The sequence below is a fragment of the Buteo buteo genome, chromosome 9 (assembly GCF_964188355.1).
Source record: "Buteo buteo chromosome 9, bButBut1.hap1.1, whole genome shotgun sequence".
Classification (NCBI taxonomy): Eukaryota; Metazoa; Chordata; class Aves; order Accipitriformes; family Accipitridae; genus Buteo; species Buteo buteo.
The window spans coordinates 40,487,474-40,559,562 of NC_134179.1; the positions used below are offsets into that span (position 1 = coordinate 40,487,474).

The 72,089-nt window shown below is 43.9% G+C and overlaps 2 protein-coding genes across 5 annotated transcripts in view; both read right to left on the reverse strand.

Annotated features, from left to right (window-relative positions):
* Positions 1 to 5,558: 5,558 nt before the first annotated feature.
* On the reverse strand, positions 5,559 to 22,849 carry GOSR2 (golgi SNAP receptor complex member 2). 4 transcript variants are annotated; one of them, XM_075036142.1, is made up of 6 exons: positions 22,745 to 22,849; positions 20,094 to 20,158; positions 17,296 to 17,404; positions 16,068 to 16,200; positions 13,115 to 13,255; positions 5,570 to 8,989 (listed from the first exon to the last, which is right to left on the reverse strand). In XM_075036142.1, exons 1-6 carry the CDS (start codon positions 22,771 to 22,773, stop codon positions 8,828 to 8,830), a joined length of 639 nt encoding a protein of 212 aa, XP_074892243.1. In that variant the 5' UTR covers positions 22,774 to 22,849; the 3' UTR covers positions 5,570 to 8,827. The 4 variants fall into 4 exon arrangements, with proteins under 4 accessions (XP_074892246.1, XP_074892243.1, XP_074892244.1 ...); XM_075036143.1 differs by lacking the exon at positions 22,745 to 22,849 and adding an exon at positions 22,366 to 22,413; XM_075036144.1 differs by lacking the exon at positions 22,745 to 22,849 and adding an exon at positions 22,050 to 22,316.
* A 43,243-nt stretch (positions 22,850 to 66,092) lies between these two features.
* WNT9B (Wnt family member 9B) overlaps positions 66,093 to 72,089 on the reverse strand; it is a 7,842-nt gene continuing 1,845 nt past the window's right edge. Inside the window, exons 2-3 of the mRNA XM_075036859.1 lie at positions 67,690 to 67,955; positions 66,093 to 66,802 (exon numbers count right to left, since the gene is read on the reverse strand). Coding sequence (XP_074892960.1) covers positions 66,326 to 66,802; positions 67,690 to 67,955 — 743 coding nt within the window. The 3' untranslated portion in view covers positions 66,093 to 66,325. The remainder of the gene's footprint in view (positions 66,803 to 67,689; positions 67,956 to 72,089) is intronic.

The following is a 72,089-nucleotide window of genomic DNA, read 5'->3' on the forward strand; positions in this document are numbered from 1 at the left end:
CTCAAGCACGTCCTGCACATGCCACTGCCTGTGAAGAGCAGGAAACCCATCATTTTACTGTTCCCTGCAGTGATTTGGGAATGAGATTAACAGGCTGTAAGGATGTAAAACACAAAGATGACCCTCCTCCAGCATTATGACTAATTAAAATCCCAGTATCATCTATCACTGGGCTGTTGGCTCCCTCTGACTGTTTTGTATTTACCACAGGAGAAGGAATATTTTAAAAAGTATGCGAAATGGCACCTACTCCAAGATGACAGAGCAAGGACTTTCATGTGACTATCACTGTGGCCACAGCCACATATTCCTGTGTTAAATCCTCAGTCTCTCTCATGATGGGCAGACTGTGCAGTGCTGGAGCCTTCACCCCCTTCCCTAGAGGCTGGATGTGTCCCATGCCAGGGGAAGCTGGTGGGATGTAGGGGAAATATCAGCCCCTTTTGGCCTGCTAGGGAGGAGTTTGGAGCATGTGCCTGCGTGACTCTCTCCCAGCCTGAATTTTTTGGTAGCTCAACAGTGCCTGTGCTCACTCTGAGCACTCCTGTGGGTGCACCCTGCCTGCTGGGCCATTTCTGCCTCGACTGAGCTACCAGGTCTGTGGCAATAGGACTGGTCTGACTAGAAATGCCTATGGAAATTTGGGATAGAAATGGTTGGATCTGCAGTTGTTACTGGTGACTCAGGAGGGAGGATAGGCAGCATTTACCTTTATGCACAGATTCCTCTGTGTTGGAGAGCCTGGGCATACTGGAATTCCTTGTTTCTCCTGGTGCCTCCAGCCCTGTGTGGTGTCTGGTGGGTCTCCTGGACCCACAGATGTCTAGGGCTCTGCTTTGTCCCTGCATCTCGCTGTATGGTGCTGCACAGACTTTCTCCCACTGAAGGGCTGAGCTTGCACTGCAGGACACCCCCATGCTATTGCTGTGCCCCACTGGGGCTGGAGCACAGCAAGGTGCACAGGCCTACGTGGGTCAGTGGGAAACCAGGTCTCTTCCCCCTCGTGGGCTCTGTGTTCCCTGTGGGCTGTGATCTGGTCAGCGCAGCCAGCTCCCTACAGTTCTTCCTGTGGGGAACCTTGGTTGCTGGATGCTTGCTGAGTCAGACTGTGCCTTGGTGGTCTGGTCTAGGGTGCCCAGCTCCTCTCTGCTCCGCCACCAGCTGGAGTAAGGGCATCAGGAGCAGGGCTTTCTGCCACCTCCCACACTGTCCCTGCTGTTTTCATCTGCAGGATGCAGCACAGGCTTTCCCTCAGCAGAGCTGCAGTCCACTGGCACAGGAAAGAAGTGTCCTTTCTCCTGCCTCCCCTCTCCTCCCACCAGTTCCAGAGCACTGAGGAAGGCTAAGCCCCTTTCCTCCCCACTCACATGGCCAAAGCCAAGCCTGCACACAGATTTGTTTATTTTTCACTTCACTGTGTTGGGGGAAGAAGGGGGAGTTCTGCCTTCAGCTGCATGTCTTTTCAGGGTCAAGGTCTGGATGGATGGCCTTAGTTCTTTCAGACTGCCCTTCTGGCACTCAGTGATTTGCACTGCTGAGGTCTCTGGGCCCTTTGTTGCTGACTCCAGAAATCCACGCAATTCTCTGGTCACAGCTAGTGGCACCCCTTTCTCCTTTTGTTCCTCTCCACTTTCCCCATGATCTAGAGATGAACACAGGGTGCCTGTAGTCCCACAGAGATGCAGTCACAGCTGCGGTGTGTCCATATGCATGGTTCACATCCAGTGGTATAGCCCTGGAAAAACACACTCCCCTGTCTCATCCTCCCCCAGCAGTTCAGACTGTGCTCTTTCCTCAGTGCTGACTTCAGCTAATGGGGATTTGGGGTAGTTGCATTTGTTCCCAGCTGAAAGCCAGGAGACCAGCACTGTCCAGTGTCCCCCCATCAAAGGGGGCAGGGATCGTTGGTACTGTGAATAAGCAGCTTTGAATCTGATCAGTTAAATCCTGCTTAGTCACTCTTGTAACCTAATCATCACACATAAATACAGGGTCCTGAACTATATTGGCTCCTACCCAGTGCAAAAGGGAAGAGAGAGAGAAAGAGAGGGAGTAAGGAAGACTTTCCATCATGGGGGTATTTACAATTTAAAAAAAAGTGCTGGAGGTGGGAGAGAGAGAAGGGAACAGATATACCTTGTGGGGCAAGGAAACACTAGCTGCAAAAATGCCCCTTCACATTTGTTCTGGAAGGTGAACAAGCTCCTCATAATTGTTTTGCCTTTGGAGTTTAGTGTCCAGCTCCTTTGTGCTGTGCTCAGGAAGGCTGGAGGAGAAGAGCTGGGTGGTGGTGGGGACCAGGCTGTCCAGAGACTCTCCAGACTATAGCCTTTGTGTTCTAGGTATACCCCTCACATTGCAGCAGTAGTTCAGCCTGAGTTACACTGATGAGTTGCATGTGGTGTTTCCTTTAACTTCCCAGGGAACCACCTCCTGCTTCTGAACTTCAGGTTCCAGCAGGTGAGACTGCCTGGGGTTACTGAAGGCGGCACAAAGTCTCCTTTTTCTGGCAGATCAGGCTCTGCCCCCAGATCTCAACTTTACAACCAAACCACATTTAAGAAGTCATTTCCCCTTTCCTGACTTTAAGTCGAGGTTATAACTCATAAAACCAAAAGCATGGTTTCAGCCTGGAGATCATTTACAAGTGCTCACTCAGCAATAGGCTGGAAATGAAAGCAGTGGCTGCCTGGACTGCCCACACAGCTGCAGAGCTGAGCATATTTCTTTCGAAGCGTTAGCCAAACCATGCAGATGAGGTGCCTCCTTATGCAGCCCTGACACGCTTGTGCCAGAGCAGGTATATTGAAAGGGCCCATCCACCTCCTATCCAGTGTCCAGGAAGAACCTTCCTACACAGGGTTCCCAGCCCTGCCAATGTCTGGGTGCCTCGTGGCAGCCGTCTTGTTCCCTGGAGTGCACAGGTCACCATGGGAAGGACCATGGCCATCATGCCTCATCCTTGCTGCTGTGATGTGCCTATCCTGGGAGTGCTGCTGTGAGCCACTGGGATCAGAGATATCACCTGCTGCACAGGCAGCCGTGCCTATTGCTCCCAGCTAGCCCCTGCCACTTGGGCTCCAGCGGTAGACAGGCATTTGCACACACATCCCAGAGCCCTGTCCCCAAACCAGGAGGGATCCCAGGCTCTGCAGACAAACAAAGTCCCTAAGGATTTCTATAGGGCTCTTCCCACCTGCCACTGGCCAGGCTGGCCATGCCGGCCATGCCCTCCTCCCTGCCCATAAGGAGGGGATGCACCAAGCCAGCACCTGAGTTACTCTGGAGATACTATGATGGCCAAGGGCAGCAGCACTCCTTTACTATGTATGATGTCCAGCACAACTGATGTCTGATAATATACCTGCCCTGTATTTTGCAAATGATACCATTAGAAATCTAGCCTGGTTGTAATTTCTACTGCCCATTTCCAGAACGTTGAGATGACTTACTGTTCTCTGGTCCCCTGTCACCATTTTATTACCCTCTCCCTCTTTTCCTCTTAGCTTTTCACCTCCCTCAATCAAGGTACAAAGATAACCAAGAGGGGTAGAACAAGAGCTAAATGATTGCCTGGGGAGGAAGAGGGCAGCAGGACTGCAGCAGCTGGTGCTTGCTGGGTACAGGGAGAGCTGGAGGTGGGGGGCTGTGTACAGCGAAAGGCTTCAGCACCCACAGGCCTTGGGCAAGACAAAACAGAGCGAGGCAGGAGCACCCTCTGCAGAGCAACTATTAAAATTGTTATACTTACACGGTGTTACTGTGAAAACATGATACCATCGCCTTTGGATTATGTTATAGCTTATGAAGAGAAATTTTTCTTCTACAGTTGAGACATTCAATATTGTTACTATAGTCATGGGTAGCGTTACCACTACCCGTGGTTTTTGTTTTAGGCTAACGGTGCTGATTTTTAACGCATATCTGTTGTAATCATGCATTATAGGGTTAACATTTGGAAGCAGTATACATATATAGGCATACATATTAAGCTGTGGTTACTAGACAAGTATAAACATCCTCTAGTCCTTATCTCTACTATCTTCCTTCTAAATTAATTCTATCCCACCCAATCATAATGTCTTAATTATCTCTCCCTCCAATCTGCCTATTACGTTAGACACATTTCACTCTTTTTAACTGCTAAAATACTGACTGCACTTGGTCTCTTTGTTTCAAAACTTTTCCCTCTGTTTTATACCCTCCTAGATGTCTTCTACACATGCAGTCACACCTGAAAGCACACTGCTGAAGCAACAATACTATTTCTAGGCTTAAGCTGCTGCTTATCATAGTGAAGTCCTTCAGGGGACCACCCTAGAAGGTAAACTGTGAAGACCTGGCTCAGCAGGCTGCCAAAGGCTGATCTGATCTATGTATCTAGTTTATACCTACATCACTGGATGACTTTCTAACTTTTTGCATTCTTTGCTGGATATTTTCTGATTTAGTAAGTGTTTTGTAGCTGTGGGGAACTTGAATTACTACAAAACAAAACATAATTGCAAGAGAAAGGTAAGCTAACCCCTTGATCTCACATTTTAAATCCATGATCTCTTTATCAACAGCCACATTTTGCCCTCCAAGTTCTTCCTTTGCTATCGTTAATTAGAACCTAGAAAGTAAGTTGTGCAGGTCACCACGACTCCAGCTCCCACCACCTGCATCATTAGCAGGTAGAGGGCAGGAGAGAGGAAGGTCTCTCCAGTGCCAAAGAGGGAGCCGGCAGAGCATGCTGAGGTCCTGGGTGTCTTCCCTGCAGCATAGCTCCCACCTGCAACCAGCTCCCCGCCACCCCAGCTGCTCCCACACTCCTGTTCCACCACCCAGCCAGCAGAGACCACCACCACCATTTCTACCACCCTTCTGAGCCAGCACCAGTTCCAGGGCGGTACAAGCCTGTGTGCCACCACCAGTCTGACCAGTGAGATCCATCACTGGGAGAGCCTGGTCTGGAGCCAGCACACACACTCTCCCTCCACCTTCCAACCCCACAGTGTGGTGGGACCCACTTCCTACTGAAACACAGACTGGGCCACTCCACAACATCCCTGCGACCGTCTCCCTGCTGGTGCCTTCTCCTCTCTCCATCCATTCTCAATGAACTGGGAAGAAAATCCACCCCATGTTTCCCATCTCCTTTCTCCTCATTGCACACTTTCTCCCTTGGTAGGCAGGACTTTATGCCTCCCTGCGTGTCTCCGTCTGCTTCACACTCCCCCACTTCGTGGAAGCCTGAAGAGCCAGTCCTCTCCCCTTGTGGCACTGCTTCCCCCTCTGGTGGGGCATCTGCCACCACACACCTTCCTGCGTGGGCAAACAGTGGGAGAGACTGCAGGCGGAAATACTGTCATCCAGCTGCCTCCTGCAGTGTCCCCTTCCCTTTGGGTGGGAGCTTTGGTTCCTTTTGCTACCAATGCACCTATACAAGACCGTCTTATCCCTCGCTAATTTCAGTGCCAGCTGAGCTTTGGCTTTGACCCTTGAGCAACATCCATCTCTTCCTCCAGGGCAGCTGACCCCTGCTTCTGCTTTCTGTGAGCTTCCTTTTCAGATCTGAGCTCAGGCAGGGGTTCCCTGTTTGGTCAAGCCAGCCTTCTGCCTTACCTGCCTCAGTATTAGAATATTGGATTTGTCCAGCTTAAGTACTTGGGCACCTTACATGTTAGTCAAGGTAAAAAACTTCATTTTGGTTGAAAAATCTTTATTCACATAACACATCACATGAATCACATCATGTCCCACCCTTGCCTCTTTACGTATAAAATACTGGTTAAAAGTTTTTTTCCAGAGGCAAGTTAATTTCCACAGTGTCCTCTCAGAGAGTTTATCCAACAGCTGAAACATTTGCTGTGCCACAGCTGTTCAGAGGCAAAACAGCTCTGTTGAAGGAAATATAGTCTTAGTAAGAAAGGAAACTTTACAGAGAGCTGTAGCAGCAACGTGTAAAGCCACCCAGGGTTTCAGCTCTGTCCCATTTCATGTTAGCAGGGAACTTGATCCTACCTGTGCTCCTAATGTGGCACACTGTAATGATAGAGGCTTTGAGGATTGTACACTAACCGTCTGAGATAGCACAGATACTCTTGTAAATCATTTTGGACTTAACATGTAGTAGAAATTTGTCTGAACTTGCACATCATCAAATCATTACCTAAGTGGTTCCTTCAAGCCCCACATCTCACCTTTAGACATACTAAATACCAAAGACACTTTGCTTACAAGAGGGAAATTAGCCTACACAAGAACAAGGATACTCTAAAAGGGCAAATTAAATGAACAGAGAAACATGTATTAAAATGCCAAGCTTGTCTCAAAAACAGAAAAAAAAATCCAGTTCCAGTTATTTAATGGCTCCTGCCACAAGCTAAAAAAGGAAACAAATTGGCTAGAGTCTCACCTTGGTATAAGACAAATCCCGCTACACCAGGTCACAACTATATAAACTTTAAACACCACCAAATAACATTCTTTAAACACTAAACCATAAAGTTGTAAAATTAATGTGGAATTGGACCAGTTTCTGAGAAGAGAAAAAGATTTTCCAGGGATCCCTGACAAGGTACCCAAGTGATCTCGTAGATGATCATCTTGCAAGTGCATAGAATGCCAAATCTATCAGACTTCATATTTACAATAAATTCAAGGTAAATTTAGAGTTAAGATTTAAAGATACAGTAAGACAGATGATCTATCACTGCAGACTTCCTCTCTTCCTTTCAATTCCCTAGCCCCTCGGGCTCAAATGAAAACCAATTCTGTACTTGGTCTGCTAATGTGTTTCCTTGGGAAAGCCTAGCAGACTGAACACAAAGAGCACAAAACAATTCAGAAGCATCAAACACGTTAAGCATAAAACAGACAGCCAGCAGGCGTGCAGCACACTAGATATCCAACAAACATTGAGGCTTTCCTGCTTTCTTCTGCTGAACCATCCAATAGAATTATCCAAGCAGTGACAGCATCTTGGTCTCCACCCCTGTGTCTGCAGTGCAGCCAGGTAGCGCTCCGACTGCTAACTCTTCTCTTGCCCTGGGTTCCAGGCATGAAGCTGACTGGCCTGTGACAGCTGATCAAATTGGGTACTCTCCTCTGCTCTGCCACAGCACACAGGTCAGTCAATAGTTCAGTTATCCAAGTGTAACCAAGCACGGCTAAAGCCTGTTTCACTTGCCCAGGTTAACTGAAATTCATTTTTTACAGTTATTAATACCATTTCTCAAAAGTTTGCAACAGGCTACATAATAAAAGCAAAGCTTATTGCAGCAAAGATAGAATGCAGAACTTGTAATCTGTTACTAATTAAGAGACCCACAACCATTCCAGACAGAAAAAAATGAAGGAATTGCCAGTATAACGCCACATCATCTGAATATGACACTTCTGTGCCACTGTCAGACATCTGGAAATGCTCCAGACTTGTACACAAATTGGGATGGGAATGTATCTGAAGGCTGATTGAAACGGATGATGCCCAAAATCTCAGGATGGCCATTCTAACAGAGCCCCCGCGAGTCTGCAGGGAAAGGAGTACCATATTTAAACAAGGCATTTCATAACTGTGAATGTTTAAATGTGGATAGATACCTACAACCAAGGAGATACATGTAAGTTGGCTATCATCTGTGAGGTGATACGTACGAGAATGTGCAAGAATGTCTTTCACAGTAACTTTGCAGGTACAAAGAAAACACAAAGAACACCCTTCCCAAGGGTGAGGGATATTTATTTACCATCCCAAGGCACGTAACTTCAGGGAACTCTTCTGATGACAACTGATTTGAAGAGAAAGGTCTGTTGCCCTGATCCCACTGTTATTCTGAATGTAAAGAACAGCAGAGGCCCCATTCCAGCTCTATGAACGTAAAAATCACAAATCTGAGTCTGAGCACAGTGAGGACTTGCCTGCTTCATCGATTCAAAAAATACCAGCTACAGAGCACAAAACCCCAACCAACCACCTCAGAAAATGAACACAACTCACAAAAATGTGATGTGCACTAGCATTAAAAATGTCAGTCTTCCAGTTTTCAGAGGCTGGATTTGGCACTAGGCACAGTGAGATAACACAGGCCTGATGTGCATCTGACTGAAAGCGGGCAGAAGTACAGCATTCAGCTTCCACTTGGAAGCAGCGGGGCATAAAAAGGTACCAAAACATACCTCAGATAAGATGAGAAGCTTTTCAGCCTAAAATGGGAAGATTTGTGCTGGTTAATACTGTAGGCGTAAACAAAAAAGTTAGCTGAGGTTATAACCATGCTTTAAGACCCTTCTCCACAAATCCTTCTCCCTCCAAGCAAAACAGTGAGTTTGCAGATGGGAACCTTTCACTTCCCACCTCTTTTTGCACACTTACACTGCAGGAGTGTGCCCACAATGTGAAATTCTCCTCCGTGGCATTCTTTCATTGCAAAATACAGTGATCAGGGTCACTTCTAGCTAGCACAGGAAAGGCTCACTACATCTTATGCTCTGCCTTTGCATCCTCTTATCCCTATCTACCCAAAAAGACACTCCTACCTTGCAGTACAGCTGGGCAAAATTTTCAGTTCTGCCTCCTATTCAACCAGATTCTTAAACCTGCAGACAATAAGGTGAGAGCAGTAAAGGCTAGGGTTATTTTTATAGGGCCATTCTCAACTACAGCATGCCCAGAGGAATTTGTTTCCCTACATGCTTTCCACATAACATGTGTCTGAGTGTGATTTGTAAACTGAAGTTCACAGGAGGGGCTCATCCAAAGCAGCACTCAGAGGGAAGTACAGTTTGGAGGACAGTCCATCTTGCTCCAAAAGACAATCTCTTCTGGCAATAGTTCAGCAGCTCATGTCAGATACTGCACGACGAGAAACATAATTACACAAGTCAAAATCATTCCCCCAATCATGAAGTATTTATCTTGAAAGGCTCGCTTCTCTATCAGCCGCATTACTGTATTGGATAAGCCCAACATGTTGGCAACATCCAGGATCTTCTTGTGAGTACCCTAAGAATAAAAAGACAGCAAAGAAACAATTAACGTCATGGTCCAACACTTCTTACTCCACAGCCCAGGAATATTTCATCATGGGTGGCAAGTGATGAATTCTGATCAAGGGAACTTGCTATCAGCCAACAGTTCCTACATTTTAAGAGCAGATGGCCACAGGACCCTGGAAATAGGTGGATGATGAGACTAATTAATTCACATACATGAACAGGAATGTGGTTAAAGATACAAAACAATCTGTACAGACAGATACATCATAAAGAGTGGCTCAGAGAAAATGCACTCCCTACAGAGGCATTAGGAGTTTTTCTGGTCCTTTTTGAGATATACAGCCTAACAAGAGCTTGAAGCTTCTTGATCAGACAACCTTTCTTGCAGAACTTCCCTCCCACTGAAGTACAGTTCATACCAACAACAGATTGAAAAGGAAGTCCAGAAACTTGTAAGGCTCATGGTAGAGTGCAATGAAAGACATACAAAAGTGTAATTAATGCAATTTCAAGAAATCCTTCTGGAGAAAAGCACTGAACAAAGACTGCTAGCAGATGTACTGCAGGCAGGCCCACACCTCAGTTTTGTTTCACTGCTGAAGCAGTTGGTGTTATTAAGAATGTGGATCCCACCAGTTACCACATCAGCAGTAAGCACGTGACAGTTAAACACAGTGAGCTGCAGAACTGGAAGTAGCAGAATTGAGCTGGGGGAGTCACTACTGCCGTGCAGCAGGAATATTGCTACTTTATTTCAGGGCAATAGTCAAAGGGGACTGTATGAAATACAAGCACATAGATGTACTCTGGGCACAGTTCAGAGCTGGGTATTGTCCCATCTGGGAAGAAGGGAGAGAATTCATGACTACAGAGTCACAATAGTACAGGTAGGTGAGAAGGACCTTTCTGGATAAGCTAGACAAATGGGTAACATTACCGATGGGCAGGCAGAGATGCTGCACTGAGCACCACAGCTCAGCTCACAGCATGCAATCAGAGATACGCTAGCCAGGACCAGCCTCCATCACACCTATGTATGCACAAAGATGGGTACTGCTAGAAAGTAGCCTTGTCACGCCATGGCAATGATAATGAACCTAATCTCTCAAAATGACTTCTGGGTCCAAGTCCTTAACAGAACACCCTGCTTCAGAAAGCTGTAAGACTTAAGTTATTTCTTCTCTGAGCAAGGTCAATAGCACAGATTCCCATCACAATGCTCTACTACCAGGCTTTAACTTTAAAATAAAAACTCTAGCTTCTGTTCTCACAGTCCACTGTATCTTTGGTCTAAGAAGAATAAAAAGGTGAAATCTGGGAATTGTTCTGAATATAAACCCAAGATCAGAAAAGCTGAGGACAGAATTTATATCAACTGTATTAGACATACATGCACAAACAGTTTCTTAATCCATAAAACAGACAGATTTGCAATATCAAATTAGATAATCAGTTTCTTCTGCAGAAGGCTGTGTAGGTATTCAGGCCCTTTGCTGAAATCAGGTTATGTCTCTGCTAGTAAAACATAATCACATTTTTCACCTTCATTTCATACACCTCACATTAAACCCCTGGATACTATGCTTTCTAGTTCAGCACTGTTCCTGTCTCTGCAGCAATCTTTTCACACGACTTCAGAACAAAAGAAAACCTTGCTTGGAGAAGAGAAACCGAATATGAATCTTTAAAATGAAAGCAAACAATAGGAAAAGTGAAGACTCTTCAATTCTTGCAGTCCATGGAACGAACTGTACAACTGGAACAGCTAAAGACTTGTGACAATTTGGGAATACTTGGTTCATACCTGTCTGTTTATATCCAATACCCAAGAAGTTACATAGAATAATATGCTTCCAAATTAACTCATTTACCTTTTAAGTTGTCTCTATGCTAGCTGCTTCTGGCAGATTTGTAAACAGGCAAAGTCTTTGATAGTGTAAAAAAAGCTAAGCTAAGGGGAAGAGGAATATGAACAGATGTTTCCTCATCTCTGAGCAAGAAGAAATATCCTCTTGAAAACATAAGAGCATGATGCTTCCAAAAGAACAGACTATCAGTAGGAGTGGGCAGAGACACACCAACAACTTTACTGTTACAATCCTGACCCGAAATATGCTTAACTTGCTACAATTTGTCAGCAGAGACAAGGCATGCCTACATTTGCAGAAGGCCCATCACAATCTAATAGGAATCCAGTCACATTACTGCAATCTAACTAGCAAAAGCAGCAAGACAGGACCATGGACTATAACACAAAACAGTATTTCCTCTCAATGTCTTTGAGGCAACAAGTCCTGTTCCTTTATCATATTTGCCAACTGTGGTTAAGTTCTCCTAACTTGTGATGTACGCACTCCCTTCTCAGGAACCCCTAGAAACCAAGTGCTTCAGTCACTCATCAGAGATTACCTTGAATCAGTGACTTACCATCTTGTAGAATCAACAAGTCAAATTCCCTGTGTGAAGCACAGGTACACTCGTGCACTTTAATGACTGGATGCCCCAAGCCAATGTGAGCAGCCACCAAAGCTATACAGTGCTAAACGCAGAGGACAGATGTGTATAACCTCAAGGATGTAGGAACTTTAAGGAAGCTACTTTTTCCAAAAAGCATTCACAACCCTGAATCCTCTCCTGGCACTAATAAGTAGTCCTTCCACCCTTTTCTTCATGAGATGGTAGCAGAATCCCTCCTTCTACCCACTAGTCGTACAGCTAGACTACTCAGCTACCACATATCTCTTAAATGAATGCTTAACTACCACACTGAGTAGCTACATCTTATTCAAAGTTTTTCCAGTAACTGACTTTGTCTAAAAAGAAATATATATTCACTAGGTCAGTGAACAACTAACCTTAACCAAGAAGCTATCCTTCACCTCAGAGGGGAAAGAACTCGACTTCAAACTCTGCTTTAATGCATCCATGTAACATTTGTGAGTGCAGGTACTGATCACCAGACTACAGAGTAGAAAAGGAGTTACAACACTGCTTTCTGTCATTGTACCCTGTGGTGGTCCTGTCCAGTGCTTTGGGAATACCAGGTGGCCTGGACCTCTGTGATCAGGATAGGAAGTACCTGGCTTGTGAATTGCAACAAGACATTAGGATTTAAATAAGCACCTAGCAACTCTGCCCTGTGAAGACACTCAGCTCTAGTAACTCCCAGGAAATGGGTACCACAGGTACTGGAAGTTGCTCCAGCAAAATGCCTATGCACTTTAAGAGTGAAACCCATACATATGTACAGTTCAGCTGTCTGTATACAAGCTGGCTGAACTGCCTTTATAGCCAGTGAAACCCTAGTCTACAATCCATGGAGCTTAAGGTGCGATTCATCTGACCAAATGTAAGGATTTATGTTAGCAATTAAAAATGCTTAAATCCTCTGGCAGATACATCCCAAAACAAAGCAATATCACAAAATAGACAACAATAGTTATCCCCATCAGAAGATGAATGGAACAGAGGTAGAGATTTCCCCACATTTTTCAGCAATCTAGCTTTCCCCCAACACACACTTCTTATTAAAAAACTTTTTGTATCTTTGAGCTATTTGCTCAAAATTTAACATCACTTTGAACAGTCTTTAAAATAAAAGACAAATATTTGTTATTAAGACACATGAAGAAATACAGCCGTCATTAACAGTATTCAGGGAAGGATATATTGTTGAGATGCGTTAGACCTGAGAGAGTATTACCTTTATTACTTAAACACAAGTACTTTACACCAGCTTTGTGGTTGCTCTGAGTCATGTTCATCTGAATCAGTTATCTATCTGTGAGCTAGCCATTACTTCCCATTCTTCACTTGAACAAAACACACACAAACAAACAAACAAAAAAAAACCATAAGGGAGCAAAACATAACATTCAGCACTCCAGATACTAACTACTGTGCAGGTGAAGACTGCTAGGCCATCCAGCCACAAAAAGAGCTTAAAGATGCTCCCAGTAAGATGATAAAATGTAAAGATTTCAGGTTTAGTTAAAATGGAATTTGGGCCTTTCCCAGCATTCTCAGCTCAAAGCAGTGTACTGAAACAAACTCATGTATTGATTTTACTTAGCCTGGTCATCATAAACACAGAAAAACGTGGGGTCTTTTTGGTAAAAAACGATGCCCCCACCTTTAATGTCACTCTCTGGTCCCTCAGCCCCTGAAGGATGTTGGTCCCACTGCCAATAAGATCATCCATGCCACGATGGGCATTCTGGAGGGATTCATTAAACTGTAATGTTTCGTCGATCGGTATGGTGGTGTCAGAGTCCTGTAGGGGAAATGCAGGGTCTTGGTTACCTTGCCTGCTCACTCATACTGCCCATACATAGTTAGATCTAGAAAAAGAACATGCAGAAGTAAACGTGGCAAAAACTTCACAGGACTTGAAGGATTACGTTTTAAACATTTTTTTATATAAGGATATTAAACACAACATTAATATTTGAGTGAAAAAAGTAATTTAGAGAAGCCTACAGGAAGCAAGCCAAAAGGCAAAGCTGATCAGCTGTTCAACTGCAATTAGATCTCAAAGGATAAAAAGTCAGATTAAAAGTGGAGAATTTATAATCTCAGTTTATGATATATGTAGGAAAGGGTATTACAAGAGAGAACATCAAAACTAACAGAAGGTGTTTAACATGGAGTCATTTGATCATTGGAAGTGAAAGACTTTTGAAAGATTTAATATCAGATTTCTAAGCTACAAAAGGCCTGCAAAACACAATGACTGGGAGATGACATTCTATTAATTTACAACATGATGCAAATTTCCGATAGCGAGGGCAGACATGAACCTAGTTCCCTGAAGGTCTGACTCACTCAACACCCAAAGCCTTATCAAAAAAAAAAAAAAAAAAAAAAAATAATGTTTTTCCAGAAAAGATGCATTAGCTCAATTAGAAACTATGAGTCTTGAAATGGAAATAATTGGATAAAATTCTGTAATCTGGATTGCACAAGAGGTTAGAGGATGTGATCACTTTTGTCTTTCCAAGGCCTCCAGTCTAATCTTCTCTGGACACCATTCCCTCCAGAGAGTCAAGATAATAGCTCATCACTCCTACATTGTTTTATGAACAGGAATCATGATATTGGTAAGAGGGAAGTGTGGAAACACTGGCTTACCTGCTTTCATGTACTCAGAACAAGAACTACCAAAATGCAGAATTCGTATTTAGGGCCAAAGATGGTTAATATCCTACATCTGACTGTCAGCTGTACGTTACATGCATGCAACAATACCAAACTTGCTCTGAGTAGACTCTGCTGATTATTTAAAAAAAATAAAAAGTTATTATGGGAATGACATGTATGATCCAGTGTTAGATCTTGTACTGCCTAGGTGGGTGTTCTGCTTGCTGTAAAAGAATGAAGAATAAAGGACAGAGCTGTTAGCAGCTGCAGGGTCAAAGTTACTGGATGAAGAAGCCATGACAGCACATACATCTCTTTGATCAAATGTTAATGAAGCACTAAGGTTTAAACAAGTGTCTCGTCTTCAATGAGTCTGCAGAGCAGAAGCACTTGGATTTGCATCTGAAGGGCTATTATTTCAGATATTTATTAAACTTCCAGTCAGCAGAGAATCCATTTCCTATACCAGCAACTTGTAAGATTTTTTTTATACACCACAAGGCAGCGAGAAAAATATTGAAGTAGATTTTTGACCCTCGTCACAGAAAGACTAGATGGCATCATATCTTTCATTTGCTGTTAGTGATTTTCTCCAGAATGGTATAAGGGAAGGCTTTAAAGATAAAGACCACATTTATCTTTGAATTAAGTAAAAAGTTCAGAAAACTGCTACAGCTTTCAAAAGCTGTTATGTATGTTACAGATTTATTCAGGATGCTTACATGCTCAGCTGACATTTCTATTTAATAGAATAAGGTAGTATAAAAATAGAAACTGTGTAAAATTCTAACCAAAACAGGCCAATAACTGACAAATAAATCATCCTTTTCCTATTAAAGGGTCATTCTACTTTAAAAGTCTCATTTTTGTAACGAGGTAAAAGATACGCAAAATAATCATGCTTTTCTTTTTTCATCTTGAGACACCTTTCAACATCTAAAGGAGAAAAAAAGCAATTTGCCATTTATTTTGCATTTGCAAGCCTGCTACTGCTCTTCAAAACTGTTCCACTTACACAGGTTTTATTTCTGGACAACAAGTTTTCCTACAGCAAAAGTTCTCCATATTTGCAGAGGAACACCACAGTGTTTTGAAAACAAATCAGGTTTCAAATTTCAGTGTTCCTTTCACGTCTTGTTTATAATTTCAAAATAGCCAACAAAATGCTAGATGTCATCTTTATGTCAGGCTTTGAAAAGTGCACTGAACTTCCCAAATCTCAAGAGGACTTCTCACATTTATTCCTCCTTGCCATTAACAATGAATGACAACACAAATAATGAATGTTAGGTTACATGCCTTTAACAACAACAACAACAAAGACTAGCTTTTGAGTTACAGAAAAGTGAAATCTGAAAGCAAACCTACTTTATTCAGAGTAAAATTCCTCTAGAAATTTGCACTGGGGTGACTTCCCAGTGGAGGAACTAAGAATTAACAAGAACAGGTGGAAACACATTCCTGTTATTAAAAACTTTTGAGTCATTTATAGATAAAAAGCAAGGGGTTTTTTGCCAGCTGTGTGATTTATATTAGGACAAATTAAAGCTTGCTGACATCTACTGACAGCAGAGTGTACAAAAGCCAGACATCTAGCTTTTACAAATCTCAGGATTTGACAAAAACATTTGAGACAAATCCAAGTAAAATGTATACTTCAGTACGTACCTCATTCACCCTTCTGAAACTGCTAGTCAGGTAGAACTGCACTGGATAAAATATGAGCAGCAGTTTCTGGAGTCTTTTACTACTGCCTCTTATTAACCCAACTTTTCCTCACAAGAGTGTTGTACTTTTTTAACACGTATTATTGTTCTTTTCTATCTTTACTCTGTTTACATCTCACAGCAGCAATCTAAGAGAGTCATGCCTACATCTTGCCTGAAACTTCTCTGAAAGACTATGGCTTCTAGAACACAGAGATCTAAAACAAAGAATATATTTACATTAGTAGTGAATGTACGTGCAAGCAACTCTTCTCGCTGTCGCTCCTGCTGCTCCCGGATGTAACGGCGATGTTGAAAGTTCCTCAGAGCTGTCTGCAGATGCTGAACATCGTACTTCAGCTGGTCAACTCGGCTAGAAAGGATCAACAACAGGAACACATTCCCAGGGATGGTGGTTTTTTATATGAAGAATGGAGCATTATAAATTAACAGTGACAAACAATAAAGAATGATGGGTTCTACCTAGAAGGTAAGGACATTCAATGTTAGGCCCATATTCCAGACTTAGATCTTCCGTGCCTCGTTTTTCTACTAAACAGGTGATTATTTAACTGGACGTTAACGACAGAATGTGTAGCAGAATTCTTGAGCTGTCTTGGACACGCTATCCCATGACTAGTCTCTTCAGGAGATTTTATATATATATATATATATATGTATATATATATATATTTCTCATCTAACACAGATTTGGAAAGATGGTAGGATTTGAACAGTTTCTATTTTATGACCCTCATGCACATAAAAGATTAAGCTTTCAAGCTTCATTAATTAGCACCATGTTCTTAAGTTTGAGTTTTTAATAAAAAGAGTTTAAAACTCAGTGAACAATACAGGAGACATCTCCATTAGGCTAAAACAAATAACATCCAGAACTCCATTACCTCTGATAAAATATTTGATGACTATTTCAGGTACTGACCTCTTTAATACAGGTGACATGAAATCTACCCCTAGTATCTACAAAGGCATTTTGGGACTGAATGTTAATAGTAGAGTTACAGAATAAATTAGAACATAAGTCCTGAGGTCTCTGGTCAAACCTCCTCTTCAAACCAGTGCTAACTTTAGAAACCTCCTTATTTTAGTCACCAACAGCTAGGAAAATGGTCCAGAGAAAATGACATCAACTGAAGTAATTTTACTCCTTACCTCCACAAATGGCATTAAAAGCAAACGCCATAGAGAGAAGAAATTTTTTTTAAGCCTTGAAGTGCCATGTTCTGCTCATCTCAGAACAAAGCCATGAATCCAGCTCCATCACCAGTCTGTGGTTAAATGCAGAGAAGTGATTTTGCCTCTGTGCCCCAATTTTGCTACTGTAGAGCACAGAGATAAGTTATGCAAAGTATAAAGTCTCACTCAAAAGGCAAAGGGCTTCAATACATTTAATAAAAATAATTACAAAGACTACAGCACATTATCATAGCAAAGATGGTGAACTTACAGTTTAGCATTCTGTCGCTTATTGGGAGGTTCTTTGCTGGACAGGATTTCCAGACGTTCCAAGTTGCTGAATATATTGTCTATTCTTGCCTGAATCTCATTTTCTACTACTGCAAGGAAATAAAAATGTGATTTGATTTGAATTAAAGAACTGCAATCTGAGTGAAGGTAAAAGCTCAAAATCATTCAAACCAGTTTTTAAAACCTGACACATGCAGATCCTTACTGGATGAAAAAAATCATAACTGAGAACTACAGGTATCATGAAAAGCCACTTCTTTAACTCAGTAATTTGAGACACTTGCCTTTCCCTCCTCCTCTGAGAAGGGAGCTAGGAAAGCCCCTGCTCTTTCAAGACACCTGAGCCTCTTTCCCTATCAGCAACATGTATTAGGATTTAAAGCTCCCACATTACCCCCTGCAGCCCCTCCCTGTTCCCTCAGCAGGATTTGCTTACACAAGCTAATAGCCAATATGATTCTCACAACAATGGCAATTTAAACCTCTGAAAACTGTTAACACAGAGTTAATATACATCATCCATAAACAGAGCAGCAAAGCTTGAAGGAGAATGGGAAGGATTCAGAGTTCACAGGAACTGGCAGACTGAACAAGTAGCTCAGAAAGACATGGCCAAAACAGGGCTGAAGCCCTTGCAAGTGGGAAAACAAGGCCACAAAATAATTGCCTCTGTAATCATCTACATTGCAATTTCTTCTGATAATCTGCGTAGGAATAGCAGAGGGGCAATAGTACACAACACAAACTCATATACTTGTACTTTAATGAGGTGGGAAACTGACACAACTGAGGAAAGACAATCATACACTTTCAGTTACTGTAGTCATATAGCAAAACTCAGTACAAGCCACAACGCCCTTCCTCATCTGACAACCACATTTTCTAACCATGTCACAACCCAGCATTTCACAAATTAAAGAATTGCACAGAAGGGCAAAAGACAGGATTCATCATCTGACATTCTTGTGTTTAAAGAAGGTGAGCTGTAAGGCTGAAGGTAAGCACCCTCCAAAGCATGTCCACAGCCTGATTATTAGAGGACAGAAGCACCGTCATGTCTGTGCAGCCACGAGGACAGTCCTGAAGTCTCAGACTGCCATGGTCAGACCTGATATAAATAATCACCAAATTCTACAGACACCACTTGTTCTTATTTTGCATTTAGACTAAAGAGGTATACAGAAAAGCATTATTAACCAACTGCTAACTACTCCACGGTACTTCAGGACTTTCCAGAAAATCGCATTCAGCAGAACCCGGAAAAGCAAACAGCACATACAACCCCTTCTCTTTGCCCTTTGATCTCACACAATCAAAGAGTAATTAACCCACGTATACAGGCACAAATCAAATTGTCCTAATTCATCTCACCATCATTTAGTACAGCTAAACTTAACAGAAAAGCAATGAGGAGAGCAGACAGACAATTACATTAGCTTTTGCTAGTCCAAACAATAGCATTACTATCTTAGTCACCTTTGGCTTTTCTGAGCAAGAAGGGATTATTTGCCCCAAGTTGGAAAAGGAAAGCTGCAATGGGAAGTTTGATTTCCTGGCTCCTATTCCTGCTCTTCAACCAGAAGATAATCCTTTTCCATAAATCCTAAAATATACACTAACATCTAGAGCACCTATCTGTATCTATAGAGAGAGAGACTATGTTCATTTATTGACTACATAAGATGGTACATAATCTTATCTCTTGAAATGGTCTCAAGTAGCAAAGGCAAGATGGCAAATTCTGCTAATTTTCAAGAGGTTCCAAAACTACGTCCAGTGAACAGCAGTCTGGGAAGTCTGCCATTGTACTGGGAGTAGTACAACCACCACAGATAACACAACTAGTAGACAAGTCGTTATTTTGATAGCAAACTTATCACAGCCATTTCTACAGTGAAGTCGTGCTTCACGAATATATTTAAGGTAACAGAAGTCAATCAATGTGTGCATAAATTTATCCAGCCAATGCAGTGTCCTTTCCCTTCAGAAGTTCCTGATGAGGTCCATTAGCAATTACTCAAACAGGAATTAAGGCTTCAAACACAGGTCCAAAATACATTTGCCAATTCCACACTGGGGTAAAAAGTCCTGCCACAATATATCATAACATTTTATTACAGTCATTTTATTAGCACAGGGTTATAGTCCAAATTTACTGAAGCAATTTCAGACCTAGTTGTTCTACATATTTCTCATAAGCAGATGGAATTACAGGTTCCGACTCTGATGCAAGCAGGAACTATCAAAATCATCCTGCTTAAATTCCTGCACACCAAATCACGGCATTTTCCCCAGAAACTGGACTAAGCATCTTTTGGGGAAGACTGCCAATTAGTGGACGCTTAAGGAATAGCAACATAACAGGACAGATACACAACCACATTTCTCAGCTTTTTGAGCTTCTAACAAACTAGCCCAGTGATGTTCCAAATTTGCAGTTCTGTCCACATCAATGTGTTCACTACACCTCGAAAAGTGCATCAGCGTGGGGTTTTTTAACCTGTTTATGTTGAAGGCCTCCACAGCATACCCTGACAGCAAGTTCTGTCTTTTCCACTGTCCTTCATACAAAACATCACCCTATTGAAGTCAAACAGTAAAATAACTTTAATGCATTCCAAATTGATGATGCGTCTCAACAGTCGATCACAATGACTGAAGAGCCAAATTTGTTCCAATAATGATTGTAAATACAATGATAAACCATACAAGGTTAAAGATGCAAGCTAAATAAAATCAGTACTGGAGTGGGACTTTTCTCACTAATTAATTACTTACAGTGTACTGACTCTTTGTCTGAAGTCTCCAGGCGCCCCATATAAGACTGGACCTCATGGACTTGCCTATCAAATGACAGTAAATTAACAGGAGAAGTCAGTTAACAGCTACAAAATCAAATCATTTTTCAATACCTCAATTTTCAGCTTCTTTTAAGTACTTTTTAGAACAGAATAAGATCAGCTACATGCTATTCAGTGCAGACAACCCATCACTGAACACAAAAAACCACCCAATTCTTCAGTATGAAGAAAGCCATGCTTAATATGCATCTACAAAATAACTTTCAGTTTAAAAACAAAAATCAAGGTGAAAGGGCTTTTATTTCTTCAGAGATTTCCAATCCAGTACTAGCTCCCTTTTCGTATTTATAACCTGAACTGGGGCTCTCCCGCATGCCACACACCTGGCATGCTGAAAGCTGTTAAGATCTACCCTACTCCAAGACAACCATGGAGACGAGATTTCAGATTCACACTACAAACTCACAAGTGGTGAGCATAGCAGAGGGAAGACCTGATTGGGAGGAGAGTTGGTACAAGTGAGACCTTAATAATAGATCTGCAGTGAAACACTACCTAAGTGCACCACTAAAGTCAAGAGTACTGATGAGACACCATACTTTTATATCACTGCATAAATGGGTAGTACACATCTTCAACACTAAACACAGGTTTTACCCTTCCCTTCTCAAAAAGGGAACAGAAGCACTGGCAAAGGCTCAGAGAAGGACAATAAAGATTATGAAAAGTACAGAACAGCTTTTATACAAGAAAGTTGTTCAGTCTGGACTGGAGGTGATAGCGGAGAGATACCCTAGAGCATAAATGGCACAGGAGAAGGTGAATAAGGAATGATTTTCACTGTCTCTTACAACATATGAATTACAGAGGCATCAAATGAATTTAAAAGCTTAAAATCAAAGAGAAGGAACTACTGTTGCTGGACAAGCAGTGGCAAAGGAAAACAAAAAAACAACCAAACACTGATGGTTGTTACATTCCTCTGTTTCAAGAAGCCCCCAAGCCTCACATTTCTGGGAGTCTGGGACAATATTCAATGAAAGTATTGCATACATTTGCCCGTTTCTTACTGTCTTTCCTAGAGATCTGCAGTTAGGCAATGCTAAACACACACTGGGACAGACAGACCTTTGGCCATACTTGGTGTGAACAATCTCACAGCAGCTGGGATTCGGACTTCAAGAAATACACTTAAAAAGTTACAAAAATATAATTTCCTTTTTTCAAAAAAAAATATTTAAGAGATCATAATTTTGGTCACATTAGTGACTCTTTTTCTGGTGTATGTACCATTTGATAACTACAGCACAAATGTTTATGAAGCCAGACCTCTGAAACCAACTTATCTTACAGAGTAATAAAATATTTATTCTTCAGTTATTATGAGATTTTTTTAATAACTACCAGGGCTACCTTCCAAATCACGATACTGCGCTACTAAAGAGATCATCAAGTATGTCATAAGTACCACATTACTTGGAATTAACTAGAGAACCAATTCAATACCCAGTATCTTGCAACCCATACTTGTTTTATAGTTTTCTTTCCAATCAATTTCTCTAGGACACCTGAGACAGCTTGAGACTCGCACTGCTCTTGAAATGCTCTTAAAGTGCCTGTTTAGAAACCCAGGTGTAGAAGCCAAATCAGATCACATGCAACTGGATCAGAAAAACTACTTCACGCTCACCAGGACTCTTCCCATGCCAGAAAACAGAGCAAGTCTGGGGAAAAGGTGGGAAGAGAGTTTGAAAATCCAGAGTATCCGCAGACTGACAACAAACCGCAACAAAAACACAGCTCAGTGACTATGATCCCCAGAGAAGCTGTGGATGCCCCATCCCTGCTGGACGTGTCCAAGGCCAGGCAGGATTTCACACTTCCCCCTACAGGGTCTCTCTATATCATTATTCAATGAAATTCTCTTACTTACCACACTACCTCTTTCAACAGAGCTCAATGAAGAAACCCATTACTGCAGAAATTTGGAATATTTCAATTAACTGCTTCCTTTGGTCTCTTTCCCATGAGTTATCTGTATCACACAGACCTGCAAGATTTTTGCCTTATTTTGTACTTTTCATACCACTTCTACCTCAGCAGATTAGCATTATCTGTGAAACTGAGTGGTTTTTTATCATCAAGGAGTCACCCGTTTCCCGAGGTGATTTAAACTGAGTCTGCTAGCCATCTCAAATCCCCAATGCCACAAGAATGCTACTAAACTAGTATGCCTTAAAGGTAAGTACATTTAACAAAACAGCATCACTTGTTTTCAGTGAATACTTGCAATCTTGTACTTTAAAATCCCGAGGCGAGCAGGCTTTGCTTGCTTTCGGACTGACGTGGCTAACAGCAGGCTGGGACTCCGGACAGACACACGGCCAGCCCGGAGGGACAGGCTTTTGCTTCTTTCTGCTGCTGAAGCACTGTCCTCACGGCAACGCGCCGGGGTGGAAAACGAGAATTTTTATGAGAAAAAAAGCTTTTAAAGGGCGCTGAGAGGGCGCTGGCCCGCACGCCGGGTGCCCGCCCTCAGACCCGGCCCCGCACCAGTCTTCCCGCGGGTCCTCGGGGGTTACGTCCCTCTACCACGCCGCCCGCCCCGCGTCGCGTCGCCTCACGCACTTGTTGGTCTGGTGGTAGAGCCCCTCCATGACGGCAGCGCGACCCGCCCGCCTCCGCTCCACCGACCCACGTCGCCGCCATCCACTTCCGGCCCCGCCGACTTCCGCTTCCGCCGGCCGCGGATACGCTCACACACGCTTCCCCCCCCCCCTTTTCCTGCGCCGCTCGCAGCGCCAGGCGCGGCCGCCAGGGGGCGCTGCCGGATCGCCGTCCCGCCACCGCCCATCCGCGGGGCGTCGGGACGGGGGTGGCCGGGGAGGGGGGGGGCGGTCTGTGTACAACGTTAGATCCCGGCCTGGCGGGCCGTGCAGGGAGGGTTCCGCGGCTTGGTCCTCGGCCTGGCAGCCGCCGGGTTTCCAGCGGTGGCCGGGTGAAGCGGGTGGTTGTCCCCTGCTCGCCTTTCCTCGCTTGACCCCGCAGTCCCCCCCCCCCGCCGCGGTCATCTCTCCCAAGCGCAGGGCTGTCAGGAGAGAGGGACCATCCGGCTGTGGGGGTCTGAGGGGCACCCAAACCTTTCTGTGACTGTAGGAGAAGCTGTGGATGCCCCATCCCTGGAAGTGTTCCGGGCCAGGCTGGACGGGGCTTTGAGCAACCTGGTCTGGTGGAAGGTGTCCCTGCCCATGGCGGGGGGGTTGGACTGGGTGATCTCTAAAGGTCCTTTCCAACCCAAACCAGTCCGTGAGCCTGCCGGGTAGGCAGCCTGCAAAGTAGTTACTTGAGATTCCCACCACGGTCGGTGATGTCAGCTGAGACAGCTGCCTTTGGTCCTACGAACTGCTTCCACTTCATAGAATCATGGAATGGGTTGGGTTGGAAGGGACCTTAAAGATCATCCAGGTTGCTCAAAGCCCCATCCAACCCGGTCTTGAACACTGCCAGGGATGGGGCATCCACAGCTTCCCTGGGCAACCTGTTCCAGTGCCTCACCACCCTCATGGTGAAGAATTTCTTCCAAATGTCCAATCTAAACCTGCTCTCTGTCAGTTAAAAGCCATTACCCCTTGCCCTATCACTACATTCCCTGATAAGGAGTCCCTCCCCACCTTTCCTGTAGGCCCCCTTTAACTGCTAGAAGGCTGCTATAAGGTCTCCCTAGAGCCTTCTCTTCTCCAGGCTGACCAAGCCCAGCTCTCTCACAGCCTGTCCTTACAGGGGAGGTCCTCCAACCCCCTGGTAATCTTCTTGGCCCTCCCCTGGACCCACTCAAGCAGGTCCTTGTCTTACGCTGAGGGTCCCAGAGCTGAACACAGTACTCCCAGTGGGGTCTCTAGAAGTCAGGTCACCTCTAGAAATCTAGGTGACTAGCACACATGAGCATGCAGATACGGAGCAAGAATTAAGATGAATTCTACATCTAGACATCTCTTCTAAAATAGCTGTTCCAGCTCTTTGATCATCGTTACCATCTGTCCTGCTTCCGGCTGGCATAGAGTTAATTTTCTTCCTAGTAGCTGGTATAGTGCTGTGGTTTGGATTTAGTGTGAGACTAATGTTGATAACACACTGATGTCTCAGTTGTTGCTAAGTAGTGCTTATCCTAAGTTAAGGATTTTTCAGTTTCCCATGCTCTGCCAGTGAGCAGGTGTACAAGAAGCTGAGGGGGAGCATGGCTGGGACAGCTGATCCAAACTAGCCAAAGGGATATTCCATACCATAGAACGTCATGCTCAGTATATAAACTGGGGGTGTTGGCCGGGAGGGGCAGATTGCTGCTCAGGCATCAGTCAGTGAGTGGGGAGGAATTGCATTATGCATCACTTGTCTTTTCTTGGGTTTTATTTCTCTCTCTTTTGATATATTCCTTTTCATTGTTATTGTTATTATTGTACTTTATTTTATTTTAGTTATTAAACCATTCTTACCTCAACCCACAAGTTTTACTTTTTTTCCTATTCTGCTCCCCATCCCACTGGGAGGGGGGAGGAGTGACCGAGCGGCTGCATGGTCCTTAGCTGCTGGCTGGGGTTAAATCACGACACCATCTTCTCTGAACCTTGCCTAGCTGTCCCATTCAGTCTTTCATTTTCATAGAACTACTTTAACTCCAAAGACTTGTTCACAAGTGGTCATGGTCAGCTCAGGGCATCCATTGTGCAAATAGCTTTGTTTTCCTAATAATCCTGGGTTTTCCCTTTACCTTCAGATCCACCAAATTCCCTACCCCAGGTTATCACCCATTCATTGTGTAACAGTAGGTTCCTCTGTCATTTTTCACAGGGCTGGTAGTTTAGGCCTTGCTCTGGGGTCGTATGAAAGACTGCTTTCAGTTAATTCATCTGCACATAGTTGTTTTGACCAGATAATCAGTGGCAGTTGAAGCCACAACCCTTTCTTATATGTTCTGGACCACAAAACCTGACGTGCTTTATGGTCATAGTCTGCTGAGCCACCTGAACTCCTGCAACCTTTTAATGTATGAGATAATCAAGGAGAAGGTGGATTATCAAAAAAGGGTAGATGTTAGTGAGGGCACGAGAACATTAGAAGTACAGATACAAAAACTGATTGAGTAAAAAGCTAAAATTAGGACTATAACTCATTCTTGTCAGTGTACTTTAATGGAAAATAGTTCTTGTCAAGAAGCACCACTTCATACTAATAAGAGCTTGATTGGGAAAAATATGTATTCCGTAAAGCGTTCAACTTAGTACCACAAGATCAGTCACTTAAAAGTTAGTAGGAGTAGCCTCTACCCTCATGGTAAGCACTCAGCTCTTTCCTTCTCCACTCTTTCTTCCCTCTCTTAAACATTGTCATTTTATACTTGTTCCTCAAGCTTTGAATTCTCCATGATGTTGGGCTGCTACTACCCTTTTCTGGGTCCATGCTACCTGTCCCACTTGTGGTATGGAGAGAAACCCTCTCTATTACAAAGAATAATGTGGTAAACTGGGTCCATCCAAATAAAATGCTCTAATACAGTTAAACACAATGTTTTAAATCATAAGCTGTCTTCAGCAACCTCAGCCCTATTCTGCACTTTTCTTCACTTAGGCAAAGCCTAAATAACTTTACAGCAAAAATTCAAGATACTGAAGGACAGCAAGCATTGGAGGAAAGATGAGAAATTATTTTAAGAGGTGGGGAAGCTTAAGGCAGACACCTTCTTATGTGACACTGGGCAAAATGTGAAACCTTGAGACTGGAACAGTCTCCAAAGTGTTGGTTTTTTCTGCTGTTGCTCATTTACAGGGTGCGCACCTGAAAAATGCAGTCTAGTAACAGGAGAACAAGTCACTGAGCATCGTACAGATATAAATGAGTGAAATAACTACGTATCTTTAAAAAATGAGAGATTCTTGTTCCTGTGGATCCATCCCTTGCATCTCAGATGGTGCATGAAACTTTCTTTGTCTGCTCTGCCCTGCCATGCAGCAAGCCAGGTCTCTGGCAAAAGATTATTCCCTGGATGTCCAATAGTAACTCAAGCCACAGAAATCACATCAGTCTAAGAATAAATAGTGTATCAATAAAAAACATTAACTGCAGCAGTAACAAATACATTCAGTCCTCGTTCTTTGCTCTCCCTTATCTGAGTCATTATACACTGTTTTCAAACACTTTCTGGAAATAGAGAGGTTGAATGAAAATAGATGCCGGGATTTCCCTCCCGGCCAGGGTTTTAAGAAGTATCACAAGAGTTTTGATGAAGTGGCAAGCACTGAAATACAAGAATGAATTTCTGTTCTTTTGTGAAGAAATTGATTTTTGCCCGAAACAACATGCTGCAACCAAGCGTCTGTTCTTGTTAGACTTCAAGTCCTTCCAGGAGGAGTCCTTCAGCAAATTGGCTCGTTTAGACACAACAGCCAGGAGCATGGAGAGTAAAAAAAAAGTGTTTTGTTCAAGGAAAGCCTCTGTATTGTAAACAGGATAAAAGGGGATGGAGAGAGTCACTTATCACTGTCTAATGTGTCCCCAGGTCATTCCTGTGTAGCACCTACTGGAGAAAAAGGATTTCATATTCACTGCTCTCTTAGAAACTCCAAGCCAACTGTGGGGATTTTCTCTATCAAACAATCTACAGACATGATGTGCATTCAACAGCAGCGTTCAAACCCCCATCGGTGCATTCCCCATTGCTCTCTGGCTTGTAGTTTAAAGCCTTGCAGCACCAAAGGGAAAGCTGGATCCTTATAGGGTCTCCTTTGTTCTGCCAGCACCAGCCCGTTTTCCCTTCACAGCTACAGGACTTTGTTCTCCCCCCAAAAAACAGACCTTGATGCTCTATTTAAAACCAGACCCTAATAATGTGTCTCTCCCTGTTTCTCTAAGCATGATCCCAACAGGCATAGAAGCACTCTTCCCCCCTCCTCTCTCCCTCCCTCCCTCTCTTTTTTGGGCACACAAAGTATTCCCCAGCTCTTTGCATGCTTTCTTGATACTAATAACTGTGGCTTTAAAAACAAAGGAGTGCCGAACCTGAGGGCATGCCGCAGAGGCAAGACATTTAGATGAATGCTTGATGGAGACTCCTCACTTAGTCCAGCTGCAGGCCATGGGGCTGCATGTCCCAGCTCTGACAGACTCCCTTACACAAGCCAGACCTCACAGCACGCCTCTCAGCATTCTGAGGCTGTGGAAGTGGAGAAAAAGAGTACAGAAGACACGACAAGAATGTCGGCAACTCATCTATCAAATTTCTTGGACTGTTGGGTGATGTGCTGGACCCAGATCTTCCTGGGCACTAAGGTTTTTAAAGACACATTGCACCTTCTTTCTCATCTTCCCAAATTAAGAACATTTCTGCACTACTATCATGGTCAGTTTTGAGACTGAACTCTGGCCAGAAGAGTCACAAATACTTGGACCATCATTCCCTCCTTCATAAATGTACCAGGTAAAGGGATATAGCAGGTGTGGGCAAGGTCAGGCCAATGGAAGAAGAAGTCAGGCAACATCTCTACCATTTCACTAACTCCCTCCCTTCTGCAAAGATGCCAGGGAAATATGATAGAAATAGAAATAGAAGGAAGAAAGAATCACCTGGTGGTGAGAAACACCACAGCATCCCCCAGCCCTAGGGATCTTGGAGACACAAAGGGTTGTAGGTTTGGAGAATATTCTGGGCAAGTATGTTTGCCTCACGCTTTTATTCTTGCCTGGGCAACAGCCACAGATGACTGCTGGAGATGAAATACTGATCTCAATGAATTTTTGGTACATGCACTACACTGGGTATGTTTGGTACCTCCATGCCTCCATTGCAGTATAATGTGTTATATTATCATAATAATGATTAAACATGACTCAGTTCTCTGTGCAGGACTGAGTTCCTTATGCCTTTTCCTGCCAATCGTGTCTCAGTTTCACCTATCAATGAAATTCAGAAAACAGGAACAGAAGACCCTCCTCCAACAAAGCCAAGGAGGCAGAAGGGGCAAGAAATGACATTACCTTCCCCAGTCAATGAACACATGAAATGACAATAATCCTGCCAAGAAATGTAGCACCTTGCTTTCATTTGCCCAACAACAGGAACTTCTTAGGAGCCTCAGCTGCCTTCTACTGAGAGGGCATTCCCCTCTTAATCCCAAATCCCATATCAATCTCTGGGTCCAGGCCTTAAAAGCTCTGGCTTTGAAAATCTGAATTTATTTACTGGGCAGTTCTGTTTGCTACATAAATGTATTAGGACAGATTCTGTTTTGGCACTAATGTAGCCCTGAACTGTATGCATAATTTAACACTTACATAGGAAAATCTTAAAGTATGTGAGCAAAACCGTGTGCTATTATCCTGATCTTTCCAGGGGTCAGTTCCCTGACAGTCAGTCTCTCTGAAATGTGTCAGGTTAAGAATTCAATCAGAATTAGACAAAATCATCAGCTGCTTCAGAAAATTTTAGGTGCAGATCTTCTATGTGCTGCTCTTTTCCACTGAATAAACACCCATTTGCTAGGTCTAATTTAGGCAAACCAATCCAGATAACTGTATGCTTTTTTCATTAGTTTAATACGTTAATTCTGAACTGCTTTCCAAGTCAAATCTGGATGTCAATCTGCCTCAAGCTCACATTTTGTCAATATGGGGGATCTCAAAATTAAAAAAAAATGCAAAAATCATTTTCATCCACATTTCACCAACTGGGTAATCCAGGCATAAATAGATGGACGTGCCAGGCTACCTCTCCCTGCTTCTCACACACTGAACTGGATGCTCCAGGGGCTGTGATATGTTTGTTGTTAAAACAGCCTGACACAAAGAGGCCCCAGGAGCTGCATGCATCCACAGGATAGATGTCTTCTTCTGTCAATCCAGCTGGAGTCCCCCAAGAGGGAAAACTGGATTGTCTGTATGGGTGAGGGGAGGGTGAGGAGAGTCCTCTGAAGAATGTCATAGAGGAATTTTCCTAAAACCTTCTCCAGTAATCTGAACAAAACCTTACCAAGTCTTTTGCCATTAATGGAGGCCAGGAGAAAGTGTGAGGACTGAATGCAAACACAAAAGATCCAATTCACTGTTCAGTCCAGCCTGGTAGCTCCCATGCCAGAGAGTCCATAGTGTTCAGCTTGATTGGATGTTGCTCAGATAGAGTGTAATTACAACAGTGTGGTGCTTTTCAGAACATTTGCCAATGCTCAAGTAAGACTGATGCTCTACTCAGAGGGGTCCCAGGGGGTTCTTATAGCCCAGTAATCTATGGACTATAGTGGCATTCAGGAACGTATAGCATAGGCTCCAGACAGGGATGTCTTCAGGGGAGTTTCTTTTTATCAAGTCTGCGCTCATCATCCAACACACTCCGCTATTTAGAAAATCCAGCCCTAATGATGACTTTTCTGGTGCTTTTGCAAACTTTCCCCTTGGGAATTTAATTTTGCTGTCTTCTCACAAGATGATTTTGGTACCTGTAAGTAACATAAATCATATTTCTTTGAGGCTGGAAAATACCTGAAAAGAGGTGGAGAAGCAGATCATATCTCATTAGCTTTTATGTTCTTTAAGAGCGAGGCACATATCACAGGCTGAGAAGCATTGTTTGCATCAGTTTTTTTCAGCCTGCTCGACAGCAGGAGTAGACCTGACACTGATGCAGGCAGCTGGAGCTGCAGATGTCCCCTTGGAAGTGAGGTCACTCCACTGGTGTGCTGGCATTTACCTGCTTGCCAGGATGTCTGCAGGGAGAGGGAAGGTGCCACAGCAGGAGCTGTTAGACTGCCTGTCGCATCACTGTGTTGGAGATCTTATCTCCAGTGATTAGCTTGGCCCTGCTGTACTGCTCTGTTCACTATCCTGAGCTATCTGTCAATTTGCTACTTCTATTTCAAATTCAAAGAAGGGCTTGTTTTTGCTAAACCTTATCTGCTTTTTCTGACCAGACTGGATGGTCTAATTGCAAAAAAATCTGCCTCCAGCAGCCAGCCTTGCACCTCTTATGTTACAATTCAGTCTTCTTCCAGGTTCAGTTGCATTTGCCCACTCCAGTCATTGATTGCACTGGCAGCAGGGGTTTATTTGCCCAAGTACAAGGCAGGTTGGTTTAAAAATAAATGAGATCTGCAAAATTACATCTACCAGTCTTCCTTGTTTTAATGAAATGGATTTACTTTATTGGTCCTTCAAGTTTTCCAACACTTTTCCACTGACCCAAGCATCACAGTGCAACTAGGTGCAGCATAGTGCAGCAGCTGGGGCTATGAGGGGTGGCACAAGAGCTCCAGGACTCGTTGCACTGTTCAAGTGATTTTGGATTGCCCATGTTGGGAGGAATCCATAATCACTTTAGTCCCGGGTAAACGAATGTCTCGTGAGACTAGCCAGGACTGCTCACCTCCTATTGTCCACGGCCGGGGCAGCTTTGCTTTGCTGACAGTAAGCAATACGCCCAGCAAGCTAAACTGACCATGAAGTGCAAGTGAAAGGTGTGGGAGTCTATGAAGGAAGTGGAAGGGCTGAATATGAAAGCTGACCGGAGTGAAAAGTGACCAACACATCATGAAGAGATTGATTTTTTTAACATGGTTTTTATTTTTTGAAATGCTTTTGGAAAAGTACCTGAAATTCAAGATAATTTTCTGTTGGCCGTATCCATCACCAAATTGGTGGTAAGTTACTATCCTTGTGGATCTGAATTTCTGAATTAAATAGTTTTAACTCCTGCTGGATGATTTGATGAATTCTAAAAATTATATAATTTATAAAATTATATACTGTAATTATATAATTATAGAATATTATAAAACTGTGCTGGTAACAGGCATTCAGAGCTTATCTCTACCTGTCCAGTCACAGATCTTTCTGCATCACTTCCCAGCAGCCTCCAAATCAGTTAAGTTCTTTGTTCACAGCAAGTGATGCAAAATCAGCCCATCTCCACTAATGCCAAAAGACTTTGGTGCATTTCCACCCGCCAAGACTCTTCTCCCCAGTGTCCATATCACAAGCTGGTTGGCAGAAGCACTCTTGCTTCCCCAAGGCCACTCCAGTTCCCTGCTACAGCTGTTGTAAAACACCTGCTTTTCGAGCATTTTCAGATGACACAAGTTTCACTTCCATGATTATGAGTTAAAACTAGCTCAGTTGTAAGGCTGAACACAAAGATGCTCACAAAGTCTCCACTTTTTCTCTGAATCACTAACCAACTGTCTGAAATGAGGCAGAGGAAAAGCAGAAAGAAAAGTGGCATCATTATGTAATTACTAGCCACATCACTCTCAGCAAGGAGAGATGTGTTTGCCAAGACCACATTAATAACTCTGTGCTGGTCCTGAGTGCTTGACACTCAACCTTGTACAGATTTGCAATGTAAATCTCTTTCCCTCCTCCTAACCAGGATCACTTTATTTGTATCTACAGCAGCATCAGGTCCATTCCTGCATTCTGGCAGCTGTAAAGTGGGAGCCCTGCCTTTCATGTGCTTGAGCCGACACTGCTCTTGCCCACGCTGCAGGGCTAAACACATAAGGGTTGGAGTATTTGTTAGGCAGATGCAAGTTCTGTCTGCAAGCTATGTCTGTGCTCTGCCATAAGCAGAAAGGACATGGCTGTGGGTGGTTCAGCATGGGGTACAATGCTGTCCATTGTGGAGCGTGGCTCACCTTCGGGTCCCCCACTACCCATTGATGAGGCTCACTGAGGCTCAGCAGGAGACCACCATGGTAATACAGCTGACTTGGTATCAGAAGGTCACATCTGCCAGCAGAATCACTAGCTATTTCTTCCCTCAAAATGCGACAGCATGCCCTCCCCTCTCCATCATCCTCTTGGGAAGTGGGGATGCTGTTTTCACCACACTGCCCCAGAGTGGGAGGTTGCTTGCTGGAGTTGAGGAATGGAGCTAGAACTTGGTCAGTAGCATCCTTACCTGGGAGATGCAGTCTCCTCCTGCCTCTCAGCAAGGTTTCTGCCCTGTGGGTGCTACTGCATATGAGTTGGAGGGAGAAACAGAGCAAGCACAAGGGCAAGAGAAATCCTTTGAGAGAGGAAGCCAGGACCATTAGCACTGTGAGCAACTAGAGCCTAGTGGTGGACTTGGAGACTGAGGGGTTCAGCGCAGGTCTCCAGCTCTTCTTCAGCTACTGACAGCTCCTGGATATTCACAGTGAAAGACAGGCTGGGCTCAGTTTTGGAGCAGTGGTTAAGGCCTGTCTATACTGGGTGGGAAGACTCAGCAGAAGGAGGGAGATGATGACTGCACAAGTTGACCAGAGCACAGGAACATATTTCTGCAGTGTGGGAGCCTGTTCCCAGCTGTGGTCTTGCTGCCAGTGTCCATGTGTGGTCCTGTATGGGACCACTTCACCCTCTTTCATCATTATACTACCCACAGATATCAAAGTGCTATTCTTTGTTGGAGAAATTGAGGCAGACGGAGGAGCCCCAAGATGTCTGGTAGTAGACTTGAGGAAAGACTAGAGCACAACCCTCTTGTCCCTGCTGCTCTGACCACTGGTCCCCACTGGTATCTCCTCCTCTCACTACTAAGGTGCTGAGTATACCTGCAGCCATGAACTGGGACATTTTGCCCAGTTGCAGACTGGGGAGAAGCAGTACTGCAGCTCCTCCCAGAGAGCTCAAGGAGCGGCAGTGCCTCAGGGCACTCAGTAAATGAATAAAAAAACAGAGTCAGAACTGATTAGGGAGCTCAGGTTTTGGCTCGGACTCTCTAGAGCCTCCAAGGCATTGCAGAGGCTCAGAACCTCATTACTTCTATAAAGTGAATTCAGTAATTAGCTCAGGTCAAAAGTTTACAGCTTGGAGACTGCTGCTGGGGAAATGGTTCCTCCTGGACGTTAGAAACCAAACTGCAGAAAGCAGCAGTAGCTGGCATCAAGGCAAAACACTTAATCAAGTATCCTTTTGATGGGACTCTCTTGCTGTATAGTCTTATTGGACAGTGAATGTTGCAGTGATGTCCCCTTAGGAGGAAATACATCGCACTGGAGAAGAAGGCAGGACATTGCCACAAAAACTTGTGAACCTAGGAATTGCCTAACTGGATGGGTCCTGGTCTAGCTAAGCCAAAGTCCTGCCATGGCCAGAACAAAGTTTTTCAAACAAGGCTGCAAGTAGCTGTTAGAAGCTGTATTCTACCCCCGTTGCCTCCAAACAGTCTAGCTGAAGAGTGGCCAAGACCTAAATCAGTAATTCATTCCAGTGGGATAGTGTTGTCATGAGTTAAAATAGCCAATCTCTACTTAAATGTTTCTATGTTCCTGGTTTCAAAGATAGTCCAAAGCACCAATTCTACATCCTTGATTCGTCCTACATACAAAAGCCTTTCAGCAGCTGCAATTTTTTTATTTTCCAGTTTCATGTGATATGCCCCAATAATACGTTATGAGACAGGGAAGCCCAGTAGCATTTGCATTTAATCATTTTGGTTACGTTTTTAATGATTTACGTGACTCACAGACAATTAATTTTCCTTATAATGATCAGACCTCTGGGTCTCATCCTACTCTTAGAGGCCTCTGAAATTCTGCTACAACCCATGGGATGCGAAGTACGTATTGCCAGCAGTCAGAGCTGTGCTGCTGAGCTCTGACATGGCACTGGAGGATTTTCTATCCTAGCCTTTGCCTTGGGATTATATACCCTCACATCCTGCCCATTTTGAGACCAAAATGCAGACATTGTGCCACACTGCCCAGCACGAATCCCTGCCTCCTTTCCCCTTGCCTGACTATGCCAGAGAGAAAGTGGGATGGGGAGGAGAGAAGGGAGGGGCTGAAGGATTAAACAAGACAGACCAGAAAGCCTTGAATTTTTCCCTTAATACTCAGCCATTTAATGACTAGTTTGATGATAAGCATGAAATTAAATAGACAAAGAAAATTCTCTCATGTCTAAGAAGTCAGCAGATAATTAGGCTTTGATGGGGACATTCTGAGATACTTTCTACTTATTTTGTGAGTCTGATTTAATGCTGTGGCAATCTTGGTTGTCCCTGCAATTGAACTCTGCTGATCTCTCCTGGCCTTTGGATAGATGCTAGTGCTGGCTGATGCCTCCTTTATTCAGGGAGGTGCTAGTCCTCTGGAAGAACCTTCCTCAATAGGGGAAAGTTTTCTGTTCCTCTCAGTTTCCATTTCCCATGTTTGTCCTCTTTTAAACTCTTTATAGTTCACTTCATCCAGAGCAATATTAACATAAAGCTGTAGGAAGAATTTAGTATGCATATTTGCCTTCTCCCCTTGTGAGGGTAAAACCAGTAGCAGCAGTGTGAGGAACAGTCCTTCAGCGGCTTTGAAACTCAAATGCATTATTTCTGTACCTATTTATAGATGTAAGTGCTTTATTTTAAGTCCAAAAATTTTGAAAGTCAGAAAAGAACTAATCAGCTCAAAGACTCAGACCCGAACCCTCTGGCTTCAAGGGTCTGAGGACTATCTAGGTAAGAAAATCACTGCACACCAGATAGTATGTGAATTCACAGTATCCTGGTCCCTCCCAAGGTAGCCATAATTTAAGCACTCCTAAGTGCCAGGAAAAACATCCCTTTTCTCACATGTAAGCACTCCTAAAGATATATTATTCTTTAATTTCAGGCAAATGCTGGCTCATTATGCCAACACTTCAAGCCAAAATCACTAAATGCAAGCTGGCTCCAAAATAGAAGCCATGAAATCACAGGTGGTACAAGGCTGCCTGCAAAGTAAGGCACATCAGCTGTTTGCCAGAAGCATCTCTAGAACCTTGAGGTAGGAAAGAGGTGATCAAATGAGGGAGAATTAGAAAATAGGTCAGAAATGGAAGGAAGGGGAAGACTTAATAAATCCCATTTGCAAAGCAAAAGTGGACAGCATGCCTTTTGACACAGGATTTAGAAAAACAACGCAAAGCCAAGTGTGTGAGAGAGGAGAGGTGAACCTGAGGCTGCTAACTTTTTCACAGTAAACTTTGGACTTGGAGAAAAGTAGGAGGATTGCCTGGCTCTGGCACACCTCATCAATAGCCAAGTGTCATCTGAGAGCATAGAAAGCACACGCTTTGATAAAGTCACTGTCCCTAAAACAACATCTCTCCAGGTTTTGAAAAGAAGAAGTTCACATCATTCCATTTAAAATATTCCCAAAATGACAAATCCGACTGATGCCATCGAAAAATCAGACTGTCAGCTCACCCCAGCACTCAACAATTTTTGCTTTGATCACAACATTTGACGGGAAAATTTCCAAATCTTTGAAAACTTGCCCTGGAAAGGAAAGAAAACCATTTCCTAGTAAGCTCTGATCTCAAATACGTTTTGCTGTTTATTTTTGGAGGGAGAAGACCAGCAAACTTGACAGTGCCCATAAGGAATGTCCAGCTGCCAGCAAGCTGTTCACGGCTTTCAGGCTCCTGGAGGAGTGATGGGAGGCGGGGAGGGAGAGTCCACTTCAGGAATGCTGCTCGGGTGTTTAGGAAGGCTGAGCTGTGTTTGACAGTGTAATAGACCCCCAGAGAAGCACCGAGTCTTATGCATAGCCTGCAGCTATTCAAGAACTTAAAGCTCAAACATACACACAGAAAGGTTAGCTTTTAATGGATGGTAAATGTTTGGAGAGACCTTTGACCAGCTCTAATACTGCAGCTGACCGTTCAGAAAGTCTGTAATGAATGACCACGAATTAGGCTCTGCTGCTCACTTTAGTGAACAATAACTGTCAAACCTTGCTGCTTAACCCCCAGCGAGCTCTCCTGCCTGTCAAGTGGTAACTGAGCAGGTATGGAGGGGGTTAGACCTGGCTTTGGATCACACTTGTTCTGTACAACCATCAAAACAGTCCAGAGCACCACGCTGAGTTGGAGAAGATGCAAGAATACCTTTGGATGCCTCCAAAAATGCTTTTTTCCTGATTTTTCAAAGGAGCCAAATCTGTTTCAGCCCTGGTCATTGTCAGTAGCTTCGTCTGCTCTGGCAAGGATAAGAAAGCAATCAAGTGTCTAGGACTTGGATCCTGTCTTGGTCTTTCTGAGGAAGCCATGAAAGGAGACATTTTGCTTTCCGTGTTCTTAGCATATACTACCAGGCTCAAATTCCCCTGAGAATCTCACACTTGTGGATGTCCAGCATAGACACACATGCAGATTTCCTGAAAATATTCACAATATTCACTGCAGAAATTTGCACAAGCATTTTTTGTCAAACTGGAAACTCCTGGAGCCCCCAAGTAAAATATACTCACAGTAGCCATATTTCAGTGGCCTCTTCACTGCTCTTCCATGTCAGACATTTAAATTTTTCCCCCTTTAAAGATTTAAACACTTTCAAGAGACTTTCAGCTTGCCAAAAATCATTCTGATAACCTGGGGCAAAGCCATTGATACAAAATGGGTTCTCATTCTTACTGCCATGCGTTGTCCACAGAGCAATGATGTCTCCATTTATAATGCCTATGGCTGGTCTGCTTTGAGGACTGATAGAACAGCAGTCTCCATGCCTTTCTGTCCAGTATCTTTTACTAGGAATTTCAGGAAAAAATATTTTACAGAGAGGAGGTATGAATGGCTTATTAGGGATAAATGAGCAGGAAAGAATGCACAATATTCCATGATGATGCATCACAGAGGAAACTTGATTAAAATGAATAGGAAACAGCAGAGAAAAGGCTCCAGGCCTTGGGCCAGTTCATCAAGAGACCCCTTGAAGCAAATACTAGCTTTCTCCTCTCTGTGTGTTTACAGGATCATTATGTGGTTTCATGATCCTATTGCCAGCCTGTTGTCTTGGGAAGCTTGGAGATTCTGTAAGTCTTCTGAAGTGCCACCAAACTGCATAACGAATCAGGAATATTTCAGCTTAGTAAATATCTCAGAGCTCTTCAGAGTGCTTAGCGTTGAGATCAGGTAACATGAGTGTGTCACCGATCCTTACAAATGGGGTGTCATGCCAGTAGCAACTGTTGTTAAGCCCACCTAGATCCATGGCACCACCATGCCTCTTTCAACATCAGTCATCCTGCCTACCAGTAGCCCCAGTCCCTTGGATCTCCTTAAATATCACCTCAGATGCTCTGTATGACTATGCAGTGTGCACGGTCATCTGAAGGGAGGATGGAAGGCCTTCAGTGTCAGATTTGAGGTTGATCATCCTTTTCTTACCCCAATAGTGTTTTCCTGCACATGGCAATGGGAGCAAAGAGAGCATTTAGCAGAAGAGGTTGGATTAGGGTCAGGGAGGCCACCTGAAACTACCAGCAACTACACAAGCTGTTGTTGGATGTCTACTTTGAGAACCAGGAAGGAAGATCATCACGATTGATTTACAGACAATCCCTGATGAATGCTTGATGTAACCTGACATTTTGCACAGAGTAGACAGAAACAATGAACTTGTGATTTTGCTACTTTTTCTTATTGGCAGGTGATATTTTCCCTTGCAGGCCCCGGGATCAACCCTGCAGGTTCTGCCAACCAAATCCTTGTGACTTAAAATCCCAGCCACAGAAATAATCTCAATTCACATGAGAATTGAAGTATTTACTGGCATTGAAGTGCTAGAACCAAAGCTAGTGATGTGCAGAAGTTGACTGGAGAGCAGAAAAGAGTGCCTGAAGGGTCACTCTTGTGGAGTCACTGTAATGAATGTACAGCGCTTCATGTTGCCTGATTTTGCTTCATGAGACCAACCCAGATCAGACTGCAGGAGGAACATGAGATGCTGGGAAGACAGTAGGTGATGGGTCCTATGGGAGATATCCCATATGTTATGCTTCAGACTGTACCATAGTCAGAGGCCAAGCTGAGTCTGATTCATACGTGTCTGAAATGCTTCACCTTTTCCAGAAGTGCATATGTTCGCTGTCCCTTGGACTCAACATCACGAGTAGCTGCTTCTTTACTCTTCAGATGCTCTCATCTCTGACTGTGCTTCCACTCTGAGACAGTGTATCCATATCCTCAAGAGTCCAGCCACAGGTGTCATAGATCTTAAGCAAGAGAATAGAAATGGTCACTAGTGTCTTCACAGCTTGGAAGATTAATCTTTCCTCCAGGTAGTCAACAGGTTCCTTATCATGACCTTGTTTGCACTGTTTGTCAGCTGTGGTGGTAGTAGGTCCAATTTGGATGCCCCTGAAATGAGTAGACCTTGGTCAGGTATGGGAAAGTCAGTACCTGGCCTGGACCTCTATGCTTGCAAGATGAGTCATGGGATGGATCCCCAGTAGGACAGAAATGTCATCACACGCCCAGTGCCCTACCTCTGACACCTCTGCTGCTTTTCAAGCAGCCCTAGGGGCTGGATGCCATGGCATTGGTCCAAACTAATGTCTAGCATGGTGAAAAGATGACCAGGATAAGAATGTGTCTTGTCCCAGGAATCATTTAGGTATTGCTGCTGTACACTGTTAAGTTTCACAGCTGTTTTTTAAGTCCTGGCATATTTACAGAGGTTGGACACTTGGTGGATGATTATTTAGAGACTGGGATCCACCTGATGCCCCTTACACCAAGTGGGATGAATATAGAGGATGGTGAGGTAATGAACTATCATTGTAACTGTACATGTGCCTCTGTGTGTGCATGGTGGGGGGGGTGTGGATGCATATTTTTAAAGGGCTGTTTCCACATGTATGCATCTATATGTATATGTTCCTGTGTGAGTACATATATGTGCCAATGTGCATGCATATGTACGCCTGTGTCCATGTGTGCAAGTGGCTGTGTATCCATGTGTACATGTGAATGACTGCAAATGTGCATATGTGTGCATATGTGTGCATGCATATCTACAAATAAGTGTGCACACACATGCACGTGTGGGCATATCTACATTTGTGTATAGGCACAGGTGTGCACATGTAAGAAAAGAAAAGAGGAGCGTTTCTAGGAAAGGGATGAAAAGTAAAGCTCCCAGTAAGAGCTCTCAGTGTTCTCAGTCTGGGATTGCTCATTATGGTGGAAGGCAGTAGGATGCGACACAGCCCTGATCAAAGCCTAAGGGAGGGACAGGCACAGAAGCCCAGTCTCCAAGCCTGACACAGGCTCTGGGAGCAGCAAAGCATGCAAAGACTGGTAGAGTGCGTGCAAAATGATGAAACAGAAGAACACGTCTCGCCATGAAAAACTGAAGAGGCTTTTGCACCGTTCTTCATAGCAGTCTCATTGGCAGGCTGAGAAAAGATGAGCTGGAAAAGCAGACAATCCAGCTGAACTGCTGGGCTCAGAGGATAGTCATCAGTGACATGACTATCTAGCTGGTGGCTGGCAGTGTCGAGGTCACTCCTCAGGGGTTGATATGTGGACCCACACAGCTCAAAAACTTTACTGGTGACTTCCACTGTGATATGAACTCACCTAGAATCACAGGATCATTCAAGTTGCAAGGGATGTCAGGTATGTCTAGTATAAAGTCCATCTCAAAGCAGCACCAGCTATGAGATCAGACCCAGGTTGCACCAAACTTTAAACTTCCAGCAGCTTTGTGAATGATACTAAATTATGGTGACGGGGAGGGCAGGGAGGGAGTGTGTTTGACAAGCTGAATGGCTGAACCTCAGTGCAGAAGGACCTTAAACTTCAAGACTGAGCCAAGCAAAAACCTCCTGAGGTTAACAGAGGAAGAGTCAACTGTTGTTATACTATCTGTCACCTCTTAGCCTTCTCTTCACTCATTCTGCACCAGTGTCAGGACTACCCCCTGCAATGCTACAGGCTGAGAGCAGCCTGGCTGAGCAACAATCCTGGTGCCAAAGTCTGGTGGTGATGCTGGATGCCAGGGTGAGTATGAGCTGGCAGTCACTCTCACTGCAAATAAGTCAAACTTCTTGCTGGATTATATGTGGAGGAGCATAGCCAGAAAGTAGAAGGAAGTTATTGCCCCTCTGTTCAGTGCTGGGAAGGCTGCACCTGGAACACTGCATTTCATTTTGAGCTCCCAGTTCAGAAACAATGTGGAGAAACTGGAGAGGGATGAGTCAAGGCAACCAAGATGGTCTGGGGCACATGGTCTGCCAGGAGAGGTAAAGGGAGCAGGGCTGATTTGGCAGAGAGGTGGAGAGAAGGCTTCACCTCTTCCACTGGGTGAAAGGAGACTGAGCAGTGACTAAGAGTAGTCTATAATTTTTTGAAGGGCCGTTACAAGGATGACAGAGCCAAACTCTTCTCACTGGTGCCAGACAATATAGCAAGGGTCAACAGACATGAACTGGAGCTCAGGAGATTCAGGTTAGGCCTTAAGAAACACTCACTCTCCAGGAGGGTGATGCAGCCTTGGGCCAATTGCCAAGAAAGTCTTTAACCTTCAGTATTTACAGTGTTCAGTTGTACAAAGCCCTGGTTATCCTGATCTAGTCCTGGGGATCATCCTGCTCCAGGGAAGGTTGGGCTGGAGATTTCCAAGGGTCTCTTTCCACCAGCACTGTTGTGATTCCTATGGTTCAATTTCTCTGAGGATTGCTTTCCCATGGAGGTCCATTCTTCTCCAGGTTGCCACTCATTCACAGAAGGGAAGAAGTTATCTTAACACTCTTGCGAGGTTTCCTCCACACACACCATACAAGGTCTCTGCCCTGTCAGAAATTCCAGCTAACCTCCTTGTTGCACAGACAGAATTTCTCTTCAGTAATGAGGGGCCACCAATATCCTTGTTCTTCCTATAGACTTTTTCCAGGGCTTTGACCATGGTCCTGCACTTCTCCAATCTTGCAGCACAGCGGTGCTCCCACATGAGACTCTGCCTGGATGTCATCAGAACTTCAGGGAACAGAACCGTGTCTGCAGGAGATAAAAGAAGGACGTATTGCTTGCAGTGGATCTCACTATGGCTGGGACTGTGAATCTGGCTTGAGGAGAATGCTAAACTTCATTATCAGAAGGTCAAGGTTACTGTGACAGTAAAGCCTGATGTGGAGGCAATGAGCAAGGTAAGGTCCATGTGAAGGTCTGTGACAAGGTCAGGAACAAAGATGCTGAATGTCCAAAGTGGAAAGAAATATGTAAGGCCCTGAGCTGCATATGGAGGGTGTGGTGATGCACGGAGGCAGCTACTTGAAGATTATATGGGTGGGAAGAGAGCAAGAAGGGGCTGATGAAAAGGCCTACAGACAAGCCAAGGGAAGTCTAACAAAAGACTACTTCTGTTTGCATGCTGATGGCATATCTGATATGAAATATGCTGGCACAAAGTTAATGAATCAGACCTATTTGAACAAATCTGAACTGGCACAAGAAGTTTATTCCAGATCAGCACGTTGAGTCGTGAGGCTGTGGCATTTCTGCTGTAGCACTAAAAGCCCTGAAGTTAGATTTAGCGTATCACTGAAATGCAGTTTTAAATCACAACTTCCCCATGTACTCTTTCCTTTCGGGAAAAAAAAAGCATCAAAGGACTCTTTTAGGAGCTTCCCCTCCTACACCTTCCATCTCATTTTTCAATTTGAGGAAATAGATTGTATGCTAATTTCACCTCCCTTCTCTCAGTTTCTTCCATTTGGTTGATGCCTTTGGATACTGTTCCAGTGTCAGTGAATATGCAAATACCATTTTGTTTGTCTTGCCTTGGGACAATGAAGTCTTTGAAATGTAGATGTGGGATCTTCAATTTGTCTTGCTGTCTAAGAACCTACTTTCTCTTTAACTCTTAATTTTTGTTACAGTTCAGTAGAAGGACTCTTCTCTTGTCTTTCACTTTCATTGCCAACTAGCCATTCACTCTCATTTAGACAAAGTGAAATATTTTTCATCTGGTTACTGGTTTTGTTTGCTGAACTACATCACAAATTATATATTTTTAAAAACATTTCTTATTCAATGCCTTAGCAGCAAGACAGTTGTCTATTTCTTCCCAGAATTACATGAAGTGTGAACAGTATACATAAACATAGCTGAGGGCTGAACAGACTGTACAGAGCCCTTCTGGTTTAGACATCAGGACACAGGATTGTCAAACCTGAGTCAAGCCCAAGATCCTTTTAGCTCAGTGCTGTGTCCCTGGCTGTGGCCAGGAGAAGTCTCTAAGGAAGGTGGACAGGAACAAGATGAGTAGAGAATGAAGCCCAGTCAATGAAGCACCAGGGCACTTACATAGCAGGAGTCTGAGACCTCCATAAATGCAGTGAATCTGTATTTGAGAAAGGACCAATAGAGAACAGGGCCACCCATGTATCAGCAGACATCTACCTGTCCCTGGTGACAGGACCTCATCCCTCATGAAATACCCATGTAGAAGACCTGGCAATCGCAGTGTTATGAGCCAAACATGACGCTGTCTGGTTATGTGATGTACCCCATGGTGCACTCTGCACAATCCTTTCACACCATGAGAGTGGATACGATCCTATTTAAATTAACACAGTGACAGCTGGCTGGTTACACTGAGATTAAACTTCCTGTTGGCATATCATAAGAGCTCCCACATCTTTCATGTGGTTGTTTCAAGAGAGGACTATCCAGCTGTGCTAGCCTGTCCACCCCTGAGATCCTCTTCTGGTAAGGTACCTCAGTATGGTGGAACTTCATGATGAGAAGCTAATAGGGCAGTTGCTACCTTAAGAACCAAGCTAGTAACCCTTCGTGTCGTGACTCTCCCCTGATCAAACCCTTCAGTCTCATCAAAAGCCTGGCTGGTGACTCACAACTTCCAATGATCCAGGCTGACATACTGCTTGCTCTGCTTCTACAAGTGCAGCGTAGTGATTGTCCATCTCCACTTTGCCCTTCTCCACAGCCACCCTAGTCTCTGCAAATAATTAATTTAGTTCTTAACGTCAACTTTCACAGGCAGTTTCACCCCACCTGCCCATGTCTGATCTTTTGACTAAAGTGATATATATTTTCTCTTTACTGAAGAGGTTTCAGTTACTCCAGAAATGTCTTCCTCCTTGAGCCCCTGAACTGCAAGTTCTGGAAACCAGAAGAACATCCTGGGGAAGTCTCCTACCTCCTTGCCCTGCTCACATATTCATCCCTGAGTATCCTTATGTAGACTTTTAATCCAGGATAACTGTTAGGTTTTTCCATGTGCTTTGTTTACTCACAAGACTTATTCTGACAAGCACACATGTGGGTTATTTCTAGTCCTTGGGAGAAAATTTGACTGCATCTCATCATCCCATTCAGAGAGAATTATTGGATTAGGTTAATTGGATTTAGAAGAATGTCACAGATTGAATTCTCAGCTGAGTTCTTCTAGCTGAATTTTCTTATCATTATATTCCTCTGTGCAGCAAACCGGGGTTTTATTTCAAGTGTCATTTTCACCTGTGGGTTCAAATGTTCTAAAGACATCTCTCTTTTTTTCTTTTTTTTTTTTTTTCTTCTGCTTATATGGTGCAATGTTTGAAGAGGCTGGGGGAAACTCAAGACATGGGCCAAGAAGAACTGCAAAAAATACCTAGATAAAGATACACAGGATGTATTTAACAGTATGGCTTGGCTGCCAGAACTGAAGTTCACTCAAAATCTCCAACACGCTGCTCTCAACCATGTTGGTCCATCATCTTAAAATCTTAGCTTAAAAAAGACCCTCTTCCCTTCATCTTCCTCCATGAAAATATACCTAACTTCCCATGTCTTCTTAAAACCTCCCATGATAAGCTGTGATGAAAGAATCTCTTCACATGTGTGCCCCTTCATCTCTTCACTCTGAGCCCACTCAGAGGTGACCCAGCAGACCCAGCAGAGTTACTGAGGGCTTACTCATACCGGGGACAAATTTGCCCTTCCTGCAACTTTACCTCCATGCTTGATTAACAAACACCCACAGCAGGGGCATTTCTGCTGCTAATTCACAATAAGCTACTGGAAAGTGCCAAGACAATTTGTGGTTTGACTCCTGGCTTTCAACCCCGATTCCTGATTCCTGTCCTGACTTGGCTCATGGCTTCAGTGTTGTCCCCATGGTCTGCTTATGACCCTCAGAGAGGCAGAATTAAGCCTCACTTCTTTGCTCTAGCATTGCCTGTTGCCTGATCAGTTACCCCATACTGTCCTGCTTTGTAGGCAATTCACTCCTCACAAATTATATATTTGGGGTTGTGCGTGACTGAACACCTCGAATCACACTTTGCACAGTTTGGTCACCACTGCTTGAATCCCTCTCATAAGTCTTAGCAGAAGTTTACAAAAGGACCCAGGAGCAGATTTTCAGCACAAGCCAGGACTGAGGAAACAAAGGCTACAACAGGAAACAGAAAACAAAATCTGACAAGTAAAAAGGCCTTAAAATTAAAATACAATAACAGATTATTTTCAAAGACAATTTAGAGAAAATTCTTGTAAGGCCCTGTTTGTTATCTTTTAATTTCATGATAGGTTTGTTCATTGTTGCTCCAAGTTTTCCAGAATTTAAGGATGCTTGGAACACATTTTTAAAAAGAAAAGGAAATGTTCTGTATTTCACCGTGAAATTACAAAACCTCTTAAATATACTTTCAAGAATAGAAACAGCCTTGTTAAAAGAATGAACTGCCAGTGCAATGAAGGGTGAAATGCAATAGGAAACTCACTTGATAAAAGGATAATTCCAGTAAATGAATAACACTTCCCTTGTATCACACGAAATACATAATGCTCAGTTTATAAGAATAGCAACTGCAGCCCATGTTCTGAATTGCTTTATTGGCAATGGGAAACCTGTACAGGAGCCTGTTGAGAGAATGCTTTACAATCACTCTAGCTGAAGAGCATGAAGGCCCATGATCAAAAGTAATCCTAGATGATCAGCACAGCTAAAAATTTTTCAATTAATGTCATTAATGGCATTGAAAACATTACCTCCAATCAGCAAGAGGAGCACACAGGTGAGTGTCCAGAGCCTGAGACCACATGGATGGGATTCATCTTCATCCTGGAGCTGGAAAGCGAGATGTCAAGTGTAAGCCAGTCACCTTATGCTCTGCTCATATTCAGTGAAGAAAAAAGGCTCAGGGCAATTCATTTGGCCCTTCTCAGGGAGCATTCATCCTGTGAGGGCCTGATTCTTTCACTGACCGTAAAGGGAGCACAGAGTAACTAACTAGCTCAGGTGTGAGCATTGAATTATTAGTTGAGGAAGCTCCAAAAAAGAGCCCTCACCATGTCAGGACTACTTGGGAAGGATCATTGACTAAGCAGCAAGCCTTGAAACTGATTATCTTTGAAGTGAACAGATTTTAATGCTTGCCAGAAGGAATGGGGAGTACCACCTTTACCTCAGGGCTGTAACTCTGACTTAGCACATTACTTTGGATGAATCTTTTCCTCTGCTCTTCTTTTGCTAATCACACAAAGGTGGCTGTGAATTTGAGGCCCAAAGAAAAGCTGTGGATCTGGGGAACTGAAGACCAGGGTCTGCAGGATGGCAATCAGCCAGCACCACTTCCTGAGCCCACACAGCTCCAGACAGCATCGCTAAGTGCCATACAAACCATTTTCCTACCTCCCTCAAGTGCCAAGCTTTGTAGTCAGCCTCTAAAGGCGCAGCTACCCATGACAACTCATAGGTACCCAAGCCAAATATGAATGCACTCCACTGACCACTGGAGTCAGAACAGACACATTAACACTAGATGCTAATACACAACACGCTGATTAGCCCTGCAAAGGAGGAAGGTGTGTGAGCTGCCTGCCTAAGTCATCTCCAAGACTGACACCGATGTATTCAGAGCCATGGGATGAGCCCCTGTGCCACTAAGCGCACCTCAGATGGAAGGTGCTTTCTTAATCCCATGAAAATGTTTTTATTTTAGTAGGGGCAGGAGTTGCAGTGTACTGATTTTAGAGGTTGGAGGCATTAGGAATGAGTATGTCAAGCAAGCCAATCGTTTAGTCCTCCCGCCTTAGAAGAAGTGTCAAGGTCCTGCAGTAAATCTACATGGCATGGTGCTGGCAAGTGACACTCATCTGAGAATAGCCAACACTCGTGCCACACTGTGTTCACACTTACACTGAAAGGGGTGAGTGAAGAAGAGGAAGGCTCTGTCCTGCCAGACCCTCTGAAGAAGTGGGTTTCTCTTTCAGCATGGCCAACCTCTTTAAAACTCTTCTTCTAGCTGCTATGTTGGTGGCAGAAACAGCTGGAGCCCTTCTGAGGTCAGATAGTGGAATTTTAGCTAGAGGCATTTTTTGTCTCAACAGAGATGCCGCTGGTTTGTTCGGCTGAAAGATCTAAAGTAGGGGCCGCTGCAGCAGATATCCACTTGCTTGGGCCAACCACTGCCCACCCACCCTGGAATTACTCCAACACACTCACTAGACCCCCCACCTCTTGTTTAATCTTTAATGCACCTCCAATTGCCCTAGGCTGGACACTGCAGCAAGGCAGGCAAGATAGGAGTGATGATTAGCTCCCTGACCCTGCGTGCTATGCTGGGCATTGGGAAATGTATGTCTAACGGCTGACCCTCCATCGATCCCAACTGTGTCCTCCGGGCAGAAGAAATCATTAGCAGCAGCTTACGATGAAGGGGCATGCAATACCTCTCATTCTGCTGGGTGTAGGCACATGAAAAAGCCACAGGCACAGCAGACCTGTCCTACCTGTTCTTGCTCCCCTAACTCTCAGTTTGGCTATTCTTAGGTATCTAGTATAATAAGGAACAGGGGAGGGATGAGCAAGCGTGCCCTGTACATAGCCCCTTTGGTGCTTGCCTAGATCCTTTTCTTCCTCTGATACCCATCCTGTGCCATAGGGAACCAGCTCTTGCACTAACAGGACAACTGTCCTGTCTATAGCCCCTGACATCTGCCCAGGCACTAATACAAAATGCCCAGAAATTCCAGGTGCAAATCTGGAGACAACTGTATTTCACTGCTTACCCAGATCCTAACATCTATGCTCAATTTTGATGAAAGACAGTACTAGAATGGAAATACACACAGGGAGGGAAAAGGATCAGTAGAGTCACTGCCCCCCCCCCGAGAGGAACTTCTCCAAAGCGGGAGCAATCCAAGATCTAATAACATATATGACATATATGTCAATGACATACCATATATGACAAAAGGTGGGAATGCCAACAACAGTGAGGGAACTCAGACCAGAAAAGAGAACAGAAAATAGCAAAAGAAATTAATTTTATGGCCAACACATGAAATAAAGGAACTTCTCTCTTACAAATGAATAAAAGGAGCATTTGGGGACAAAAAAAAAGAAGGGGTTGAGAACTTAACTGTGGAAGAAGAAAACAGAAAGAAAATCAAGAGATGAGGGAGCTTAGAAGACAGCTGGATAGCTCCATTGCTATCATGTCCCATGGGCTAGACACCAACAGTGCAAAGGCTTCCTAGAGACTAGAACAAAGATAAATTCCCCTAAGGGAAATAATTTCTGTAAGAGAAAGCAACTGGTTAAGCAATACTGAAAATGTGTCTTGTTCAGGTTCTATCCAGGGTCCATCTGGTGGGCATTGCTCTGTGTATGAAGGAAGCCTCAGTGGTGATATAAGAATAGACTTACATGGCAGGAAGAAATTACCCAATTGCAAATACCATTCAAGACACCAGCGCAAGGGCCTGGAGTAACAAGAACTTTGTTGACAGAGACTTACTGAAGTCGTGAATGGTAGTACCAAGATCAGTAATACCTGAATCAATTAACTGGCTGCTGAAAGAGAAGTTAATACCTCAAAATCATCATGCTCAAAGCAGCCTTAGGCAGACAGGCTTGGGATGGGGAGGTAGACATTTTCAATGTATGTCAGACCCAAGAGAGGACACTTACTACGAGGCTAGTGCCTATTCCAGGGGCAGTGACTGAAGCCCCTGAGGATAGGCAGGGCATATCCTCTAATTTGCTCCATAATCTTTGGGTTCTCCACACTAGCTCTTCATCAGAGATGAATTTCTTATCTGGTCCTCTGTTCCTCCTCCATATGGGAAAGGGTGGTTGGTGATCACTGTGCCCTTATTTGTCATCCAGCAACACACAAGAGCAATCACAGCCCAAAGGGTCAGCCATACTGGATTGAAAATATTTATGTCTGTTCTTTGTAATTTCTGACAAGCAAGAATTAGTATGCTCAGAAAACTTCTTTCAGGGTTATAGTCTTCTCCTTGTACCAGAAAGCAGTAACCACACATAAGAAATTACCCTCCACAATCCCACTATTATGGGTGCCAAACTTACTGACCACTAGCCACTACCAGACTGAAGGAATCTGATGGCAACAAGCATTCTACATTCATGCCATTCCCCTCTTCTTTCTCCCCCTTACTCTTCCCACCCTCTGAACATCTCACTTCTGGTTTTCATGGCTGCAACATATGAAGTTTCAGGTCTGTTCAGTGATTGACTCTACTCATAAGCTTTTCTTCTCCCCTGATGCCTTCCAGGGACAACCTCCAAATTTACAGCAGAAGGTGCTGTTAGGAATTCGTATATATATCTTTCCATTCTATACTCCTGAATTACATCTCTTTTCTATTACACATTGTCAGAGACATAGATACATGGCCCAGGATATCACTATTACTTCTGTCTTGGCAGTGCCTCCCAGCTTTGTGCTATTGACACATTAAATTAAGACACAGCTGACATGGACTTTTCAAGAAGAAATCACACCAAAACAGTTCAGCTCCAGTGTGAAGGTAACAAGCCTGGTGGCTACGAGAGAAGCAAGTAGATTCATATATCTTGTCTTCACTTGAGTCACTGAAGTAGGTTAGAAAAACATAGGTTACCTCCAATGACAATAAGGTATTTCCAGGGAGTAGTTATGAGTTTTCATTATAAAACTTCATGCAATGCCCCCAGTTCAGTCCTGGTTCTGGTATTATGAGAATTTGCATTAGTTAATGATTATAATACTGGAATAAATAATACCTTTTCTGAACCTAAAGGTGATGGCAACTAAGCAAGGTCTTCTTCCATGTTAAAAGACAAATAAGAACTCATTTCAAATGAATTCAGATTTGGTTTTTTTTTTTAAGGAAACAGTTGCTTTATCAAACTGTTTGACTGGTCTATCACAATTGTCCTCTGATAAACCAGTGTTTTAGCCAAATCCCACTTCTTCAATTACTTGTTCCATCAAAATCCTTTGCCTAGTACTGAGATCAAATATACAAATCTACATCCACTCACATCAATTTTTTTCCTCTCCCTTTTTATTCCAAGACACTGATATTTTCAAGGCATACAGGACAGTTTGATAGGAACTGAATTTGTTCTTTGTGATATAACCACCCAAATTTAGCAGGATTTAGGATGACCAGCACAGCTCTGTGTCTTCCTGGATGTGGATAATGCAGATAAGGGAGTGAGGAGGAGCAAGTAGGGCAGGGGTTCAGCCATATCTGAAAGAAGGTTAAGGGAATGATACTTCAGTGTCCATATTGCCCACAGCACCATGCTGTCCACCAGTACAGGAATTTTCTTACTTTTGCTCTCCATCTGCTTGCCCAGGTGATGTAACTTGTCTGTTACTTTATCCTCCTTTATCTGACCGTCTTTTCCAACCGTGGAGTTCACACAAGAATCTCACAACTTTCTCTTCCATTTCTCAGTTTGACATTTATTCAAGTCACACTAGTCTTTAGCTCAGAAGGATTCCCTACAGTTAGATTTATATACTAGGAAGAAATTGTTTTTAATAAATGCGCCCTGAGGGTAGAACATCAAAAACCATTCTCACATTGTCAGCTCTGAAATTAGCTGTTGACCTTGATTTTATTGTCATGCCTTACCCTTCTTCCCAGAACTGGTAAGAATTCTGTTTATGGCCACCTCCATTTCTCTTTGGGTATGTCCTACTTTGGTAAGAGCATCTTCAATCCATCCCAGTATTGCAAAGGACAGTGACGGATACTTCTATGCCCCACCACAGTTTCTGTCAGCCTCAAATCCACATTTCATATTCTATTCCTAGAAGATGTAACACTTCTATTTATTTTATCTTCTTTGAAGAATTACCAACTCATCAAATATTTACCAGTTAGAAATTAATCTCCATTGCATAGAGAATGCAATAGAATGATTACAGAGATATTAGCTTAAATCGGGGGTGGGTTTGCTAGGTGGGTGGGTGTCCAGTTTAAGCCAACATAAAAATCTTAGTGGAACAATTGTTGTTTTAGTTAGCAAGGCAAACCAAAATGGAGTTAAGACCAACATCCCTCATTTACAGGGAACAGAGATCTAGAGGGGTAGCAGACAGAGTGAAAGGTAGCACTTCATATGAAAATATGTCTGAGAGACTGAGAAATAATCTAAAAAAATAAGGAGGGGGAAATGATGTTTTGAAAAAGTAAATGCCACATTCATGTTGTCTCCTTCAAGAAAGCCAGAAGATATAAACACCATGAGATATACGTGGCATGGGTGCTTCTTAAGATGTATGACTTATAAAGGACTGGTTCTGCCTCCAAGTTGAGACAAGTTTGGGGTCTTATGTTTTTTACAAATGAGTTTGCTGAGCTGTGGGAGTTGCAGTGGGATCTGATATTGTGAAGTCAGGGCAGAAGAAAAAGCATTCCTCCAGCAGAAGTTAATCAGAATCTCTGTGACATGGGAAGGACCATATCCAGTCAGCCAGTCACAGGAAATTTCCTCCTGTCACAAATGCAGTAAGAAGCAAGGGACTTAAATTTCCATAAAAGCAACTTCAGTTGGGCATTCAGTTTTGTTTTGGTTGTTGGGTGAGTTGTTGGGGTTTTTTTTCTCTAACAGGACAAATAGTGAAGTAGTGAAAGAATTGCCTAGATAACTGTAGAAACTCTTTCACTGTTATCTCTGTTCAAGCCACAGGCTTGTCTTATCTTTCCCACAATGCCACAATATGCAGCTCCTATGACCTCTCCATTCCCCCCATACTGTTCAATCCCTCCCTATATTTTTGCCTTTCAATAAGTCCTGAGGAATCCAATAAAGAGTCCTGCAGGAATTTGTAGCAAGACATTCCTTTTCCATCATCATCTGCACTTTGAGCAAAGCTCTTCTCTTATATATCTCTTCTGACAGAATATGAAACCATAAGTATTTTAAGCTGAGACAAAGAAAGTGGAGGTCTGTAATCCAAACTGACAGCAACATTATTAATCGGGGAAGAAGACACTGAGCAGAGCAGATTGCTCAGAGATCTAAGAAATGGCATCGTGTTGGGAGGGGGCTCCCAGGTAGTTCTGGGCACCGTGGATGGGCTGCAGAGCCTCTCACCTAGAGGACACCACATCAGTCCCCAAAGGCAATAGTAGGAACAGAGATATAAGACCACCCGGTGTTGAAGCACACCCATTCCCAGCATCTGCTTTTCTTCAGAGCCTGGTCTGAATGCTATTGCTTTGATCGGATCACTGATGCAGGGGAACAAGCAGGGCAGGCACTTTTTTCACAATGTCTTAGTAAGATTTTTACCAGTACAGGGTCCTATTCCTAACAGTGCTCTCCTGTGTGTAGTTTTAGGATCTGTGTGTCTTGCTGGTTTCAGTAGCAGGTTGTGCCATCACTGTATCAACTAGGTCCTGATTCAGTTAGAAAGGGAGCTGAGACATGCCAAGCTAGATAGCTGCATGGCACACTCCGCAGTTAGAAAGGGGATAAACATTGCAACACTGCAGCTGGAGAGCGACTCCCCCGCTACACTCTAGATACCCATGCACTTTGGTAAAACTCACTGCTAAATACTTTTTACAGTTGATGGAGAAATAAGGGAGTTGAGTTCAAGAAGTGTCTGCCTCTCTGACAGGGACTTAGACAAGAAGCTCATATTCAACAGTCTGCACAGTGTTTGCATGAAGTGGATGAGTCCCAGCCGTGCTATTTAAGTAATTTTGGTTACAATGTAATCCAGAGTATTCTTTAAAACTGGCTTCTGGTTTTAATTACACACGATTATTTACGTCTTCTGAATAATTATCACTTTCATTGATAATAATTTACAGTAGTCCAATCACCAGCATGTTTTGAACATGGCTATGCCAGGAACAAACCCCTCTGTGAATATCCCTATTAGAGAATAATTCCCTTGCAATTGCTTTATCATCAGTCTCATTTATATTGATACAGAATGAGCAATAATTATTATGGATTTTTAAAACAGAACATATTCTGTCTCTACATCAAATGAATGACTTTAGATACAGAAAATATCCTTCATACCTACAAAAGAGAAGCATATCCTACTTAATTGATCAAAGAGGGAGATAAATGGCAGGCATAGAACAAAGAGACTTCCAAGAACAGATATCTGTTTATTCTAATAGGTAACAGACAATGTGAGTTAGCAGTTTGCAGCTGAAGCTAGACAGATTTATATTACATCTCATGTCAGCTTTTCCATCATTTTCTGGGCATCAATGAAACCAGTCCACAATTCACCAAGATCTTTTCCCCTCCTCCCCATAACTTCTCCAGTAACCCAAGATTTGTTAAACATCATTGCTGATAACTCCAAGCTTCCTAGCCAATTCCTTTTAACTTCACAACTGCAATTTATTTGACCCAGTCACTACAATAAGACATAACATCTTGTGTAGAAACCAAAAGGATAGGAAGGAGCTAATTGTTGCATTTGAACATAACTGCATCATCACATCACTGGTCTGCAACTCTGGCCTCTAAGAGGGCTGTAGAATTGCTGTATTTCCATTTATTAGTAGAGAATTATTTCAGTCTGGGAGAAGTGAGTCAGTATTCATTTACTTCTCTTCATATCAAAGAAACAGAAACTGAAGTACAGGAGAATTAAGGAATAGCCTTCAGTCACTACAAACCTCTTTGGTTTCATGCTTTAGAATCTATATCTTTCTTTTCTTACATCTGTTTGCTTTTTAAACAACCAAATGCATCCCTTGGGATTAGCAATGCAGTCAGAGTAGTAACCTGACCAGCCATAGGTTTGTAAGCAACTGTGTGACAGGCTTTATCTTCTCAGGGGCTGCCTTGCAGGATCGTAACCAGATGACATGGTGGACCCTGCAGCCAAGCCAGACCAGCCAGAGATAAATGTCCAAGGGAGACGAGGTTGGAAAATTGTGCCTCATTCACAGGCTGGGGAGCTGGCTCACAGCATAGTGATGGTTGATGGGTGATGCTCTGAAGGTGGTCTTCTTCCCCAATCAAAATCTCTTCAGTCACTGGAAGTTGAGCCTTTTGGAGGTTTACATGAGTTCTTATTGAAATGAGGAAAAAACTCAATGGTGATGGAAGATAGCACAGGAACAAATGGTCCTGTACTGTTTGTTACTCTTCCCAAGCCCCAGGGTGCTCTTAGGTCAAACTGAATTCTACCTACCTCCACAGAGAGGTAAAATGGGACAACATCACTCCTTCGTCTGGAATTCAGACTCATACTCCAAAACTTCCCCAGGAATGTGCATGCCCTTACTCACTAATGTTAATGGCAATTAATATTTGTGTTATGTTAACTTCTGGAGCCCTAGTATCAGCCTGGGCATCTTTGTACTGTGCTGCCCAAAACATAATACTTGAGGGCATGGGGGAGCCGCCCACGGTCACAGACACATCAACAACAGAGCTAGGAAGACGATGTTGGAGTCATGCATCAGAAGAGAGGATGGCCATGCTGCTCTGCCCCCCAGAAAACCTTTCTTTGGATGCCAGGGCCTGAGGGTTGGGAGGTGTTGGGTTATCATTGTAAAAACAACCTAATATGACATGCCGCTGTCTGTCTTGCAGAAATCTCATTTGACCTTGGGCTATGAGCCACAGACTAAACCTCCTGTTCAAACCTGACCCACCTCTTTCCACAGCCAGAGCAGGAGGAAACGTGAGACGTAATGCTGGCAGCTCTGGTTCCTGATGTGTGTCACCCTCCCCCTTCAGCAATTCCCCCATCCTTTCCGGAGCCAGGGTGGGAGAAGAGCCCTGCGTCCTCCACAACACCTGCGCAGGCTGTGGCTCTCAGAGCCTCTGGGCACGCAGGGTGAGCCGGAGAGCAGCTCAGCACAGAGGAGGGGAAAACATGTTTAAGAAGATTTTTTTTTTTTTTTTAATAAAAGTGTGCTGGTTTCAGGTGACCTCAGGGTGTTTTTGGATAGCAGGGAGGGGATCATTCTCCCCCTCTCCCAAGTCAGTAACACAACAGTCACAACCTGGATCAGCACAAGATGCTGCTCTTTATTTCTCTGTCTTCCAAGCTGCTGGGCTTGTCCAAACAAACAGGCAAGCATCTGCTGGCAAACGTGGTTGCAAAAGGGTTTCCCACCTCATCTGCACTTGTCTCCTGGCTTCTGCTCTCCCTGTGGGTCACCTGTGCCCATAGCTGGGTGATGCTACAGTTTCTTAGTTGTGTTCTTGTTGTTCTTTTCCCTTTCCTCAATTTCCATCTCACCATTGCGAGACCTGCAGAATGCAGGGAGGGGTAAAAGGTTTAAACACGGGGAGAACTTGCCCAAAATTGACAGAGAGGAAAATCAAAACAAGCCCTGATTTTGGACTGTAACTAAGATACACAAAAGGGGACAAGTACCTATTTACACCTCCCAGCTCTCAGAGACCAGGTGACTTTCTGATGGGAATTGGAGCGTCTATATGAGTACTCCAGCTCACACCCTGTTGACAGCTCTTCTCAGGACAAGCCCAAGTCTCAAAAGCTGGAGACAAGTGCCCTGCACATGGGTATAAACCATCGCTGTAGCCACACAGGGAGCTGGGAGACCAACAACTGCTCTCCCTTTCCACATGTAACATCTTTTACCAGCATGGTCTAGCAGTCTGTTTACAAGATATAGTTGGATTTGGCCCTGCTTACCCTGCTAACCCCAGCCATGCCCCCATGCTCCCAAGGTATTTTTGCACTGGAGCTTGCCTGGGGCAGTGTAATGCCATGAATAACTTTCCTACTAAAAGCAAGATGGGATGGAGAAATGGAAGAGGTGGGTGGGTTTTGGCAAGAGCAGCACAGAGGGAAGGATGAAGAATCTGAGTTGAATCAGGGATGGGGGAGGGAACAGAAACTGAATAAAAAGCAAAGTGAGGCAAGGGACACTGGAGGAAAGCCAGCAAATCAGGTCAGGCAGCAGTCAGGAAGAAGCTGGTATCGAGGCAACTACAGGGCATGGATTTGTATCTCTGCAATACCATCAGGAAAGCTTAGATTCACAGCAGAGCCCTTCCAAGGGCCAACAGGTGAGTCAGAATAATAACTGATTTAATAGGTAAGAGCTGAATCCAAGAAGACCTCCTCCTGGGAACAATTCAGCGGCACATAGTGTTTTCTTGGCCAGTTTCTTCATGCTGTCCATACAGACAGCTGTGTCATGAGACCTGTCAGGGTCAGTCAGGAGACCTGCAAAACTCCCTAGAACAAATGCCTGGTGTAGCTGGGGATCCGTGGAGGTGATTTGGGGTGGGGGAAAATGCAACAAAGACGTTAAGCAGAGTTTTGCACAGACATCTAAAATTTCTCCACATAAGCAGGGGTCTATCGAGGTGCAAAGCAGTTGAAATGTGAGAACACATGCTTCTACAAATGATACTGCACCTGGCACTAAAGCAAATGTCTTATAGCTCAACACATGCTGGGCCTAGGATCTAACATCTAATATCAATTCCCAGCTGCCTGCAGTGAGAGAGGAAAGCAGTTGGCAGCAGATAGAGAAAAGGTGACAAAATCTAAAAGTGCCCTGTTGTACATTCAGTTAAAAGCATCCCTGTAGGTAGTATATCTTGGTTCTGCAAGGTCTCCAAAACAGGGCTAGCAGCTGAGCAGTTTTAACATACCATTCGGAAGGGATCTTTCCCATGTAGTCTTGGGACTTATTTCTGCATCAATATCTGATAGATCCAAGGCATCAACACTTGCAGACCTGATATTCTACTAACCAAGATAAAAAGGAGAAAAATCTCCAAAATGCTCTGGAAAACATTTGTGACACTGGGTTAAAAAACAGCAGAGAAAGATTAGGGGAAAAATATGCACCTTGATAGGCAATGAGGAGTATCAGTAAGTTCAGAAAACTTGTGACATGCCTCTATCCACAGACAAAAGGGATACAAAGGTTTCAGAAATTTATATTTACATAAATATAAATAAAATAAATAAATATAACATTTCTATTTTGATGGGTAGTTTCTATCCAGTATGGCTGCTAAAATGTCTTATCTATAGGTATTCACATTTAAAATGTGCTGTATAACAGGGGATGTTAATAGGAATGGGTAGTTTGGCTAGGAGCTGACAGAGATGATGTCATCCAACACTGTCAACTCAGGTTTCTAATCAAAGCCTTGGGACAATGTGGGTGCTGAAACTAAGAGAGTCATGCTAGGTCCAGAAAAGCCTGCAGAAGGTATCATGCCTTTTACATTTCAAAAACGAGTCCTAGCAGAAGCTTTTCACAAAGCCTTTCAGACAATCACAGAAGAATGGCATTAGCAAACACATCACAGGTTGCAGAGGCTGTTGTCCCAGGCACAGTTATGGGATTAAAACTAGCATAAGCTGGGAAAAACCTAGCGGAGTTCATTTGCCCTACATTTTTAATATGGATGGCCTGGTCTGGGACATGCCTGTTTCTTTCCCTTGACTGACTCATATTTGCAGCTTAAGCTTTCAGACATTTAAGGTTAGGTTGCAAATCCCTAAAGCATTCAGTTTTAGAAAACTAGAACCTGAAGCACATACAAACATGCCCAAGGACATGTCTTGAGTCCTGTCTTTGCTATTACAGAAACCAGAGCACAAAAAGAGGTTTTGCAGAAGTAGTACAGGTCAGCAAAGGCTCTCGAGGTGGGCGTAGATGGGCTGATCTCCAGCCACAGGGTTGCTCCCATCACCCCTATGTGTTAGAATAATGCTGGCACTGAAGAACCTAGAGCATCGAGTGGTATTTCAGCATCCAGGTTGATAATGTGAACAGTGGCAAAGCCATGCTAAGGACACACGGCTCACACTTTGCAGCTGTCACTGTAGGGGATGTTTGATTTGTACAATAATTTAGATGCAATTGTGAACGAGAGGGAAAAATTGCTTGGTTGGGAATTGCCAGAGCTACCCAGTGATGGTAATACCCTTGACATGAAACAGGAATATGATTTGTGCTATTTATTAATTGCTTCCATTGAGGTGCTTGCTCCCCCAAAGCAATGGGACATTGACCATCCATGATGCTACTTAGCGAAGCAATGTGGCCTAGAAGACACTGATCTGTCAAGAAAAGGTATTTCCAGCATTTCCTATACCTAAGATGTGACTTGCAAACTACCCTGTGCTTTTTGTATCTGGGGCTCCCACTGGTCTCTTGCCTAGGGAGAGCTGTGCCTTCAAAGAGCTCACTGGAGGTCTCTGCTGCCTGTGAGAGTGATGGTAGGGCTGGCTGGGACCCGTCACAGCATGTCCGCCCCAAACCCAGCACATGTCCCCAAAAAAACCAGGAGACCTTCCCAGCCCCAATGGTCCAGTTTTCCTCCATCCAGCAAGGTGGGGGATTTTCAGCATGGCCGCACAAATGAGTAGGCATCCTACTTGCCTCATTTGCCAGAAGCTTTTTCCCATGACATTTTAATCCCACTGCGACCGTAACAAGCAGCACGAGGAGGTTTCATTGCACTCACCCAGCACATGCACAACGCCTCCACTCTGTGTACGCTCAATAGGACTGAGAAAACAAATACCTCCTATCATGATTAGCCCAGGAACAGATGATCTCAGGAAAACTACCTGCCTGCTAAGGGCTTGGCTGACCCCTTGTGTGCCCAGGCTCTGTGCTGCCTGAGACTGCTGAGGGAGGATGGCATATCTCACCGTGTTCTGCCACCCAGTTCTCCACCAATGCTCGTTTTCTTCTGGGACCATTTCCTCTCACAGCAAGATCTGAGGTTTCCATTTAGGCCCTGGCCCTGGATCTAAGAGTCCTGCTGCCTTTTGGTGCCATGAAACAGCTGACAGGCAAAAGTAGCCTGTAAGAAAATACTTAAGGCAACATACTGGGACAGATTCAGCCTGCAAATGAGTCGAAACAGCACACAGACAAAATCTGACTCTCCTCAGCATCTCTTTCTGATCTGTCTGAGGGCTGATTCCTTGTTGTCTCTGTGCTGTGCTGCTGAGCATCCAGAAGAGCATGGTAGCCACTGATGCTTCATAAGACAGCAGAGCCAAGCTGGGTAGGAATTCTTAACGCACCCTGGCACAGGCTGACAAAAAAAATCCCCGGAGTCAGCACTCTTCATGCACTAAGGAGGTTAAGTAGATACCACTGCCTCACTGGGTCTGGGGAAGCATTAACTGGGGACAACTGGGGATGCAAAACAAGCCCCAAGAAAGGCTAAGACCAGCATCTCCCCAAGAAGCCACATGATGTTTATCAACGAAGAAGCTAAAGAGGCTGATACATGAGAGCTGTGTGGCTCTCGCCAAACTTTCAGGGACGGTCGATACCCCACTTCAGTAGTACTGGTTTGGGGAGAGGGGGGAACATTCCTGGGGACACCAGGCTGACCCAAGCCCTGAGCCGTGCTGGTGCCTATGACAGACAGACATTCCTAGCACAAGGCCAGTGCTAGATCTGCTCTGCCTTGTTTCATCCAATCTCCAAGAAAATGCCACTGACCTTGTGGAGCCTGTCCATAGAGATGCATTGCTTGCTATATCTTTCCTGGGAAGCAGATTTTGCATGGACTGCACTACTCCAGTTGACAAGCTAGGCAGACCGTAGGAGACAACCAGGACTGCCAGAAGAGTAGGTTAGGGCAGACGGTTGGGAGAGGACCCGTGAGAATCTTGAATTATTTTTCATCCCCAGTGCACTGGCATGCTTTACCCGGGAGAACCCAACTACTCTGAATGGTATTTCTCACACACTTTCAGCTCGGTATGTGCCAAGGAGCTGGACAGCTCTGTGTGGACCTTCAGGGCTGGGCAACACCATGGTCCCTTCTAGCAGGCCAGAATTGAAACTCAGAAGTTATGTGCAAGAGCTGAGGAGTGAGCTGGGGGCGGGGGGAAGGAGCGATGGGGCAACAAGATCCCAACCAGAAAGCAAACCACAGTGTGAAGTGGCTCTGTTGTGGCCCACAACTGGCAGCTCTGGGCCGTGCTAGGCCTGGGCAGTTGCACACATTGGCTATGGACTGTGCTGAGGACTGTGGACACAGCAGTTAACCACGCTTCCTGTAGGGCTTAGCTTGGCATGTGCATCAGACACAGCCCGTGGCCATGGCCCCTCCTCTGGCCTTGTGTGGTCACTGTTGAGCACCACAATGTGATGAGGTATCACCATGCTGTGGTGGCCTGGTGCCAGACCAAGGTCTGGGGGAGCTATTTGGGATCACCTGGTAAACCCACTCTCAGCCATTGCTCAGGACTGCTGGAGCCGGCAGCTCCCGTGTGCCCAAGATGAAGGGCAAGAAGAGCCGCTAGTCTGGTGTCATCACTGCAGCACAAGGCCAGCTCCATCATCCCTCCCCGCAAAAACTATGATCTGGTGTTCCTCTACATGTCCACAGGCTTCCCTCAGACAACTGCCCTTGCCTCCCCAGGGTGAGTCTGAGGAGCACAGGGCACCTTGGAGTCATGTCTTTGAGGCTGAGTGACTTTTGCACCAGTTGCATCAGCCCAGTTGCCAAGTTCCACAAATAGTCACATCCAAACAGCTGACACAGAAGCACCAGCAGCAGAACAGAGCAACCAGGTACACAAGAATCCAGTCTGTTTTGCTGCTACAGGAAATATGACATGTTCTTGATGAGATTTTGCTCACTAGTGTCACATCTCCTTAACACAAACATACCTAAGCTCAGCCCACCTGGGCAACCCTTACTGTTGAATGGACAGAAATGGACATTTCTAGTTATCTTCTGGAGAGGGTGCAGGTAGAGGAGAACTGAAGGAATAACATCAATGTGCCAATGGAGGAATGGAGTTATTCAAATCTATTTCCCAGGGATATTCCCTGAAAGGCAGAAATGTACATTCTTAGAAAACAACTCATATTTATTGACTGACAAGAACACCAGCAGTGCAGACACTAGTGCAATACTGGACAACACAGCCAGCTACACAAATATGCATGTTATAATCAAAAGGATTATATAAAAATTAGGACAAGGTACAAGCAGGATTGTAATGCAACTTAAAACCCATAGCACCATTTTCTTTCTAGAGGATATATAAGAAATATAAATATCATCTATACTTCTTGTCACAAAAGTTGTACATCTTGAGGTAGACAAATGTTTTGTTTCCCTTAAAGCACAGCCTTTTTTTTCTTTCAAGTGACATATTACATTGTCACAAATTGGCCTTCCAGTCTTACACCAAGGTGTCTGAGAGTGTAGAATTGGCTATTGCATCAGTGGGGTTTGATATGCTGCTCATCAGCATTTCTTGGCTTACATGGCCCTGTTTGTTCATCTAATAAAGTAACCCTGACCCCAGCATTGCACTGCCCTTCCATCACAGCAACAGTGCTGCATGGATCCCTGATTAAGCCTCAAGGAATTACTGGTGTCTAAACATTTCATTGGGCAGTCTCCAGATATGTGATTTCTTCCCAAGCAGGTTCACATCTTCCCTTGGGGATGGTGGAGTCTATCCACACCAGAACTTTATGCACTTCGGTAAAACTTTTCTGATGGATTGTTACTTCCCTCCTGCAATAAGCATGCTGGATCCGCTACTACCAAGCCCAGCACCACAACACACCAGGAGAGGCAATAAAAATTGGACTAGGCAGTATACACAGGGACAGGGACTAACCTGTGGCTGCAGAGTAGCCCTCGTGTGGGCAGTGAGGATCCCAGGCAGCTAGGAGTATTAGAGCTATCACTGTTCTCAGGTTACTTGGATTGTAGGTACAGAGGAAAGGATTCATCCTGAATCAAAAAAACTACAGGAAAGTATGTGCAGCTCAGATTTTTACCATCAATAGTCACATTGAGGTACATTTGCACTTGGGAAAGAATTTTTTTATAGCCAAGGCATAAGCTTTCACCTTTGCTGCTGAAAAGATTTCCATGTAAAGACTGAAGTGCGATCCCTTTATATCTCCAGCCTGTCATTCCAGTAACTTCTTTGCACACACAGCCAAAGAGGCGGCACATCCACTGGATTTGTAGTACCTCATCAGTTCTGCATCATAATTAAAAAGCTCACACACAGACCAAATGGAGGCCCAGGTCTTCGCATCCCATATCTCCAGGAGGTGGCGGAAGAGCTTTGCTCAAGATGATGCTTGGTCTTGATTCTTGAAGAAAATACAATTCAAGCCTAAGAATACTGAATGCCAAACAGACCCAAGTTTTCCTTCCTGGTCACACAAAGACTCCCATTGCTGTTAGTTGAAGTAAATCACATTTCTGAATATCAACCCAATTTACCTCAAGTTTGGGTGATAAAACAGCTCTGGACAACTATCTGCCTCAAGAAAACTTTTTCACTCCCTTATCCACAGCATCATTTCTAAAAGGCTTAGTATTGAAGGATACCAAAAGGAGTGATAACAACATTGCCTCAAACTCATAATATGCTCAAGTCTTTTCCCCAGACTTCATATGGGGCATTTAAAATTATTTATTTCCCACCAGTTTCCATCATTTGGTTTTCCAGAGGCTGTCTGTTCTGACTGGCAGGGGTTGAAGAGGAAGCTTTTCAGCTGTGACAGGGAGGGGTTGAAATAGGCTTTGAGTTAACTTTGCAGAGCAAAGCCAGAGGATATCAGACTTCCTTGTCCAGACTTGGCTTGACAGCTAACAACCAGAATTTAATTCAGCCAAATGCCAAACCTCCATATTCCACTGAGCCCAAACTCACCCCAAGGATACCAGAGAATGAACCATCTCTTCCATAGATCTTCTCCATATTCTCCATTTTTCAAGGAGCTCTGAGCCATGCAGGGCAAGGAGTTTCAGGTGCAAAAGTCCCTTTTGGTACATGAAAAAACAATACTTAATTTTCCCCTGAAATATCTTTTTGTCCAGTTCTTATTCAACAGTTCCTGTGTGGTGCCAGGACTTCCAGGCAAAATCTCACCTTTCAATTGACTTTGTTTACGTTATTCTTTGACTTCAGTAAAGTTCTTTTGAGATCCCCATGGGACTGTGCTAACCCAACACTCAAGACAAAGGGCAGATCCACCTCATAGTTGCTGGCAGCAAGACTGGACAAAAATATGGTATAGCATAGACACTGCCAGTTTCAACAGATCACAGCTCAAACGGCAATAGAGATTGCTGCTAAAAACCTCCATTGCTAGAGGTAATCCCCGCACATTTCACAGACACCAGTGTTTTCAGTGGCAAGGGACTTGCTGACACCACCTCAAAAGCATGAATGTCCATACGACAGAGACCACACACACAAAATACAAGCTCTTTTTCAAGTTCTGCAAAGCAGTATCTAATCCTGCTTTAAATGTGTCATCTTTGCCTGAAAGAGTGCCAAAGGACCAATTCAGTCCAAAATACCCATATTGAAGGGGCTTGATTGAGTTGCCTAAGTAAGTATGTCTATCCCCCTTGCCACAAACCTGTCCTTCAGTTCCTACCAACATCAGTGTTTCAGCTGCAAAGGACACAAATAACCGAAGTTGCAAGTTCTGCTAGTCTGACCATATTCCTCTCTGCCTAAATAATAATTTTACCATCCTTCTGGTCTTGTTTTTGAGTCTGTTGTGCAAAACACCTAACATCCTTCTGAAATGCATTCACCTACTCCTCGAAGCATTGCAACATTTGGAGATAGATAAAGGATATTATTAAAATAACACTTTTTGCTATGTGGAAGCCAGGCTTGCCTTTCAGATGGCAGAACTAGTCTACAGATTTGAAATGCTCTTCACAGGAAAATGAAAGGTGTTAGTAACATGTATTTCCTTCCATGCTCACTGCAGAGCAGGACCAGCTCATTGGAGAAGACTAAAAGACTTACCTACATGTCTGTTCTTGTGTGGTTTTCTCCTCTCTTTTTTTTACAGGGATAGTACAGAAGGGTAAGTCTGAGCAAGACAAAAAGCTTCACTTTGAAATGATTGCACTCTGCAGGTACCTGAAGGGTACCCCAAGGGCCCTACAAACACCAGCCAGGTCCAAGGAGGCTCCTGTTTAACCTGTAGCCCAACAGCCACCTCAGCCAAGCTCCAACCTCTATACTGTTACTGGAGTCACTGAGAAGGGGAGAAAACAGATCTTCAGTCATGTATGAGATGGGTGGTAGATCCTCTCCGACAGGTCCAAGTTGGGTTTGGAGGGCAGGAGTACATCAGAGCTTCATAGACCTGCTCCCTGTGTGCAGCCTGACAGTTCCTACTGCAAGAGTCAAACACGATGCTGCTCAGCAGGGTCACTTGGAGTTCACTGAACACAAAGCCCTTAAGAGAAGACCTAACACTCAAAGTGACATAAACAGCCTGCTCTTTTAAGAAGCAAGACAGCAGATTCATAACATCTCACTGGGATCCAGCTGTCAGCAGATGACGCTGACCCAGATAACATTACTAGGAGGTTACAGAAGTGTTTTTTCTTCTTCAAACAACTTCATGGCAAAGCTGGAGACAGAGCTTACTAAGCCATTGAAAACCAGTTCTATCCTGAGTTCTTGCCTGTAGTGACCTCGTGCAAGTCCTGTTGCCTTATCTGCACAGTGCATGAATCCCAACCTGCAGTGATGTGTCTGCTGGAACCTCCTTAGTTCAATTCAGCAACATTAGCCCAAAGAGGAAATAAAAAGAAATGAGACCATCAAGAACACTCTCCACCACAGAGGAGCATCCTAGCTGCCCTCAAATTATGACATCTGGGTGTGGAGAATGCATTGTGCATGTCCAGAAATTACTGGCCAGTGGACAACTGAGAAGTGCAGCTTTGATAAAAGCAAGAGGACAGAGTGGTGTCTCCTCCACTTGCTTCCCAAAGAATGGGATTCAGCTGGGCCTCCCCACTTCTTCCACTGAGTCCCAGTCCCCCTTTAAATGAGAATGCTCCATGCAATGGCATGGGATCCCCAAATAACCCTCCTGTGATGTGGTATTCCCTTCCTCTCTGATGGTGGACAAGCCAGGAGGTCAGTGGGGTAGATGGCTTGGGTTCAATAGTGTAGAGCAGAGCTAGTTCCTTTGTCATTTCACCCATGATGCCAATTTTAGCTTAGTGGGATGCTTTTTCATTGAGTGCTCAACACTGAGACTCGTGGGAAGATTTCAACTCCAAAAAGATTAAAAGCAGCATGTAAATAAGGGTCTGCTCAATATTAAGTTGTGTGGTATTTAGAAGGTAAAAAAAAACTAAGGCCAATTAACCCTATTTGCAGTATTATGTCTGTCATAAGCACTTTAATTCAGTTCAAGTCAACTTGAGCCAGAAAAAGGATAAAAAGGAATAAGCCCATTAAAAGACATGTAGCTAGCCAAAGGAAAGGTCTTAGTGGCCTCTAAACAGCCAGTTAATGGCTAGATCTGCTCTGACACAATTCTCTTCCATCCTTTTATGAAGCAGAAATCAAAGGTAGTTGTAAAAAACAAAAGGGCAACAAAGGTCAAGATCAAGAGAGTGTGAGTACACACTCATCACTGCAGAGTAATTGTTCAAAGCACATGTAAATGAATGGATGAGCTGCCTGACTTCAGCAGATCCACACTTAAGAGCTGGAGCACACAGGTGAGATCTTACCCCTTGTTAGGAGAACTTGACCACATTGAAAGCTTGCCCAATTCAGCCTACGGATCAGTCCATCTAGACAACCTAACCAAGCATCTTCATCCATTACATTGCCAATGAATTTTGATTTGAGCTTAAGGATTTAAGTATTCTTCTCAGCCCATCTCCACACAGGCATCCTGCTTGCTGGTTTATAGCCATTACCAAGACTGAGTAAATACAGCAGCTTTGCTGTCTCAGGAACTCTCCAGAGCTGCTCACAGTACAAACGCTCCAACTGCTGCTGCAGTATTAACCAGGAAAAGCCCTGGCGCAGGCAAATGCACTGCCAAGCACTGTAATAAAGCTCAACACCCAGGCAGGTTGTGCTACACACTTCTATGTGTACCTGGTGGCCAGGTCAGGGAATGCCTCACTGCCATTCCCAAAACTGTTCTCTAAAACACAGCCAAAGAAACAAAACAGGCTGTTTCTGCTGTGCTCAACTTAAAGTTAACTAGAAAAACATGACTCAAAGTCAGAGGATCACAACTCCGTAATGGACTGTGCTCTTTCCCCCAGGTCACCTTCTCTCATGCCAGATGCCCGCATTGTCTAGATATCTCTAACTTCTCAGTGCAGAGATTGTCACTCATGACTGGCAAATTTTTGAGATGCCCCAGTTCCTGTGTTTCCTAATTCCCTTTCAGAAATTTTACCTGTCATTAGCACAGGGCAGAACTGTGGAATGTGATGCACCTCGGGCACCAGGGCAACAAGTGGTACACATAAGACAAAAAGGCAATTTATAGTTTCTTTGAGTCGGGTCGGGGAAAGAGGGGTGCATAACTAGTACCATCACCCTGGAGCCACCATCATAAAATAACCCCCTGCGAGGCAACATGCTGCAGAGGGGTAACTTCACAGACCTCAGCTGAGTTCCTGTGATACATACACTGTAACAGAGGCAATTCCAGGTCTCCTGTGTACAGCAAGGTTAAAACATGGTTAAAATGCACTTGGAGTCTAACGTCCAAACTATAGACCTGGGAGATGATGGACACGAGCTCCATTTGTTTGTAAACTGGTATTTCTGAGGCACAATTCTTGCATTAAAATAAGACTGCTCAATAGTGTGTCTTTGAGTTCAAAGCAGAAAGGATTCAACCAGTTCCCAGAGAACAGTACTGAAAATCCCCTGCTGCCAGAGTCATTTTGCCTTGGTGCAGGAACACGGCTGTCCCTGCTACATCAGGATCCAGTCTCTGGTTAGTTGCCTCCCCAGTCCCTGAATTCACTTTTCTCCAAGAACCAGGGCAGAAGCCCTCAGTATTTCAATGTCACCATCCCAACACATTTACGTAAGTGCAAGTAAGGGATGGAGGAGGGCGATATTCCTGCAGACGAAAGTACAAATTTTAGCTCAAGAGAGATATTTTTGACTGGCTTCAATGTTTCTGCTGTCCCCACATTACCCCCACTCTCTGTCCCTCCTTCCTGATCTGATACCTGACAAAACCTCTGGTTTTCACCCCTCATACAGGAGCTCTCCCCAGATCAGAGGATCTCAACATTGAGATAATAGGAGCACTGGACATTTTTGGTGCTTGCCTTTGCCCTCACCCCACAGCAGAGAATCATGTCTCTCTCTCCCTACTGCTTCCTTGTACTCTAGGACTTGTCTTGATCCTCTAGCACTGTCTCTACTGCTTGCAGCTGTAGACCACCTCTTCCTGCATGCACTGTTGGCACTCAACATAGCAACACCACTGCACCTGGCAGTGGCAAGAGAAGGTCACCAGCCGGCTCTGGGTGTTATAGCCTCGTCCACAGCACATGCTGTCACAGTTGCCTTCCCGAGAGCAGGTCCTCCCAGCAGTTCCCAGGGAATATTTGCTGGGACGACAGAAACTGGGAGAGTCTTCCACATACACCAGGTCAGTAGAGCGGGGTGAAGCAGGGTGCTTGGGGGAATGGCTTTGTCTCTGTGGGCCAGCCAGCTCTGAGTGTCCCACAGCATCATTGGTGGTGCTGAAGACCTTGACGGCATCATCGTAGCGCAGCTTCAGCAGTCGTCCAATCTCATGGAAAGGTGAAAGCTGCTTCCAGCACGTCCGGACAGCACATGAGCCGGAGACACCATGGCACTTGCATGTGGTTTTGAGACCATTTTTCACAGCCTGATGAGGAAAAGAAGTGGTAGTCATTATCTGCCAGACCATGAGCCTAGTTCTGGGTGGAGGCAACACCTCAGATTGCAGACAGCCTGGAAATACTTTAGTTTTAATGGTATTATTCCTTTTTATGGAGAAAACTCTAAAAACCAAAACAAAACAGAGGAATGGCTAGAGAGTTGACTGGTGAGCCAGACAGTAGAAAGCCTGAATGAAGACAAGTGGCTGAATACTGAATAAATTCTTACAAAGCCTACTTGGAATAACAGGAGTAGTCAACCATAAATCTGAGTATCTCCAGCATGGTGGATTTCCTTTGGTATATTCAAATGAAGACAGTGCTCTAATTGAACAAGTAATTGGACTCAGTAAATGGAAGACAATGGTAAGTCAGTAGCCTGTAACATACAAGCCAAAATGCTTGATCTAATGGTCTCCCTGACCCAAACTTGTAACATGACTAGTTCCATAGCAAATCACCAGCAGACTCATAATTGTTCTCAAGAGTGTCAACCCTTAATCTAATTCACATGTCCCACCAGCTCTGAAGCTCTAGCTGTTCTCAACACATGTGGCCATGGCATAGCCCGTGAGTAATTCAGCCATTGAGTTTTACAGCTGTTACCATGCTGCCTATTGCTGTCACTCAGCCCCTGATATCACTAGAGGATACAGGATGCTACTCTGCCACTCAACGTGCAACTCCTCACACCTTGAGGAGACTTTCCAGGGAGCTCTCAGTACCATAAGGTCCATGACACACAGGTAAACAGATCTGGTTTGTGAATAGGGGCAGTGAATACCCCTCTCACAAACAGCCTTGGCTGAGGATGGGTTAGAAGACTTGCACTAAGTCCTAAATTCATTCTAGGCCTTCTAGTGCAGCTCCTCACCTTGATGCCAACATTGGTGTTGTGGATGTCCACCTTGGCCCGCAGGTCTTTGCCAATCCTCTTCTGACCCAAGAATTTTTTCAGGAACTTGGTGCTATATTTGAGGTTGTCTCCACAAACCCCCCATTGCCAGGCCTTGCGGTTCTCCAGGTCTGGGGAGTCATCGCAGGTGCAGCGCTCCATGCGCCCAGCACTACACGCTCTGGCCAAGGAGTGGGTGAGAGCTGCAGATGACACTGCATAGAGGAAGGCAGTTTCCTTAAAACCTGCACAAGAGAAGGATTAGGAGAGGGTAGGAGCAGGAAAGGCAAAATAAGCTGTTCATCCACCTCACTGGGTCTCTTGACTATCTGTGAACTAAAACCAAGCACAATGCTTAGAAATACAAAGAGACAAAATTCTTCCATTACCTGCACACTATTCCTAGCAGAGGAACTCAATATCGTGTTTGAAGTAACTGGTGTAGTAACACCCCAGTCTCATCTGGTGATTGTGACTGATTCAATATGGAGACAGGAGATCACTCATGAATCAAGGGATGGGTGGCAACAGCCAAACAGTCCTGGGAAAATATTCAACTGCAAAAAGTGACAGTCATGAAACTCCATTTGTCCTCATCTTCACCACAGGGTTGATAGGTGTGAATAGAGACTGTCATTGAAGTCATATCGTGGCTTAAAATCAGCAAAGATTTAGTAGAGACTGAAAAAATATTTTTTAAATCTGACCTGTTATTTAAAAAATGTTTTTAACTGGGACTGTGTTGGCACAGTAGTAATATTTCACATGGAAAGATCGCATGTAGTTTGACTGGGAAAGGTTCCATGTTGAAGGACATCTTGGGCAAGGACAACTCTCCCACACATGAGTGGGTTTTCTGACTTCCCTGTAATTTATCTACTCCCAGTGACTGTGGTGATGCTTTCTGAAGCTATTCTCCTTCCTAAACCAGGCTTCCCAGCTTGACTATGTTTGCCCTGAGGTACATAACCATGACACACCATGACATTTTAATCAGGAAAGGAAGTACAGTGCCTGAATAGAAATTCAGTCTGAAGATGCGAGATCAGATAGAAATGGGTATGCTGATACAAGCTCCACAGAAGTTCCAGAAAACCCTGGTTGACACAAACCTGACCTAAACCCCAAAACATGTTGTTTTGATTACTTACCTCCTCTTCTATTTAATCCAGGGGAAAATCTTAGTATTTCCTTCAGAGTTCATTTACAGAAAACAAAATTATTAATGCAAAATTGCTTTAAAAGTCCACAATTTAGGAAATAGTGCAAGGAAGAGAAAGACAGGTGACTGATTAATAGCTCAGAGTGCAAGAATGGATAAGACTGGCCAAAATAGAAAAATTATGGTTTATGAAAAATAGACCACTTGCATGGAAGAAAACACATTGAAGCAAACAAATATTCCATATTGGAAAATTCCAAATTTCCTTCTACATCAGAGGGAAACAAATCTGTTTCCCCCAAAAATGGAGGAGAGGGAGAGAACAAGAGACCTATCTAGTCTTGCAGTCAGCCCTGCTTTGAGCAGAGGTTGGAAGGCACCTCTAGAATTCATCCAGTCCAACCTCAAATCTTTCCATCATTCTGTTCCCTCAAAGAATTCCCATCCAGCTGGAATAATAGATCAGACCACTGACTGCTGAGATCCGAGTGAGGTCACCATAAATCTGACCAGATAACAGGACAAAGGGTTCTTCTGATAGCTATCAGTAAGAACCATGAAAAATTGACTAATCATGACCATAATGGAAAGGCTGTGTTAGCAACTTCAATACAAACTTCATAGGAGCTCTTTGGAATTCCAGAATTTTAGATGAAAGATCTAGCAACAGTATGGGCATGGATGAGAGAGTCAAGAAAATGTGGAGGTGGTCAACGAGATCAATCAACAGACTGTTTCCTACCTCATCGTTTTAGTTGCTATATCACTGGGACAAGTAACTTGCAACTAAGAGCTCTGGTTGATGATGGTCTATAAAATCTCTCAAGGCACTGGAAGAATAATGAAAAAATGTCACCAAATCCATCAAATGTTTTGGAAAAGCTGGTATGGGACACAGTCAATACAGATTATGGACAGCAACATGATGCTCACATATTTTCAAACAGTGGCTAACCCAAAAGAAGGAGCTAAGAGAGGGTAAGATACATTTGAGATCCTAAATGTGAAAAATAATTCCAGAAGCTAATCTCCAAATGCTTACCAGATTCCCAATATCCTATCTGACATACTGATACCAGAAAAGAGGAGAGCATTTTAGAAACACTTTCCCATACCATATAAAGCTAGTAGTACCAGTCAGCTCCACACACCCTGCTAAATCTGACTTTGTGGAATACCACACTGCTCCTTCTATTTCTGACCAGTGATGGTTTGGTTTCTTCTGTGGCACTCCACGTAAGTGCTGGCCAGATTTCAACCCACTTGAAATCAGAGACCATTGCTTGTGGTCAGGCCACTGCAGACAGCAGTAACTGAAGATAACGAGAGTACTTTCAAATCAACTCTTTCTTCTCCCCGCCTCCCACCTCCTTTTATGGCAAAGGTTCAATGTCACCAGACTGCCAAATGCTTGTCTGAAAAGTCTAAGATGATTCCTTCTACTTTGTCATAAGGGATTGATCACCATTTAATTGTTTAATTCACAAATCACATGGGTAAAGGAAAAACTGAATGGTCCTTCAGCCCTTGTGGAATAACAATGAGTAACAAAGCTGCTATTGAAGCTGGAATTTCAGTAGGACATAGCACAAATGAGCAGCAATCAGCTCCAACGAGCATGATTTGAGAAGATCTAAATAGAGGTTTCTCCATGTGTCCTGGGTATCTATCCTTCCACTACGTCAATGGAGCTCTTGTCACCACAGCCAGTGGAGCCTGGAGCCAATGCCGAGGCTGTCAGGATCTGTTTTAGGGATGAGTCACTCTCCTGACCCCATTGACTGTGTTGCTAGTGACTAAATGAAATCTTAAACATTCGGTGCAAGGGGGAACATCTAAATGCAGATGTCTTTGCTGGGCAGTTCGGTTGCAAACATCCAGCACAGAGTTGAATTTCAAGATGTTGAAGTAAGCCAGTTCCCTCTCATAGGACCTTGCACATGTCCAAGTCTTCCCCTGAGCTCTCTGGAATTATTTCTTAGCTCAGCAGCCTATAAATACAGAACGACCTTTGCTGCAATGGCAAGACACTGTTCTGTGGTGTGGTGTGCTCTAGACCACAAGGAAAACTATAATAGGAGGAGTTTAGCCATGTGGTGATTTTGCCAAAGGAAAGATGCTCAAGGTCAAAGATTTTCAATGCTACAGTAAAGATATTTTGAGCATTTCAGAGCAAGTGGAAGAGATCTCTCTCTGGTAAAAACAAAACAAAACAAAACAAAAAACCACAAACAAACAAAAAAACCCAACCAACCAAACAAAAAAGAGCAGACCAGAAAGGTATAGAATGGTAGAAAGATTTAGGATGGAAGGACTTCTCAAGGTCTTTAGTACAACCTCCTGCTCAAAGCAGGGCTAACTCCAATGCCAGATAAAGTTGCTCTGGGCTTTGCCCAACTGAGTTCTCAAAATCTCCAGTGATGGAAATTCTACATCTCTGAGCCACCGCTCCTGTGCTTGTAGCATTCCTAGATTCCTCATGACATCAATGAAACCAGTGCTTGAAGGTCAAAGAATGTAACCAACATGAAAAAAAGAAATGGATTAATGGATGGAAGGATTGTAGCGTGCTTGTTTCTCAAGAAGGATTTTTCTGAGTGGCTGTATCTACACTGTCTTTGCTAAAAGTATTTATTTTCCCCAAATCACCATGTTGTTTGAGATGAAATACTGCTTACCTGACCTCCAGCAGCAGTTGACTGCCTTTATGGCACAACTTGGAAACCAAAAGATCATCATTGCTTTACAAACGTGTTATAAAGACACCAGCGGCCACTGGGGAACAAGATGGCTTGAAATGTCTCTCCAGAATCATTTCAAATCTAACTATTTCCATGGATTTTTAAAGAAGTGGAGAAGGAATGCAGAAGGATTTTGCATGGATCAGTGCAGAGTAATAACTGTCGTATGTGACTGCAATAGTCTTGGAAGGATTGTAGGTTATGCAAAAGGAGTTTCCCAGTTGTACCCAAAGGAGTGCCAGTGTAAACCAACAAAAGGTGCTGATTGTGAAAATAAATCTGGCATTTCAAAATCCAGAAAACCCTTGGTTTTATTTACTAAAGTATGTAAATAGAGGAAAAAAGATGGTGGCGTTTCTAGAAGCAGGAAAAGCATCTGTGATCCAAATCAGTCACAGCAGTTTTTTAATTTGTCACTGCAAATTAAGTGTGGCTTTTCACCTATTACAAAAATGAACCCCCTTAATGGGACATGA

What these genes read in the sequence shown, in the direction of transcription:
- GOSR2 (XM_075036142.1), bottom strand. Translation starts at nt 22,773, where the DNA reads ATGGAGGGGCTCTACCACCAGACCAACAA. An exon ending in AAGCGACAGAATGCTAAACT is followed by an intron (nt 16,201 to 17,295) that starts GTAAGTTCACCA and finishes GATCCTTTCTAG; the next exon opens with CCGAGTTGACCAGCTGAAGT. An exon ending in CACGTACATTCACTACTAAT is followed by an intron (nt 13,256 to 16,067) that starts GTAAATATATTC and finishes TTTCCCCTACAG; the next exon opens with GACTCTGACACCACCATACC.